The sequence below is a fragment of the Rhinatrema bivittatum genome, chromosome 6 (assembly GCF_901001135.1).
Source record: "Rhinatrema bivittatum chromosome 6, aRhiBiv1.1, whole genome shotgun sequence".
Classification (NCBI taxonomy): domain Eukaryota; kingdom Metazoa; phylum Chordata; class Amphibia; order Gymnophiona; family Rhinatrematidae; genus Rhinatrema; species Rhinatrema bivittatum.
Window position 1 is genome coordinate 154,464,682 of NC_042620.1, and position 72,089 is coordinate 154,536,770.

Sequence of the window (72,089 nt, forward strand, 5' to 3'; positions counted from 1 at the left end):
TGTCTGGCTAGACTCTGCCTCCTCTTCACTCTCCTCCAAAACTACAGTGCCAGAAACAGGTGCTGGCGATTGCAAAGTTTCATGGTCTGATTTCTTTTTTTTTGCCATGGAACTGCCATCCCCTACAAAGACGTTTGATTGCGACAGTTGCCTTTTTACCTGTACTGGTGGTGTTGCGCTGGTGTCTTTTGCGGTGCCTCCGCTGCCATTCCCACTAAGTCGCTTGCATCTCCCTTTCCCTAACATTATGGATTTAATGTCAATGAGTACTAGTGGTAACACTGCCCACTGTCCCACAATAATAATGTTCGGTCAGTTAAAAATAACTAAATTAACAGACCCACTCAAGAAGAATGCTCAGTCTGTTTAAAATAAACAAAATGAACGGACCAAGTCAAGGAGAATGCGGTTAAGTCTGTTTAAAAATAGCAGATTGAACAGACTCGCTGAAGGCCAATCTTCACTCTGTGTATGCCCACTGCCTGCCTGGCAATGCACGGAATGTGTCTGTCTGTGTGTGTGCAGTGAGTGCACAGAGAACAAGCTTCCTTTTCAGTAGATATGAGGCAGGGTACTCCCAGCCCTGGAACTGCTGCCCAGCCAGCACTGAACCACTCAAGGAGAATGCTTTTAAGTCTGTTTAAAAATAGCAAATGTAACAGACTCGCTGAAGGGCAATGTTCACTCTGTTTACAATGCCCACTGCCTCACTGTCTGCCTGGCAATGCACGGAATGTGTCTGTCTGTGTGTGTGTGTGCAGTGAGTGCACAGAGAACAAGCTTCCTTTTCAGTAGATATGAGGCAGGGTACTCCCAGCCCTGGAACTGCTGCCCCACCCAGCACTGAACCACTCAAGGACAATGCGGTTAAGTCTGTTTAAAATAGCAAATGTAACAGACTCGCTGAAGGGCAATGTTCACTCTGTTTACAATGCCCACTGCCTCACTGTCTGCCTGGCATTGCACGGAATGTGTCTGTCTGTGTGTGTGTGTGCAGTGAGTGCACAGAGAACAAGCTTCCTTTTCAGTAGATATGAGGCAGGGTACTCCCAGCCCTGGAACTGCTGCCCACCCAGCACTGAACCACTCAAGGACAATGCGGTTAAGTCTGTTTAAAAATAGCAAATGTAACAGACTCGCTGAAGGGCAATGTTCACTCTGTTTACAATGCCCACTGCCTCACTGCCTGCCTGGCAATGCACGGAATGTGTCTGTCTGTGTGCACTGCAGTGCACATAGAACTAAAGTATATATGAGGCAGGGTATTCCCAGCCCTGGAACTGCTGCCCAGTGCCCACCCAGCACTGAACCACTCAAGGACAATGCGGTTAAGTCTGTTTAAAAATAGCAAATGTAACAGACTCGCTGAAGGGCAATGTTCACTCTGTTTACAATGCCCACTGCCTCACTGTCTGCCTGGCAATGCACGGAATGTGTCTGTCTGTGTGCACTGCAGTGCACATAGAACTAAAGTAGATATGAGGCAGAGTACTCCCAGCCCTGGAACTGCTGCCCAGCCAGCACTGAACCACTCAAGGAGAATGCTTTTAAGTCTGTTTAAAAATAGCAGATTGAACAGACTCGCTGAAGGCCAATCTTCACTCTGTTTACAATGCCCACTGCCTCACTGCCTGCCTGGCAATGCACGGAATGTGTCTGTCTGTGTGTGTGCAGTGAGTGCACAGAGAACAAGCTTCCTTTTCAGTAGATATGAGGCAGGGTACTCCCAGCCCTGGAACTGCTGCCCACCCAGCACTGAACCACTCAAGGACAATGCGGTTAAGTCTGTTTAAAAATAACAAATTGAACAGACTCGCTTAAGGCCAATCTTCACTCTGTTTACAATGCCCACTGCCTCACTGCCTGCCTGGCAATGCACGGAATGTGTCTGTCTGTGTGCACTGCAGTGCACATAGAACTAAAGTATATATGAGGCAGGGTATTCCCAGCCCTGGAACTGCTGCCCAGTGCCCACCCAGCACTGAACCACTCAAGGACAATGCGGTTAAGTCTGTTTAAAAATAGCAAATGTAACAGACTCGCTGAAGGGCAATGTTCACTCTGTTTACAATGCCCACTGCCTCACTGTCTGCCTGGCAATGCACGGAATGTGTCTGTCTGTGTGTGTGCAGTGAGTGCACAGAGAACAAGCTTCCTTTTCAGTAGATATGAGGCAGGGTACTCCCAGCCCTGGAACTGCTGCCCACCCAGCACTGAACCACTCAAGGACAATGCGGTTAAGTCTGTTTAAAATAACAAATTGAACAGACTCACTTAAGGCCAATCTTCACTCTGTTTACAATGCCCACTGCCTCACTGCCTGCCTGGCAATGCACGGAATGTGTCTGTCTGTGTGCACTGCAGTGCACATAGAACTAAAGTATATATGAGGCAGGGTATTCCCAGCCCTGGAACTGCTGCCCAGTGCCCACCCAGCACTGAACCACTCAAGGACAATGCGGTTAAGTCTGTTTAAAAATAGCAAATGTAACAGACTCGCTGAAGGGCAATGTTCACTCTGTTTACAATGCCCACTGCCTCACTGTCTGCCTGGCAATGCACGGAATGTGTCTGTCTGTGTGCACTGCAGTGCACATAGAACTAAAGTAGATATGAGGCACAGTACTCCCAGCCCTGGAACTGCTGCCCAGCCAGCACTGAACCACTCAAGGAGAATGCTTTTAAGTCTGTTTAAAATAGCAGATTGAACAGACTCGCTGAAGGCCAATCTTCACTCTGTTTACAATGCCCACTGCCTCACTGCCTGCCTGGCAATGCACGGAATGTGTCTGTCTGTGTGTGTGCAGTGAGTGCACAGAGAACAAGCTTCCTTTTCAGTAGATATGAGGCAGGGTACTCCCAGCCCTGGAACTGCTGCCCACCCAGCACTGAACCACTCAAGGAGAATGCTTTTAAGTCTGTTTAAAAATAGCAGATTGAACAGACTCGCTGAAGGCCAATCTTCACTCTGTTTACAATGCCCACTGCCTCACTGCCTGCCTGGCAATGCACGGAATGTGTCTGTCTGTGTGTGTGCAGTGAGTGCACAGAGAACAAGCTTCCTTTTCAGTAGATATGAGGCAGGGTACTCCCAGCCCTGGAACTGCTGCCCACCCAGCACTGAACCACTCAAGGACAATGCGGTTAAGTCTGTTTAAAAATAACAAATTGAACAGACTCGCTTAAGGCCAATCTTCACTCTGTTTATGCCCACTGCCTGCCTGGCAATGCACGGAATGTGTCTGTCTGTGTGTGTGTGTGCAGTGAGTGCACAGAGAACAAGCTTCCTTTTCAGTAGATATGAGGCAGGGTACTCCCAGCCCTGGAACTGCTGCCCACCCAGCACTGAACCACTCAAGGAGAATGCTTTTAAGTCTGTTTAAAAATAGCAGATTGAACAGACTCGCTGAAGGCCAATCTTCACTCTGTTTACAATGCCCACTGCCTCACTGCCTGCCTGGCAATGCACGGAATGTGTCTGTCTGTGTGTGTGCAGTGAGTGCACAGAGAACAAGCTTCCTTTTCAGTAGATATGAGGCAGGGTACTCCCAGCCCTGGAACTGCTGCCCACCCAGCACTGAACCACTCAAGGAGAATGCTTTTAAGTCTGTTTAAAAATAGCAGATTGAACAGACTCGCTGAAGGCCAATCTTCACTCTGTTTACAATGCCCACTGCCTCACTGCCTGCCTGGCAATGCACGGAATGTGTCTGTCTGTGTGTGAGCAGTGAGTGCACAGAGAACAAGCTTCCTTTTCAGTAGATATGAGGCAGGGTACTCCCAGCCCTGGAACTGCTGCCCACCCAGCACTGAACCACTCAAGGACAATGCGGTTAAGTCTGTTTAAAAATAGCAAATGTAACAGACTCGCTGAAGGGCAATGTTCACTCTGTTTACACTGCCCACTGCCTCACTGCCTGCCTGGCAATGCACGGAATGTGTCTGTCTGTGTGCACTGCAGTGCACATAGAACTAAAGTATATATGAGGCAGGGTATTCCCAGCCCTGGAACTGCTGCCCAGTGCCCACCCAGCACTGAACCACTCAAGGACAATGCGGTTAAGTCTGTTTAAAAATAGCAAATGTAACAGACTCGCTGAAGGGCAATGTTCACTCTGTTTACAATGCCCACTGCCTCACTGTCTGCCTGGCAATGCACGGAATGTGTCTGTCTGTGTGCACTGCAGTGCACATAGAACTAAAGTATATATGAGGCAGGGTACTCCCAGCCCTGGAACTGCTGCCCAGTGTCCACCCAGCACTGAACCACTCAAGGAGAATGCTTTTAAGTCTGTTTAAAAATAGCAAATGTAACAGACTCGCTGAAGGGCAATGTTCACTCTGTTTACAATGCCCACTGCCTCACTGTCTGCCTGGCAATGCACAGAATGTGTCTGTCTGTGTGCACTGCAGTGCACATAGAACTAAAGTATATATGAGGCAGGGTATTCCCAGCCTTGGAACTGCTGCCCAGTGCCCACCCAGCACTGAACCACTCAAGGAGAATGCTTTTAAGTCTGTGTAAAAATAGCAAATGTAACAGACTCGCTGAAGGGCAATGTTCACTCTGTTTACAATGCCCACTGCCTCACTGTCTGCCTGGCAATGCACGGAATGTGTCTGTCTGTGTGCACTGCAGTGCACATAGAACTAAAGTAGATATGAGGCAGAGTACTCCCAGCCCTGGAACTGCTGCCCAGCCAGCACTGAACCACTCAAGGAGAATGCTTTTAAGTCTGTTTAAAAATAGCAAATATGAGGCAGAGTACTGCCAGCCCTGCCTGGCACTGCCCAGGTTAAAATGTACAGACTCACTCAATAAGAATGTTCTTTTATTTTTTTCCCTAACAAAGAATCTGTTCTGTGTTGTCTATCAAATCTGGTTCTGTTCTGTGTTGTCTATCAAATCGGGTTCTGCTATCTTCTCTGCCTCAGCCTGCCTAAGCCCACCCTGCACGATCCCGATCCCACCTCCCCACTGAATCGCTGACAATGTCCGTCAGTCCTCGTGCTGCTGCTGCTTTATAGTGCTGCTGGCTCGTCAGGAAATCCTCAGAGAAGCACGGAATGACAGCGCGATTCGCTGCATTCAGTGCTTCTCTGAAAAGGTGAACGCAGATTCGCTGCGTTCCGGTATCCATGCCGACCTGTCCCACCCTTTCCTGTGAGTCACTGAGACTCACAGGACAGGGTCAGACAGGTTGGCATGGTTACCGCAGGGGCGCCGCCATTTTCAGGTAATCCGGGGCTCCGAGCTCGAGTCGCAGGTAATGGCGGCGAGAAAGCGCGCGCATGGCGATTCGCCGTATCCGACATATCTATGTTCATTTATGTCGGAAATCTGCTCGTATACGCCCCATCTTTTTTTTAAGTAAAAAAAAAAATTGAGTTGCGTTTTCCATATGCGGTCAATCCGAATGCACATCCCTAGTAAATATTCAAAGGCTTTGTCCAGCTAACTTTTGGTGTTAAATGAATAAAATTAATCCAGAAAAAAATAGGGCCGCACTGGACAAATTCCAGGGACAGGGCTAAATTGCAGCCAGTGAGCACAGATATTGAGCTCTACTGAGTTAAAATTACTAGGGATGTGCAGCAGGGACGGATTCGTCCCATTCGGTATTTGTATTCGTCGGGACCCAAATCCATTGCATCCGTTCTCTGGGGACCCCGATACATTCATTAGTTACATATGTTTTCATTTCCAAAAAAACCCCATCCCAAGCCTTTAAATTTAATTAACTACAACCCCCCACCCTCCTGACTCACCAAGACTTGCCAAAAGTCCCTGGTGGTCCAGCGGGGGTCCCAGAGCGATCTCCTGCACTCGGGCTGTCGGCTGCCAGTATTCAAAATGGCGCCGATAGCCTTTGCCCTTACAATATCACAGGGTCTACCGGTGCCATTGGTCGGCCCCTGTCACATGGTAGGAGCAATGGTCGGCCGGCGCCATCTTGTGCTCCTACCATGTGGCAGGGGAGATCTGGAGTCCCCCCCAAGACTTGCCAAAAGTCCCTAGTGTTTCCAGCGGGGGTCCTGGAGTGATCTCCTGCACTCGGGCCGTCGGCTGCCAGTATTCAAAATGGCACCAATAGCCTTTGTCCTTACTATATCACAGGGGCTACTGGTGCCATTGGTCGGCCCCTGTCACATGGTAGGAGCACAAGATGGCCATCCATAGCTCCTAACATGTGACAGGGGCCAACTAATGGCACCGGTAGCCCCTGTGACATAGTAAGGGCAAAGGCTATCAGCGCCACTTTGAATACTGGCAGCTGACAGCCTGAGTGCAGGAGATCTCTCCAGGACCCCGCTGGACCACCAGGGACTTTTGGCAAGTCTTGGGGGTGTCAGGAGGGTGGGGGGTTATTCATTAGTGATACGTTGTATTTGTGGGGGTTCGCCATATGTTTCATGACCCACACGAATACAACGAATATGGAATATATGTTGCGGATTGCCAATACGTTGCAAACGAATGCACACCTCTAAAAATTACACGCATAAGTCTGGCCATAAAAATACCTGAGTAACATTATGCATGTAACTTTATCTGAGTATGTTCAACAGCAGACGTATCCAGGTATGTCTTGCTGAACAGTGGATAAAGTTACAAACAAAACTTTTCCCAGATAACTTACCCACTCACCAGCTTTCTGTTTATTGACCTCTTAGAATTCTTTTGGCCTCATTTGGAAAAAATACCCTTCATTTTTGTCTGGGTGGTTTTAGCTACATCTACGAAAGCTCTTCTTTCCAAGTAAAAGAAAAAAACCTTATGATTCTTCCGGAAAAAGAATTTCAAATTTCAGTCCAGAACAGGGTCGAAAACAAACAAAAAATCCCCAATTAACATATCAGGAGACACCTGAATATCCTTAGGTATTTCTAAAAAGCAGTCAGCTCCAGCCTATCAAATAATTGTTGTGAAATCCCTTCTTAGGCTTGTTCCAATCCTTTCTTCTTAACTGTTGGGAGACTCTCTGCCTTAAGTTTTAGTACTTCTAAGAAATATTTTAAGCATATCCAGGGGTAGAATAGTTTCACTCTTCGAAAGTTAGTGAAGCACAAATTCCTGTTCTCATAATATTCTCAATACTTTCCAGTTTATTATTAAGAAATATATTATATTAACCCAAAGGCCTTGGGTGCCCCATATTTCCGCCGCTGTATCTTCTGTCTTGGTGTACAGTTCAGAATCTCAGTTACCTGGATAGTCACTTTCTCAATGTAAAATTAATGTTAAACAGACCTACAAGATGAAACAGGCAGTTTGAGAGAAATGCTGAATTTTCTCTCACAAATACTCAGAACCAACTTTGCTTTAATCACTCTCATCATTTCCTTGTCACAAGTCACTAAAAAAGAAGACAATTTACGTAAGGTATTTATTAGGGTAAATACTGATTTACCTTGATACAAGGGATGTCTAATAATTGCCCACTCTTTAAAAGAATGCATGTAATTCTACAACACACACACATTTAGCCACATTAGGGATAGGATTTCCCTGGTCATGTTTAGATAAGGAGAGGAAAATAATACACGATACATAGATTTCATTTTAAAATCTATGCACATTACCTTCCATGCAGAGAAATATCTGCAGGCAAAGCAGGTGCAAATATCTAAAGATAATTTGTTCCTATGGTGACTTTTAAAGTGAAAGTGTACTCTCATTTTGAAAACTGATGCAAATACCCTGGATAAAGAAAAGTAGATGCAGACTTTGCAGCAATGCAGGGAGTTTGATAATTGCCCCCAAAAGTGAGGAATTCACAGTTTCATAGAAATCTCACAGGAGTTGCCGGGAATACACTATGGCCTCTGGCCCACTTGAGACCAACATCTAATTTCACATAGGCCACCTGAGCTGCAATCAGTAAAACAACATTTTTTTAGCTGTAGCTCACCAACCAAATTCTCTGTTGTTGGCAATACCTAACAGAGTCAGAAAATATATAATGAAGAATAAAAGAGTTTACTTATACAAGCAGGAAAAGATAGATATTAACAATTGCAATTTCTCTCCAAAATCAAAAGTTCAGTTCTCTCCTCTGAAGTCATACATATAATGACGTAACAAAGACTATGGGCTATATGTAATAAAGGGCTATTCTCATTTTGAGTTTGTGGGATACATAATTAATATATCTGACTAAACCAGTTTGATTAGCCAATTCTGTCTTTTCTGTCATGTAAAGGATACTCATACGTCTAGCAATGTTGGAATCCAGCCAACTGTGAACTGATTAGGGAAGTGTATTTGTTTGAAACAAATAAGTAAAATGCAACAAATGAAACCATTTTTGTTTCATTTGCGGACCCCCGAAGCAAAATGTATGGTGCCCAAAAATTTAAATGAAGTTTATCTTATTTATTTATATTTCTTAGGCAAGTCCATGGCCCTTTCAAAACTTCTATACTGAGAAAACTACAGGGACTAACTAGTAACTATGGCAATCAACCCTTGCCTGTGTGACATAGCAGCCGGGCTAGCAGCCGGGAATAAACAGAACGGAGGACTAATCAAAGTGACACATTTTTTAACTAGCCTATAGCTGCCATCTGGATTAAGTAACACTGACAACCTCCCACTGAAAGATCCGAGCAGGTGCACAGAAATTATATTTGCTCTCTTGGAATTTGCAGGGCAAGGTTGTGCATTTAGAAGCTTTCTTAAAATGAAAGAAAAGCTTTTAAAAAGAAGGCATTAGCATTTGCAAAGGGCTTTTTCTGATCTTCACTGTTGCAGTCACAGTTCTCTCACTTGCCTTAACAGAGAGATAGAAGTACTGCTTCACTGGGGCAGGGTATGACTGGAAATTGAAGCCGTACCAGTGAAGGCAGTTTTTTTTATGTCTCTCTGTCTGTCTGATGCAGCACATTGCACCACACTCAGATCTATAAACAGACTGAAGAGAAGCACAACCTTGCCAGCCTTTTTCTAACAGTTTTTTTTTGTCTATGCAAAAGGAGTCATTCAGTACTGTACATATATACAGAGGCAGATTTTAAAACCTATGCACACGGCCTACATTTGTGCGTACTACCCGGCGCGCAAAAATGTACGTCCGATTTTATAACATGCACGCACAGCCGCGCGCATGTTATAAAATCCGGGGTCGGCGCATGCAAGGGGGTGCACACTAGTGCCCCTTGCACGCGCCGAGCCCTAGGGGAGCCCAGATGGCTTTCCCCGTTCCCTCCGAAGCCGCTCTTGCTGCCACTCAGTTCCTTGGAGGGAACTTTCCTTCGGCCCTCCCCCACCTTCCCCTCCCTTCCCCTATCTAACCTGCCCCCCAGCCCTACCTAAATCCCCCCCTACCTTTATTTTGTAAGTTACGCCTGCCTCTGGCAGGCGTAACTTGTGTGCACTGGCTGGCTGCCAGCGCACGATCCCCCGGCACAGCAGCAAATGGCTGCTGTGCCAGAGGCCTCGTTCCCACCCCCACCGATGCCCTGCCTCTGTCCCATCCCTTTCACAAAGCCCCGGGACATACGCATGTCCCGGGGTTTTGCGCACGTCGCCGGGCCTATACAAAATAGGCTCGGTGTGCGTAGGAGGATTTACGCGCGTAACCCTTTTAAAATCCGCCCCACACTGTATATATGTATGTGTGTGTTTTGTGTGTGTTTGTATGTGAGAGACAGACACTTTTATACACAATGTGAGGGATTGCTTTAGAAAGACAGAAATGTGATGCTAGCCAGCTGCTTAGTCTGCTTGACTAGATGGCTCTGCATTTGCTAAGCATTAAAATGACCTCAATCTATGAACTTGATTGAGTGTGACAAACACATTCATTCAGTACTAGAGTGGTACTGGGAGTGCTGGTATAGTATCAATAAAGTATATTGTGATACCAAAACACTCAGTAGCCACTTCAAATTCCATTATGCCACTGTGAGGAAAGGGTAGAGGAGGGAATATAAGGGACAGAGGATTGGGTGTTGCTGCAGGGCCAGTCCAGCCAGTCAGAAAAAAAACAGTACTAGTAGCAGTGAGAAAAAAGGAATACCTACCTTTAAATTTCAAAAAGACTTTTTTAGCTGCAGAGAATCAGGATTGGAAGCTGGTTCAAGCCATAAGAAAATGAAATTAGGAGAGGATGTGCACCACTGCCTATTCCTCTTGTTCTTGTTTTGGAGCAGGGACAAGAGGCAGGATAGCAAAGCCTGGGCATGGATAGGGGCACAGGAATGCAATAACCGAAACCAGCAGCATGCTCCTTGATTACTGCCATCCATGGCCCTGATACCGCACATTTGGGGGCCTTCCTGCCACTCTGCCTTGTTGCCCTTAATGCTATACTTTAGGGGTCTTTCTACCATGCTGCCTTGCTGCCATGCCCATGTAGCTACATTTGGTGGTCTTGCTGCCACTCAGTCTAGCAGCCTTCCATGCCGCCTGAAGCTTCATTTTGTGGGTCCTGCTGCCACTCTGCCTTGTTGTAATACCTTGAGAGTCTTGCTGCCATACTCCCGGTGCACTACCTTGGGGGCCATGCTGCCACTCTGTAGTGCTACCATAGCCCAGCCTTTAAACCTTGCCACTATAGGTGGCAGCTTTGTATCTCTCATGCTGCTTTTTCCCTCTATCAGTGCCTGTGTTTTTGTTGGGTTTTTTTAGCCACTTTCATGTTCATGCCACACTTGGTGCCACTTTGTCTCTCACGCACTGTCCTTGTGGATTCATGCCGCTGTTATTAGGGCTCTCTTTTGAAGCCTTGTGGTATTCTTTTTACTTTTCCTGCTGCTTTGCTTCTCTCACTATGCCATAGAGAACTCATGTCACTCCTATTACCCTTTTGCCCATTTCCAGTGCCTTAGGCTATTCATGCCACTTTTGGTGCCACTTTGCAACTGTCTTGGTGCCTTGGAGTTCTTTACCTCCTTCTGATTTTGTCTACCCACAAGTTTCATTACTATTTATTAGGAAACCCTAATTTTGAAGCTCAAAATAGACTGCATTGCTGTCTCCATTTACTTTAATGAGAAACATCAAAAAACTAATGGAACGAATAAACAAAAAATGTTTTCATTTTTTTTTAACAAACCTAACAAGTGGTGGTTTCTTATGAAACAAATAACCAAACTGAAACAAACATGTTGCCTCTGCAAATCCCCAGAACTGATACTCAGAAAACATAATAGGGACAGGTTTTATTTGCCACACAGAATTTTTGTGGTAGTGAAAATGAGAAACTTTATTCTATAATAATGAACATGTGCCTACTATACTTGCACATGAAAAAAAAATACCCATTTGGACTGATAATTGCTCTAAAGAAGTGAACATTTCTAGTTGTCACAATTTTTAAATTCTGTTTTATCTTATACAAATAAATAGTTGTCAGATATAAGCTTATTATTCAGAGTCAAAAGAAAGCTTACCAGACTTGCAAAGGATAATATCCACTGTCCTCTAAATAGTTAAGGGAGACAGTGTCGAAATAAGATAATACTGGCAATAATTAGATTCTAACATAAGAGACAGCAGACCAATGCACAAAACAGAGCTTCCAAAATCAGTTGCAGGATCTTTAAAAGTCAAAGGAATCAATTAAGATAAATGTGTGGTTAGTGAACTTAATCAGGTGTACAATATATCTTTGCAAATAAAATATTATTATTTAAAATCTTGAAAAGGAAAAAAAAAACAGAAAATGCATGCCACTCAAGAACATTATAAATATCTATAAATCTACTAGAATTGCCTTGGAACAGAAATATTAAGCATTTGTTATAGCAAAAAATGGTAAAAGCCCTTCAGAACATCTGGCCAATCACATTAACTCTCAATCAATGTCATTCTACAAAAGTATCACCCCTTTGTATGATAGCAACCTGCACTGGTGCAAGAATAAGAAAATTATTACTTACCTGCTAATTTTCGTTCCTGTAGTACCATGGATCAGTCCAGACAGTGGGTTATGTCCCCAATCCAGCAGATGGAGTCAGCACAAGCTTTGAGGGGGCGTATCCATATATACTACTACTCCCTCTGCTGGAGTTCAGTATCGAGTATATCAAAGCCAGAGTAGAAACCCCCGAAGGATCAAGTTTGTGGAAACAGATAATGAAAACAATTGTAACCGCAACAAGTAACTGCAAACATCCTACCAACTTGTAGGGAGCTGTGAAAAACAGCGAAAAGAAACGACTGTGAAGACACAGAACACTGCGAGCAAGAAGTAGCGCAGAGCTGAGCAGGATCAAGAACCCAAACGCGGTGGGCGTCTGGACTGATCCATGGTACTACAGGAACGAAAATTAGCAGGTAAGTAATAATTTTCTTTTCCCTGTACGTACCTGGATCAGTCCAGACAGTGGGATGTACCCAAGCTTCCCTAAATCGGGTGGGGTCCTGCGAGGCCTGCTTGGAGAACCTGCTCGCCAAAGTGTCCAGAGACCGAAGAGGCGAGGTGCAGACGATAGTGCCTCGAGAACGTGTGTAACGATTTCCAGGTGGCTGCCCTACAAATTTCCTGCGAGGATACCGAGCGAACCTCCGCCCAGGAAGCCGCCTGAGAACGTGTAGAATGCGCTACGATTCCGGGTGGGGGAGTCCGCCCCGCCCCAATGTAGGAAGCAGCAATGCCGGCCTTCAGCCATCTGGCAATGGTAGTCTTCGAGGCCTGAGACCCCTTCTTAGGGCCAGCCCAGAGTACGAAGAGATGGTCAGAGGTCAGGAACTCATTTGTAGCCTCCAGATAGAGGCGCAGAGTGCGCTTGACATTCAAGAGACAGAGAGACTTCGGCTCTGAGGAAGAGAAGGACGGCAACTCCACCGTCTGGTTCACATGGAATGCAGAAACCACCTTCGGAAGGAAGGAGGGAACGGTGCGAAGCGAAACCCCAGAGTCGGAGAAACGGAGATAGGGCTCTCTACACGACAGAGCCTGCAGCTCCGAGATGCGTCGAGCGGAACAGATGGCCACAAGAAATACAGTCTTGAGAGTGAGATCCTTTATCGTTGCGCTGCGCAGCGGCTCGAACGGTGGTCCTGACAGAGAGCGAAGCACAAGGTTAAGACTCCAGGAGGGACAAGGGTCCCGTAACGGAGGACGCATATGCTTGACACCCTTGAGAAAATGAGCAATGTCAGGATACTGTAGATGAGAGCCCCCATCGCTCAACAGCGAACCAAGGGCGGCCACCTGAACCCTTAGTGAATTATAGGCGAGCCCTTTTTCCACCCCCGCCTGTAGAAACTGAAGGATCTGAGGTACAGAAGCCTTAGCGGGTCTTGTGGCCTGGCTGGTACACCACAGCTCGAACACCTTCCAGACTCGAACATAGGCCGCCGACGTCGATGTCTTTTGTGCCCGCAATAGCGTGGATACTACCACCTCCGGGTAGCCCCGACGCCGGAGGCGGCGCCTCTCAAAAGCCAGGCCGCAAGACAGAAGAGTTCTGCCTGCTCGAAAAATACCAGGCCCTGATGTAGGAGCTGGGGGAGGTGCCCCAGCCTGATTGGCCTGTCGATCACCAGCTGTAGCAGGTCCGCAAACCAGGGTCGCCTGGGCCATTCTGGGGCGACGAAAACCACGGTCCCCTGATGGCTTTCTATTCTGCGGAGCATCCTGCCCACCAGGGGCCATGGTGGAAAAGCGTTAGAGCAGAAGATGTGGCGGCCACGGGAGGACCAGGGCATCCACTCCCTCCTCGCCGCGCTCTCTCCGGCGACTGAAGAAGCGTGGAGCCTTGGCGTTGAGAGCGGACGCCATCAGATCCAAGTGGGGAGCCCCCCACCGATGGACGAGAAGTTGCATCGCTTTGTCGGAGAGAGACCACTCTCCGGGGTCCAGCAGTTGACGACTGAGGAAGTCCGCCTGGACGTTGTCCACACCAGCGATGTGCGAGGCCGCTAGCCGGACGAGATGACGCTCCGCCCATTGCATCAGCAGTGCCGCCTCGAGCGCGACCTGCGGGCTGCGTGTGCCTCCTTGTCGGTTGATGTAGGCCACGGTGGTAGCGTTGTCCGATAGGATTCTGACTTCCCGGTTCCGAAGAAGTGGGAGGAAATGTCGCAGAGCTAGCCGGACCGCTCTGGTTTCCAGACGGTTGATTGACCACTTCGCCTCCACCGTGGACCACGTCCCCTGCGTGGCGCTTCGATCGCAGACTGCACTCCAGCCTGCTAGACTGGCATCGGTGGTCACCACCACCCAATTTGGCAGATCGAGGGACACGCCACGGGCCAGGTTCGGCGGATCCAACCACCAGCCCAGACTGTCCCTGGCATTCTGCGGGAGCGGGAGAATCATCTGGTAGTCCTGCGATATTGGTTTCCAATGGGAGAGGAGCGCCCACTGTAAGGTCCTGAGGTGCGCGAAAGCCCAAGGTACAAGGTCGATGGTGGACCCCATCACTCCCAGGAGTTGCAGGTAGTCCCAGGAGGTGGGCTCTGGTAACGCAGAGAACCGTCATGTGTGATCCCGCAAGGATTGAGCTTTGTCCTGGCGCAGAAAAACTTTGCCCAGTAGGGTGTCGAAGGTCACCCCCAAAAAAAACCCAAGCGCTGCGAGGGCATGAGGGAGCTCTTGGAGAAGTTCACTACCCATCCCAGGGAATGTAGAAACCGTACTACTCAAGTCACCGCTGAGCGTCCATGATCGAATGACTTCGCCCGGAGGAGCCAATCGTCCAGATAAGGATGAACCAGGATGCCCTCCTTCCGGAGAGCTGCCGCCACGACTACCATGATCTTGGTGAAGGTGCGCGGCACCGGCGCCAATCCGAACGGGAGAGCCGTGAACTAAAAATGCTGGTCCAGAATTTTGAAACGAAGGAAACGGTGGTGGTCCGGGCGAATGGGAATGTGCAGGTAGGCCTCCGTTAAGTCCAGGGAGGCGAGGAACTCCCCCCGATGCACCGCTGCAATCACTGACCGGAGCGTTTCCATGCGGAACCGAACGACTCGAAGGGATTTGTTGACTTCCTTGAGGTCTAGGATAGGCCGGAAGGAACCGTCCTTCTTTGGTACGACGAAATAGATGGAATAGTGGCCCGTCCTCTCTTGAGGTCTGAGCCACAGGGGGAAAAGATGAACCTTCCCTGCGGGGGGCGGACAAATTCCAATGCGTAGCTGTGTTTTACGGTATCCAGGACCCACTGGTCCGAGGTGATCCGTGCCCACTCCGCGTAGAAATACGTTAGTCTGCCCCCAATCCTGGGGACAGGGGAGTGGGCGAGATTGGCATCATTGTGAAGACTTGGTATAGGGGTTCCCGGTTCCGGAAGTAGTGCGTGCGGGCCGATGCCCGCGAAAGGAGCGCGACCAGGGCTGAGACCTGGGGGCGGATGACCGGGAGCCCGCCTGTCTGTATCCCCTGTAGCGCCGTTGCGCTCTGGCTCTGGTCCGAGAAGAAGAAAACGCTCTGGATGGTCGAAACCTATCCTCCGGCAGCCGATGAACAGCGTTCTCCCCCAGGGACTTGATGATCTGGTCCAAATCCTCCCCGAAGAGGAACTTGCCCCTGAAGGGAAGAGAGCCCAGACTCGACTTAGAGGACGTATCAGCCGCCCAATTGCGTAGCCACAGTAGTCGTCGTGCTGCCACTACCGAAACCATGGATCTTGCGAGGACCCGAAAAAGGTCGTACGAGGCGTCCGCCCCATACGCCACTGCGGCTTCTAGCCGATCTGCCTGGGCAGCCTCATCGGATGGCAGGTTCTGAGACGTGAGGAGTTGTTGCACCCAAAGGAGACTAGCCCGCTGGGCAAGCGAACTGCACATCACCGCCCGCATACCCAGAGCGGAGACCTCGAAAACCCGCTTAAGGAAAACTTCCAACTTACGATCCTGTGTGTCCTGCAACGCCGCACCTCCCGTCACTGGGATAGTCGTCCTCTTCATGACCGCCGACACTGCGGAGTCCACCTTTGGGACCTTGATGAGGTCCAGAAAATCTTCGGGGAGTGGGTACAGCTTTTCCATAGCCTGGCTGCTCTTCAGGGAGGCCTCCGGGGTGTCCCATTCCCTGGTGAGAAGTTGTAAAAACGAGTCATGAATGGGAAAAGCCCGAGCCCTCGGCCGGAGTGCCGCCAGGACAGGATCTCCCTTCCTTGAAGAAGTGACGACAGCGGGAGCTACTGGGGCAGGCGGGTCCAAATCTAATTCTTGGATGATCTGCGGGATGAGGTCGTCCAGCTCTTCCCTCTGGAAGAGGCGTAGGGTACGCGGATCATCCCCCTCCTGCGTGCCGTCCCCTTGTCCCCCGTCCGGGAGGTCAAGTCCATGTCCTGCTGGGTCTGGCACCGCCCCCACTGCCGCGGGCGTGGATCGGACCCGGGTAGGAAGGCGGGAGGCCCCCACTCCCGGAGGGTCGGGGGGGGGCCGGCGTCGAGGGCGACATCCGAGGGATCTTAGGAGGGGGGGGTCCCACAGGTGCTTCCAGCCCCTGCAGATAAACGGTATGCATGAGCAGGATAAAATCCGGAGAGAACCCCGGCCTGCTCGGGTGCGCTTCGGGGGCGGCATGGTTCCTGCTCCCTGGCCCTGGGTGCTTGGTTCCTGCTCCAAAATCGGGGGAACACCCCCGCTGGTAGAGTCCTCCAGGGATCCGTTCTCCCTCGTGGCCTCCAGGGATCCGTGGCCTGCGCCTCAGGGCGCTCAGAATGTAAAATGGCCGCCGTTCCTGCCAAAAATGGCGGAGTGGCCGGCCCGCGCCGCCCGGGCAAAAAAGAGAAATCAGTCAGGGACTGTGAGGTACCTTCCCCCCCGGGAAGGCATCGTGCACAGATGTCCTCCCGGGAAATCCGGGACCCCGGGTCTCCGCAGGCCGCACAGCGGGACGGCCGCGGCATCGGGATCGCTGTAGGAGAAAAGAAAAAGCCACGGGGGGGCCACGCGCACAAAAGCGCCGCTGCGGGGGGGCCCGGTCGGCCCGCACTGCCCGCTGTCCGAAAATAGAGGAGGGTGCTGCAGGGGGGCCTTCCCGGCCACACGACCCGCCCCAGACATCTTTCCCTAAATGGCTCAGCAGCCCATGAGGAGCTGTAAAATGGCCGCGGGTGAGGGAGTAAAGAGCGAAGAGGCCAGCTCCACCGGCTTTCGCGGGCACCGGGGGCAGATCTGTGAAGGAAAAAACTACAAAGGAAAAACAAACTTACCCCTGGCTGCAACGAGAAATAAACAGGAAGGCCGCAGAGAAGAGACAAGGAAGATAAGCCACTCCCCAGAAGTTGAAAGAACTCTGCCTTTTTTTTTTTTTTTTTTTCTTAAACTTAATACAAACTTGATACAAACTTGATCCACAGAAAAAGACAACAACAAGCCATAATCAAGCAAGAAAGTGAAGAAAAAGGAAAAGGAGGGGAAGCCTGATTCCCCTACTCGCATCTGCTGGAGTCAGAAGATACTGAACTCCAGCAGAGGGAGTAGTAGTATATATGGATACGCCCCCTCAAAGCTTGTGCTGACTCCATCTGCTGGATTGGGGACATAACCCACTGTCTGGACTGATCCAGGTACGTACAGGGAACATGACAATTAGCACTTTGAATGACACTAGTCAAAATTCCAGTCATATAAAATTTGCACAATTTTCAAAATGATTTACTTGTGCAAAACTCATTTTACCATACAAATCCACTACCTGAAAACTACCCTTGCTCAATGAACCCAAAGTCTGCATATTGTGGAACAAGTGGCAGATTCTAGCCTTCCCAGAAGTAGTTTAGGTCAGGGAGGGAAAAAGACATGCATAGATGGCATTTTGCAATATATGCACATACTTGTTAACCAAAATACCTGTAGAAAAAGCAGGTTGGGATGTGCATTCATTTGAAACAAATGGGTAAAATGCAACAAATGAGACAATTTTGTTTCATTCTTGCATCCCTTAAATATAAATCAAAATGTGTTTTTTATTCCTTTATATTTCTGATTCAAATCTATAACACACTGAAAAGCTTTAGGGAATAATTGGTTACTATAGCATCCAACTATTGCTGAGCCAAAGTGGGAGAAGTAGAAAATTAGAAAGGATGGAAAACAAATCAAAGTTAAGCATTTTTTAAAACTAGCCTATAGTTGCCATCTGGATCAAGTGATGCAAATACCCTCCCACAGAAAGATCTGAGCATGTGCAAAGAAACTCCCTTTTCTCTTTTGGCTTTTGCAGAGAAAGCTTGTATTTTCAGAAGTCATCAGAGTGAAATAAAAGGTTTAAAAAATAATAAAGAATAACTTTGGCATTAAAAAGGGGCTTTTTCAGATTTTTACTGTTGCAGTTACAGTGTTCTCACTAACTGTGACAGAGACAGAGTCAAAGGCCTGTAAACCACTCCAGTAAAAATGAATGTACCATCATCTTTTTTTTAGGACAGCTCATAATGCTTTTTCTCTGCACCATCTTCCATGCAGTTCAGTTGCTTGGATATTTTTTTGACATAAAGAGCTACTCCTCCTCCTTTTCTGTCCTCTCTGTCCTTCCTTAACATTTATAGCCCAGTATAGCCATACCCCAATCATGAGAATCTGTGAATCTTGTCTCCGTAACAACAATGTCCAAGTCTGCCTACACCATTAGGACTTGCAGGCATGGATTTTATTGCCCAGACTATTTATTTTATTTGTTTATTTATTTGAGATTTTTATATACCATCATTCAACGTGAGAATCACTAGATCACAACAGTGATTAAGGTTAGATGTAAGAACAAAGGAAGAGTTAAAAGGAAGGCATATAAAGAAGATATTAAATGAGCAAATCTTAGAATTAAGGATTAACTTTTAGTTACAGTTAGAGAGAAGACATTGTTGAAAAGCCAAGATTTCAGGTCTTGTTTAAATTTCTTGGTGTCCGAAGTTATTCAGAGGTTTTCTGATAAGGAGTTCCAGAGCATAGGGCATGCTAATGATATAGCGCTCTCTCTTGTTTGTTTTAGGTGGTAGTTTTTTTATAGTTGGGATTTCAAGTAAACCTTTGTCATGAGATCTAAGAGAATGTGTAGGAATATGTGGATTACATTTTATTCCAAGCAAATTATTGTTAGGATTCAAGTTATGGTGAATTATTGTTTGAACTTTGTAGATAATTCTAGATTGAACAGGGAGCCAGTGTAGAGCAATCAGAGTCAGAGTAATGTGATCAAATTTTATTTTACCGGTCAGGAGTATGGCCTCTGCATTTTGAAGAAGTTGGAGAGGTTTAAGGTGACTGGTTGGAAGTCCTAAAAATAGCTTTTGTGCTCATAGCTTTCCAGCTTTTGTCGTTCAGGTTACTGGTTGTTATCCCCTACACCCATTTCCTTTATATTTGTATTTATATTTGGGGGCTGACATTCCACCCTTGTCATCTAGTTTAAATGTCTTATGGCATAGGATTTGAATTTATCTCTTAGGATCCTTTTCCCTGCGACAGACAGATGTAGGCCATCTTTGACATATAGCCTTTGACTGTTCCATAAATGGACCCAGCCTCCAATATATCCAAAACTTTGTTTATTACACCAAATTTTGAGCCATGCATTGAAGTTATCTATGTGGATTAGCCTCTCTTTCCCCTTAGTCTTCGCCATGTGTCTAATCTGCTTCACCAGAAACTGGAAAACTCTCTGTACCATGTGGATGCTGTTTTTAGCAAGGTCATGTTGCGACCCCGGGTCGGCACTCACCTGCGATGCGGCCCCGATCCGTCCCCGCCTCGCTTGGCCCTGCACGGGCCTCAGACGCCGCGCTCCTGCTCCGGAGGAGCAGTCGGCGTCCTTCCGTGGCTGGCCCCGCCCCCTTAGACGTGCGCGCATGCGCGCGCGTCTGAGCCCTGCATTTAAAGGGGCCAGCGCGGGAAAGACCTGAGCCACCTCCGATGACGTCAGACACTGCAGGGCTACTTAAGCCCTGCAGTTACTACCCTGCTTTGCCTTGCAACGAGGTTCTACAGGGGCTCCCTGTCTTCTAAGTTGCTGCGTTCCGCTGATCCCTCTCCTGCTGACCCGGCTGTTTCCTGACCCCTTGGCTCCGACCCGGACTGGTTCCTGACTACGCTTACTCCTGCTCCTCTGGCCTTGGCTTCCACTTCTGACCCTTTGGCTCCGACTCGGACTAGTTCCTGACTACGCTTCCGCCTGCTCCTCCGGCTTTGGCTTCCGCTTCTGACCCTTGGCTCCGACCCGGCTTGAATCCTGACCTCGCTTCCGTCCGTCCCTTCGGCTTGACTCCTGGACCCCGTCTCGGACCCTTCAGTGTTCCTCAGCTCTTCTCTCCACGGGCCCGAAGATTCTCCTAAGTCCCAGCGGCTGGGCCTCTACGGGCTCCTCCTGGGGGGGCTCCGGCTTCCAGGGCGAATCTCCAAAAGTCCCAGCGGCCGGACTCCTACGAGCTCCTCTCGGGCGGTACCGGTCTCCAGGGTGAAGGTCTTCAAATCCTGGGTTGAACATCTTCCATTCTCCGCTCCACCGCCGAGCCCTTGGTCGCATAGGGCTCCACCTTGGTCCACTGCCTGAGCCTACTTCCAGGCCGTTCGACCGCCTCCCGCTCAGGACGTCTGCTGTGTTCCTTCACAGCGTACCATCTTTCGTCCTGACCGGTCCAAGGGTCCACGAAGTTAACAGATTGCAAGGCCATGGACCCGGCGGACCTCGCAGGCCTGAAGGCCATCCCGGGCATTGCTCAGAAACTACAGCAGCAACAGAGCTGTCTCGACACTCTGATGTCGACGGTTCAATGGTTAGCGGACCGAGTCGAGGGAACCTCCGCCGCTAGCTCTACGGGTCTACCTCCCGGACCAATTCCGGACCCGCCATCCCAGTCCAGATGCCTGCTCCGTCCCGATATTCGGGGGACGCAAAATCTTGTCGGGGTTTCCTCAACCAGTGTTACATCCGGTTCAACCTGCTGCCTGCACAATTTCCTACCGACCACGTGAAAACAAGCTACATCATTTCCCTCCTGGATGGGAGGCCTCTGGCTTGGGCTTCGTCCCTCTGGGAGCATCAGGATCCCCGTTTAAACAACCTGGTCCAGTTCGTCAAGTCCTTCCGAAGGATCTTTGACGAATCGTCCCGTGCTTCCACGGCCGCCTCGGAACTACTCCAACTACGTCAAGGGAACCGTCCCCTGGAGGAGTATGCCATGGAGTTCCAGACTCTTGCTACAGAATTAGGCTGGGGAGCCGACAGTTTGCATGGCATTTTCTTGGAGGGGCTCTCCCCACGACTCCAGGACGAATTGGCAGGACGGGATCTCCCGGACGATCTCCATGAGCTGATTGAACTAGCAGGCCGAGTAGACCGACGGATTCAGCGAAGCTTCCGGGAGCGAAAGACCGCTCAAGGGCAGTCCACCCATAGGTCCACGCCTCCTCGTGGCCGGCCGTCTCAGCCCGCTCCGACTACTACCACTCAAGGTGAAGAACCCATGCAGTTGGGCCGGGGTCCCCTCTCTTCGGAGGAACGGAAGCGGCGTCGCTCCCAGGGCTTGTGCCTCTATTGTGGTGGGAAGGGGCACTTCCTGGCTCGCTGTACCGAGCGCCCGGGAAATGCCCGAACCTAGAGTGTAGTGGGGAGTTGACTCTAGGCAATACCACCTCCAACTCCCCATGTACTATTTCAGTACGCCTGTGCCTCCCGGAGGGGGCCTTCGACGCCTTAGCCTTGCTCGACTCCGGGGCCGGGGGAAATTTTATTCTCCGAGACCTTGTACAGCAACTTCAGCAGGAGACCCAGACCCAGGAGCCACCCGTATGGATATCTTCCATCCAGGGGACGCCCCTTCCCGGATCTATCTCTACTCAGACTCGTTCTCTCAAGCTTCAGGTCGGGGCCCTTCATACCGAGCAAATTTCCTTTCTCATCCTGGAAAGGTCCATTCACCCTGTTATTTTAGGGTTACCGTGGCTAAGAAAACATTCTCCGGTGATAGACTGGAACTCGCTCCACATGCTTTCGTCGATGTCTCTCTGCCTGCTTACGACCCACGCTTGCGCTTCTAACGGCGCCCCTAGCCATACCCCCGCAGTACCACGCCTTCCGGGACGTCTTCTCCAAGGAGAAGGCCGAGTTGCTCCCCGAGCATCGGCCCTTCGATTGCGCAATTAACCTGTTGCCGGGTACCACACCACCTCGCGGACGAGTGTACCCGTTGTCCCTGCCCGAGACCCAGGCCATGTCCGCATACATCAAGGATAATCTGGAGCGGGGCTTCATCAGACCCTCGAATTCCCCGGCTGGGGCCGGATTTTTCTTCATGGGGAAGAAGGATGGGTCTCTTCGGCCCTGTATCGACTACCGGGGCTTGAACCGCATTACTCGGCGCGATCGCTACCCCTTGCCCTTGATTCCCAAACTCCTGGATCGCCTTCAAGGGGCCAGAATATTTACCAAACTGGACCTCAGGGGGGCCTATAACCTCGTAAGGATCCTCCCGGGGGATGAGTGGAAGACCGCCTTCAACACCAGGGACGGCCATTACGAGTACCTCGTCATGCCCTTTGGACTCTGTAATGCCCCCGCTGTGTTCCAGAATCTCATGAATGAGGTACTTCGTGACATGCTACATACCTCTGTTATAGTGTATCTCGACAATGTACTAATATACTCCCGGGATCTTGAGTCACACCGTCAACACGTCTGCCGAGTACTTCAGAAACTAAGGGATAATCGGCTTTACGCCAAATTAGAGAAGTGCCAATTTGAGCAGCAGTCATTACCCTTTTTGGGGTACATCGTTTTGTCCACAGGCTTCCATATGGATCCCGACAAGGTTGCTGCCATTAAGAACTGGCCGCAACCATTGGGAGTTAAAGCGCTCCAGCGTTTCCTGGGTTTCGCCAACTTCTATCGACAATTCATTCCACACTACTCCAGTCTGGTTGCTCCTCTGACGGCCCTTACCCGAAAGGGCGCCGATGCCAAGAAATGGCCACACACAGCTGTACAAGCCTTCCAGGTCCTCAAGGAGGCCTTTCTACAAGACACCTGCCTCCGCCATCCTGACCCACAGGGCCAATTCATCGTGGAGGTCGACGCTTCCGACGTGGCCGTAGGGGCTGTGCTAGCCCAACTTTCCAAGAATGGCAAATCCTGGCCCTGCTCGTATTTTTCTCGAAAATTCTCTCCTGCCGAAAAGAATTACGGTATCGGGGACAAAGAATTACTCGCCATTAAACTGGCCTTCGAAGAATGGTGCCAATGGCTCGAGGGAGCACAGCATCCTATAATAGTCTACACAGATCACAAGAATCTGGAGTAACTATGTCGGGCCCAGCGGCTTAATCCCCGGCAGGCGCGATGGTCACTCTTCTTCAGCCGGTACAATTTCTCCCTCCACTACAGACCAGCAGCGAAAAATGTTAGGGCAGACGCCCTCTCCCGCACGACAGAGACTGACTACTCCAGCAAGCCTCCCCGGTACATCCTGGACCCAGCTAAGGTGCTGGTTGCTGCTGCGGAAGTGGCTCCCGCGGGGAGGACGGTGGTTCCTGCTCGCTCTCGGAGGAAGGTATTAGCCTGGGCCCACGATTCGCTGACGGCCGGCCATCCGGGGGTGGCCCGGACTCTCCAGCTCCTGACAGAGTTCTACTGGTGGCCCCGGGTCAGGGAAGATGTCCGCCTTTATGTTCAGTTGTGTCCTATGTGCGCCCAACAGAAGCCCCTAGCAGGTCACCCCTGGGGGCTCCTTCAACCGCTTCCAATCACCACGGAGCCCTGGACCCACGTTTCTACGGATTTTGTGGTAGAGTTACCCCCCTCGGTGGGGAAAACCGTGATCTGGGTCACGATTTACCGATTCTCGAAGATGGCACACTTCGTGCCTCTCGCGAAACTACCTACGGCCCCTGAAATAGCCGAGCTTTTTACCCAGCATATCTTTCGGCTACATGGGTTACCCTCACACATTACGTCTGACCGAGGTCCCCAATTTACGGCGAAGTACTGGAGGGCTCTCTGTAGGAAATTTGGAGTACAGCTGGATCTAACCACAGCTTTTCACCCCCAGAGCAATGGCCAGGTCGAACGTACCAACCGCATGCTGAAGGCCTATCTTCGAGCCTTCGTTGGAGACCTGCAAGACAATTGGGTCGCCGTCCTACCCTTGGCAGAGTTTTCATACAACCGCCACAGGCACTCCGCCACCTTACAGTCCCCATTCCAAATAGTCTATGGAAAGGTTCCCAAACCTCCCCTGCCGTTACCTTTGGCAGTAGGGATGTGAATCGTGTCCTCGATCGTCTTAATGATCGATTTCGGCTGGGAGGGGGAGGGAATCGTATTGTTGCCGTTTGGGGGGGTAAAATATCGTGAAAAATCGTTAAAAATCGTTAAAAATTGAAAAATCGAAAAATCGAAAAACCGGCACATTAAAACCCCCTAAAACCCACCCCCGACCCTTTAAATTAAATCCCCCACCAAATAACTTAAATAACCTGCGGGTCCAGCGGCAGTCCGGAACGGCAGCGGTCCGGAACGGGCTCCTGCTCTGAATCTTGTCGTCTTCAGCCGGCGCCATTTTCCAAAATGGCGCCGAAAAATGGCGGCGGCCATAGACGAAAAAGATTGGACGGCAGGAGGTCCTTCCGGACCCCCGCTGGACTTTTGGCAAGTCTCGTGGGGGTCAGGAGGCCCCCCACAAGCTGGCCAAAAGTTCCTGGAGGTCCAGCGGGGGTCAGGGAGCGATTTCCCGCCGCGAATCGTTTTCGTACGGAAAATGGCGCCGGCAGGAGATCGACTGCAGGAGGTCGTTCAGCGAGGCGCCGGAACCCTCGCTGAACGACCTCCTGCAGTCGATCTCCTGCCGGCGCCATTTTCCGTACGAAAACGATTCGTGGCGGGAAATCGCTCCCTGACCCCCGCTGGACCTCCAGGAACTTTTGGCCAGCTTGTGGGGGGCCTCCTGACCCCCACGAGACTTGCCAAAAGTCCAGCGGGGGTCCGGAAGGACCTCCTGCCGTCCAATCTTTTTCGTCTATGGCCGCCGCCATTTTCGGCGCCATTTTGGAAAATGGCGCCGGCTGAAGACGACAAGATTCAGAGCAGGAGCCCGTTCCGGACCACTGCCGTTCCGGACCGCCGCTGGACCCGCAGGTTATTTAAGTTATTTGGGGGGGGGTTCGGGAGGGTGGGGGATTTAATTTAAAGGGTCGGGGGTGGGTTTTAGGGGGTTTTAGTGTGCCGGCTCACGATTCTTACGATTTATAACGATAAATCGTTAGAATCTGTATTGTATTGTGTTCCATAACGGTTTAAGACGATATTAAAATTATCGGACGATAATTTTAATCGTCCTAAAACGATTCACATCCCTATTTGGCAGTATCATCTACGGCAGCACAACTAACGGCTAGACAGCTCTACCGCCTCTGGCGGTCCACTCAAGAGAAGCTTCGCCGGACCTCAGCTCGCTTTAAAGAATACGCCGATAGGTCCCGGCGACCTGCTCCAGTTTTTCTGCCCGGGACTAAGGTCTGGTTGAGTACCAAGCATATTCAGCTACGCACTCCCTCCATGAGACTAGCACCTCGCTACATTGGTCCCTTCCTCGTAGCCGAACGCATAGGGGCGGTGTCCTACAGGTTACGCCTGCCCTCTACCCTCAAGATTCATGATGTCTTCCATGTCTCCCTACTCAAGCCGGTGGTTCTCTCCCGATTCCGAACTCTGCCTCCGGAGCCCACCGTCACCTCCACCGACCAAGGGGACACGTACACAGTGAAGGAGGTGTTGGATGTTCGCTGTCGCCGCCATCGGTGGGAATACCTACTCTCCTGGGAGGGATACGGCCAAGAAGAGAACTCTTGGGAACCCTCCTTGCATATCCTGGATAAGGATCTCCTCCTCCAATTTCATTTGGCTTACCCGGACAAACCGCGACCCCCAGGGAGGGGGCGTAGGAGGAGGGGTACTGATGCAACCCCGGGTCGGCCCCGGGGTCGGCACTCACCTGAGACGCAGCCCCGATCCGTCCCCGCCTCGCTCAGCCCTGCACGGGCCTCGGACGCCGCGCTCCTGCTCCGGAGGAGCAGTCAGCGTCCTTCCGCGGCTGGCCCCGCCCCCTTAGACGCGCGCGCGTCTGAGCCCTGCATTTAAAGGGGCCAGCGCGGGAAAGACCTGAGCCGCCTCCGATGACGTCAGACACTGCAGGGCTACTTAAGCCCTGCAGTTACTACCCTGCTTTGCCTTGCAACGAGGTTCTACAGGGGCTCCCTGTCTTCTAAGTTGCTGCGTTCCGCTGATCCCTCTCCTGCTGACCCGGCTGTTTCCTGACCCCTTGGCTCCGACCCGGACTGGTTCCTGACTACGCTTACGCCTGCTCCTCCGGCCTTGGCTTTCACTTCTGACCCTTTGGGTCCGACTCGGACTGGTTCCTGACTACGCTTCCGCCTGCTCCTCCGGCTTTGGCTTCCGCTTCCGACCCTTGGCTTCGACCCGGCTTGAATCCTGACCTCGCTTCTGTCCGCCCCTTTGGCTTGAATCCTGGACCCCGTCTCGGACCCTTCAGTGTTCCTCAGCTCTTCTTTCCACGGGCCCGAAGATTCTCCTAAGTCCCAGCGGCCGGGCCTCTACGGGCTCCTCCTGGGGGGGCTCCGGCTTCCAGGGCGAATCTCCAAAAGTCCCAGCAGCCAGACTCCTACGAGATCCTCTCGGGGGGGGGGGGGGGGGTACCGGTCTCCAGGGTGAAGGTCTTCAAATCCTGGGTCCAACATCTTCCATTCTCCGCTCCACCGCCGAGCCCTTGGTCGCATAGGGCTCCACCTTGGTCCACTGCCCGAGCCTACTTCCAGGCCGTTTGACCGCCTCCCACTCAGGACGTCTGCTGTGTTCCTTCACAGCGTACCATCTTTCGTCCTGACCGGCCCAAGGGTCCACGAAGTTAACAGGTCATTGGTTCCCAGATTGATAAAATCAACTTTAGAGTCTTTGCTCTCTTCTTTGATTGCATTGCCTATTTGCATAGTATTTCTTCTGGCAGATGATTCCAGAAAGCTTTTAATTATAGTGTTTCAATCAAATAGAGTTCCCATGTTAGTGCCTCTGATGATTGATTCACCCAGCACAATGAAATTTTTCTTATGGTTATTGATTTTATTGATTTTATTATGGAATTTCTGTGGGCATTGGGTTTCCTCTTTGTTTTCACATACCACTTCAGTCTCCATTGCTAGAGCTTCTTCATCATTTAATACAGAGAAAGTATTTCATGATTTTGTCACTTGAGGGAGGGTGTGTCTCTGCATCATAGGTCTTACTCTACCAGATCCCACTATAATCCATTTGTTCTTGGGTTTCTGTGTGTTCTGTGTAGGTGTGTATGTGTGTGTGTGTGTGTGTGTGTGTGGATGTGGATGGAGGGGTATGGGCTGTATACTTGTGAAGAATGAGTGTTTATGGGTTACATGTCTTATCCTACCTGAGCCCACCTTATACACTTTTTTCTGGGTTTTTGAGTTTTCAGTGGTAATGGGAAAATGATTCCCAAGGGCTGTAAAGTGGGTGAGTATATCTTGGTGGTTGCTGATACTTTCTTTATTGTAGCTAATTCAGCTTTTTGGTGAGCTAACCCTTTTTTTCAAGGATGAGAGTTCTGAACAAATGGGGCAAACCCTAAGTTTCCAGATGATTTGCCTTGAGATAATAGCTCCTCAGACAGAAAGCTATGCATACATGTTTGCCACTGTCTGTGACTTATAGGTGATAGGAGTCTTCCCCGTGTCTCACTTACATGAAGAAGACACTTCAGCTAGGGTGCACAAACAGCAGTGCAAGAAGCAGAGGCACAGTGAAATTGTAGCACAGGAAAGAGTTGCCACCCAGAGAGCAATGTAAGTATGAGCAGCCCCCTGTTAGCTACCATATCCTCCTCATCTCAATATGCTACACCCTCATTGTACCACAGAAGTGTCTCTCTTCACACAGGCCATAGTTGAAGCAGAGACTCTTCCTCTACTCCAACAAAGGGGACAACAGCAGAAATTATTGTGACATACTATCTCCTAGAGCAATAAGGTCATGACCTCAGATCCACTAGTATATTGGGCACAAAGTCCCTGATCTTGTCAGACCTGGCCAAGGTGACTCAGTATTATCTTTCCACCAACCAGTGTGCTCAGTGAAAGTATCTTCTCAATGTCAAGCAGGCATCATGAGCCCTTCTATTTCAAGGCTGGCACAGATTTGAAGGAAACAATTGTTCTTAAAAATCAATCTGCCTTTTCTGGGTTTTCCAGAATTTTCATGTGACTGGCAGGATGACTGAAAATACTATGAACATAAGAACATGCCATACTGGGTCAGACCAAGGGTCCATCAAGCCTAGCATCCTTTTTCCAACAGTGGCCAATCCTGGCCATAAGAACCTGGCAAGTACCCAAAAACTAAGTCTATTCCATGGTACTGTTGCTAACAATAGCAGTGGTGTGGGAAATATGCGCTTGCCAGCAAGCCATTTCATCAGGGTTAAACACTAACTTCCCTTCTCCCTGACACTTGCCTGAATAAAAGCATCACTTGTGCTTAAGTCTCTGCCTAGGAAAGGATACCTGACTTCATGTATTTCTCTGGCTTATAATTAATCCTGTTAGCCTGAAAGTAGGGCTGGGTGTTCCCTAGTCAGAGGCAGGACAAAGTCAGGAAGTATAGAATTCAGCAGCCAATGATATGATCCGTGCACACCCCCTGAGCCAAAACCAATAGTGTAGGGACTCGTCTGTTGCTATGGGAAAGTAGCCAATCATGTAATGATACATCATCTGCCTTTGTATGAATGTACAATAAAAGGAAGAGCCTCGTGAGGGCTCAGCCTTTCCCTTCTCTTCCTGCCTGCGATGAAAGCTGTCTCAAGTGTGTTCCTTGCCTCCATACTCTACATCTGGTGAGCCTGACCGTGATGATAAACTCCATGCTCATTTCAGCTGGTCATAGCCAAGGTACGTACCGTTCAACAGATTTGCAATCGTAATATTAAAAAAAAAAAAAAAAAGTACTTCTTAGTAATTTTTAAAGTATTTCTCAGCAAGTTTGTTCCCCACACTCGTGAGCATGGGCAATGATTTGACTGTACAGCAGAGGCTACATGCCAGGGAGCTGCAGCAAATCATCAATAATCATTATTTCATCACCAGAAGAAAAATAGTGCAAGTCAGCCTGGGGGACTTAGAAAAATTAATAAGTGAAATAGCTTGCCGTTGCCCTTGGTATTCTGGAACTCTAAATACTCTAAATACCCAGGAATGGATTTAAATCGGCAATTGTCTTCATATGGCTCCCAGAGCTCCCATAAAGCAAAGATTAATCTGGCAAAAATGTACAGAGGCCATCGAACACATAGAAAAAAAAGTTTAAAGACAGCAGTTTCAAACCATGTGCTTTTAGAAGCAGGCAGACTCAATCAGAATACCCTTCCCCCATCTTATGCTCAGTCTCCCTCAGAGACAGCAAATTCTTTGTATCAGCTCTCCATACCCACACCCAAGCCCATTCACACCTTCCCCATTTCTTTAGAAAAGCAACCCTTGAGAACAATAGAGCCACAACCTGGCCTGGGTGGGTCGATTAGCATTGAATTTCAGCAGAAAGAAAACCTTACAGAAAAAGAATTGTTGGAAGGACTTCAAGCCTTCCCCATCACAGAAAAGAACCATGAACAAAGGGGGACAGAAAATGAAATAGAACATCTGGGGACACACACTCACATGGCTCCTATGGCTTCCTCTGCGTCCACCTCAGAGAAAAGGCCCCAGGAAACTGAAAACACTGAGGTCAGAAAAACTAGCCTTCCTCCATCTTGCCTGCAACCCCCTTCCCCCACCAACCACTCCCTGTACCCCCATTTACCATTGCCTGAGACAGTCATTAATTCTGCATCACCAATTTGTCCAGGTAAATTACCATCTCAAACCACTGCTCCCGGTAATAATTTATGTGCCGCGGTCAGCATGGGATTTCATCTAGAACATGGAAATCTCACAAGAGAGGAATTATTGAAAGGGATTCAAGCCTCTCCTATTACAAAAGGGATTAAAGAGCTGGGTGTGGCAGCAAATGCCATGAGCAGTGGCTATGCCCCCAGGTCTTCAAAGAAATCAGCGTATAAGACCTTGGGCCAGGCAGCTGCACTCCTGCGTTACAAGCAAAGAAAATATCAATATGAAAAAAAGGATTTAATTAGACTCCTGCGTTACAAGCAAAGAAAATATCACTATGAAAAAAAAATGGTTTCTCTTTACAAACAGTAGAGATTTGGAAAAAAAAAAAGGTTTCTCTTAACAAACAGTACTGATTTGGAAAAAAATGGTTTCTATTAGTCTTTGAATTCAGTTACAAAAAATCTGCATACTTTGAGAGTATTTTCCCCCACAAAGTGTATGCATAGCCTTATGTTAAAACTGTACTTAAATTTGAATAATATTCTGTGTAAATTACATGTTAAAGTTTCCCTCTTGCAAAATTAATTTGGCTCACATTTAAAATGACTCCATTTCTCTGAGATTTAAGTTTAAAGCAATTGCTTGAATTGCCAGCGCACAGATTCTTATTGCAATTTTCCCTATAGGAGAAAAATAGTATCTGTCTGCAAGGAATCAGCAAGTCCTTGCCAAGCCATTGTCTGTGGTCGATGTTATCAATTGTTAAACAATGCTATCTTTAAGTTCCTATTGACTGAAGGATTAACTCCTTGGGTGCAGTTCTTTTCTTTTGAGAAACACTGCTCCTCCCCCCCTTTACTGTAACTCTTGCTTGCCACTCATGGGGGACGGAGGGAGAACTTTTGAAAAGAAAAAAAAAACTGGACTTAGTCCTGCAGTTTCTCTCTCTAGCTTCTATATGTTATAACTCAGCATTCCTGTACTAGCCCTTCCTCTCAATCTGTCTTTAATCTTTTAATACTTTCAAACTTTAGCGTGCAGCAGACAGAGCAGAGCGAACAGCGTGTTTAATTTCCTATTCTAATAATTATAAGAAGAAATTCTATTCTGATATTCCACATTGAAAGTAAGCTCAGAGTATTATTGATTTCAACCTGGAACAATAGTTGCAATCTATAAAGTAATGATGGGGTCTCCACTAGGAGGCGCTATGTTATTCTACAGGTTATATTATATTATTGTTTTAATAATTCTGTTGTATAATAGTTTTTATTTTTCAGATCTGCGGTCCTCATGTCTTAAGGACACTTCAGTTTTATTTTCTTTTTCACAAAATTTATACAGAATTCTGAACCTTAAAATTTTTACTGATAGAGGTTGCTACATCTAAAGCAATCCCTCCCAAACCTTTTCTTGCAAATCCAAATTGATTTTATTAAATTGAATAATAGAATTGATTTCTTCAAGGTTAAAAAAGTAAGAATTTTACTTTAATCCTTACCTTAGTAATTTTTTGCTGTATGCCAGTTTTTAATATTTTCCAGATTTACAGCCTTCCTGCCATGAGGAGATGTGAAGGTGAACACTTTGCAGTTTATTTTAACATTTTTCTAACACCTTTTGACTTTTGATCCTTGATCTAATTTTGTTTTTGATAACTTTTTGATAAGATTTTTAGCTTAAATTATGTGTTATTTGTTGTCTGTCTTGATGCCAAGAAGACTATGAATGAATATTTGCAGGATGGATGAATATGTGTCAGTTTTGTGTAACATATGTTTAATATAATGTCTGATATACTAGTCATTTGTGCTTCAGCCTACTACAATTGACTTTTCCTTTAAACGATTAATTTACATTTATGCTATTTTACTGAATGAAAATTGATCACTGCATAAAAACTTTCTTGATAATGGGGCTACCCTCTGTCCTGAAAACTGATAATGGCTCTATTTACTGCAGCCATTCCTTTACATGAATTTTGTCAATAATTGAACATTAAATATGTATTTGGCATCCCCTACAACACCACAGGGCAAGCCATTGTGGAGAGAGCCAATCATACCCTTAAGAGCTCTTGAAAACAAAAACAAAAAGGAGGGATAATTGCCCCTGGATTTCCCCCTAAGAAGGACTGGCTGAACAAGAACAAAGTATTGTTTTAAATCACTTTAAATCATCCAAACATTTCAAATTTAAGACCACAGCCATGAGTAATCATTATGGGACTAGGGTTAGTCACCCACAGCCATCAGTTTTGTATAGAATATTTAATGTCTGGTACGGTTCCGTTCCCTTAAAATGGGGAACGAGGATATGTTTCTCTGCTTGCTTCCACAGGTATCAAGCCGTGGAGAGATGGAAAGGTGTCCAGGTCTACAGGACCTGATCCTCAACTTCTCCCTGAGCCTCCACAGCCCTCAGAAGGACAGAGACCGGACTCCTTGCAAAAAGCAGCACCACATGACCTGGGGACAGATCAAGGCGCTATCCAACCAATCTGCACAACTCTTAGAACAGCAAGGCCTTGAGAAAACTCCAGAGAACTTATTAGCCGCTTTTCCTTGCCTGAATGCCAACTCATTAACAATTGTGTTCTGTACCCTCATCCTTTGCCTTATTTCTCCAGCTATGGCGATTTCAGAACAAGGACTCTGACAGGACAACATGTACATCCTCGAATCAGAACTTTTCACACCTGTTGAATCGAATAGACTGTTGGATCTGCGCACACATGCCAACCCAAGCCCGCGGAGAATGACTGATGCATGCTGTACCATTTAACCTTACAGTATGGACTAATTATCCTTTACAGAGAGGTGTTTTCATTAACTCTCCAGTTAATAATACCATACTACACATCGGCAGCCGTATTCAAGAGACTGCCGCTCTTTGTTGGGACTATTGATACAGGGGATGGGAAGGGAATTCAGGTGGGAAATATCCATATTGTAACCGAACCTTTGTATTAATCACTGAACACTTACATAATTATACCACATATATGTATGCAATTGGCAGATTTCAGGATGTGCAGTGGGAGACCCAAGCAGGTACAGAAAGTATAGAGGGGATGAAGGATTTACCCTTTGTAGTTATATAGCCCAAATGATAACCAATGACATGTCCACTAATCTGTTAGGAAACATATGGATGTTATGTGGGCGTAGAGCATATATGTACATTTCCCCAAGATGGAAAGACAGATGCACTTTAGGCTACATCCTCCCCTCATACTATGCAGCCAAAAATTTACCCAAAGCAAGGCTCTGTAACAAAAGGGAGGCGATAAATAATCCCATAGAAAAGTATACAGAAACTCAGATAGCTAGAAGCCTGTTTCCCCCAATGGGGACAGATATGAATTACAGAGACTTACACATCCTAGCTAACTGGACGACTGCCATATTTAATCAGACAGTCCATGCATTAAAACTACTCACAACAGAAGTCTCTCAGATTAGAGAAGTAGCAATCAGAACAGCTATACCTTAGAAACCATTTTAGCCTTAAAGGGTGGTGTTTGTGCATTAATTGGATCTCATTGCTGTGTGTACATATCAGACTATAAAGCAAACCTCACACATACCATAGAGCAGATAGAAACCATGGTTGCTGATGCACCATTTTCAGGCAGAATACCTACTTCTCCATGGGATTGGCTATGGTCCTGGCTCCCTGATATTTCTGGTCTCAAAAGGGTGATTTCTATTATAATTACTGTAATTGTCTTAATTATCTGCCTGTGATGCTGTATTCAGTGCATACCCAAACCTCATATTCATACTGAAACCTTGCTCTCAGCCCGAATACAAAGATGTCTTGTAAGATGCCTAATAGGGAATCATGAGCCCTGCAGCGTTGGCACACCACCTGCACCAGCTCTGGGTGATATGGAGATTCAGGAGCTCATCGGCAGCTGGCACACCACGTCGAATTAGCTTTCTTCTCTCCATAATCCCCCTTCCCCTATTTCCAGCCCATACCAAGACATAACAGATTTCAGTAAGGGTCTAAAGCTTTACTGAGCTGCTTAAACAAAAACAGAAAGGGTGAGATGTGGGAAATATGCGCTTGCCAGCAAGCCATTTCATCAGGGTTAAACACTAACTTCCCTTCTCCCTGACACTTGCCTGAATAAAAGCATCACTTGTGCTTAAGTCTCTGCCTAGGAAAGGATACCTGACTTCATGTATTTCTCTGGCTTATAATTAATCCTGTTAGCCTGAAAGTAGGGCTGGGTGTTTCCTAGTCAGAGGCAGGACAAAGTCAGGAGGTATAGAATTCAGCAGCCAATGATATGATCCGTGCACACCCCCTGAGCCAAAACCAATAGTGTAGGGACTTGTCTGTTGCTATGGGAAAGTAGCCAATCATGTAATGATACATCATCTGCCTTTGTATGAATGTACAATAAAAGGAAGAGCCTCGTGAGGGCTCAGCCTTTCCCTTCTCTTCCTGCCTGCGATGAAAACTGCCTCAAGTGTGTTCCTTGCCTCCATACTCTACACAGTGGCTATTTTCTAAGTCAACTTAATTAATAACAGGTAATGGACTTCTCCTCCAAGAGTGTTTTCACCAGAAGGTGTCCTCAAGAATACAGATCATCAACAATACAAAAGGTAAAGTTTACACTAGGAGTAAAGGATAAAGAAACCTATTGTCCCTTCTGCTATTGCCCTCTACACTCTAATCCCAAGGACTTCTTCGATATTCTGTGATTAGCTAGATCAAAGAACCTGTGACTGAAAAGAATTGATAGTTAATAAGAGAAGAGAAAATATCAAAAGGAAAGGTCACAGTATTGTGTGCCTGGGACCATGAGGCATTGCTAGTTTCTACAGAATGAAGTGAAGTTTATCACTTGCATGTGGAAAGAGACACAACATACAGAAACATAAAATACAAATATGCAGGGAGAAAAAGGCTGTGCAGCCTATTTAGTCTGCCCATCCACACCAGCCTTATAATCCCTACCAGAGATATCTTGTGCTTATTCTATGCTTTCTTGAGTTCAGATACTGTTCTATTTTCCATCACCTTCACTGGGAGGTGTTCATTGGGAGGTATTCTATTTTCCATCACCTTCACCACCCTTTCTGTACTGAAATATTTCTTTAGATTGTTTTCAGATCCTCTAGTATCACAAAATATAAGGGTTACCTATAAGCATCTATGAAAAACCATGAGGTCAATATTACAAAGCCAATTAGATGGATAACTGAACAGTTATCTATCTAAATGGCTAACCAGTGATATTGAAAGGCATATGCAGCTAAATTCTAGCTATGTGGCTAGAATTTAGCTGAATAAGTTGAGGACATTCTGGGGGTGGGTGGGAGTTTTTTTCAGGAGGAACAGAATTAGTCACATAAGTTATGCTGCTAACTCTGATATTTTGAGTTAGCTGCTTAACTTGTACATCAGACTCTGGTTGTGCAATTGACCTGTCCTAAAGTTAATCACATAAACATATGCAACTAGGGAAGTCACGTGATGTGGTGATCTCAGCTAGCAGCACGTAGACCAAGCTCCAGCTGTCTCCCACTTTTTTACAACTTGGCAAGTCTTTCTAAGTTCACTCTCGAATCTTTTATCGGCCACAACCTTGACTAAAATTAGAGGGGAGTCGTGATATTAAAAAAAGTGTGACATGGCGACTGAACTGTAGAGAAAAGAAAAGGAAAAACCAAAACCATCTGAGCCTAAGATGGCGCCCGTGTCTCCCGATATGTTTGACCAAACAGGGAAAGATTCATTAGAGGAGAAGATATCTCAAGCAGTAATCATAACTCTAGATGCACGGCTACATCAGATTTTGGAACAAATAGCCAAAGTCCGAACATCTTTAATAGAAATTGATAATAGGGTGGAATGCATGGAAGAACGCATCATTCTAGCAGAAGAAGATGTCAGAGCTTTGGAACATCGGGTAATCGAGTTGGAAAAAGCAGCAAAAATACACAAGGACAAAATCGATGAGCTTGAAAATCGATCTAGGAGGAATAATTTAAGATTTGTTGGCTTTACCAAATCTATTGCAGACACAGACCTCCCGCAAGTACTGGAAAATTGGATAGTGTCAAGGGTCCTGGATTTACAGGCCTTGGTGAAGGGCCTTGTGGAGCATGCGCATAGAATGGGCCCAAAAACTATTACAGGAGAATCACCGAGACAACGCGTTGTTATTGCCTGGCTCTTGAATTACACTCATAAGGTGATTATCCTACAATATTATTGGAGGGTGAGAGACTTACAATACGACAACAGGAAAATATTGATCTTCCAGGATTTCTCAGCTCGTGTCTCTGGCCTACACAAATAATTCAACCCTATATGTTTGGATCTGGTCACGAAAAAATTACGATTTTCCTTGTTATACCCAGCAAAATTAAAAATCTGGTACCAAGGCTCGATAAGAATTTTTGATTCTGTTCCGCCGGCAAAATAATTTTTGCAAACAATTCCTTAGAGGGCCCCAGAACAACTGAGAGCACTATTGGAGTATACATAACCTTCAGAGCTCTTTCCTAACTAACTTTTCCTCCTTAGCAGATATTTTTATTCTTTGTAGTACTGGACATATTCAGGTGCACGTGCTAAGTGCTGCATCAAAATACTAAGTTAAAGAGAAGCACCAAGGAGCCGATAGAAACACAGGATTTGTGTGAACTTTTATTTTTTATTCCATGTAATTTTCAAATGTTGGTGGAATGTGGATAGGTAAGTGAGCAGCAGAATTTCACAGTTGGGAGATGGCTGAACACATCAATATTAGATGACTCCCAGTCCCACAGGAGGGACACATGGTTTGCATTTATGCAAAGTTGGGGGGGGGATATAGGTTCTTAGTTCAATGTTTGATTTTTAGTAGTGTGTATGGGGTGGGGGGGTGGGAGGGTTGGTGGGAGGGTAAGTGGGTTACACGATGCTGTACAAGGTCCTGCTATACGCAGGACAATAAGACAATCTTATTGCGTGTTACTTCCTATGTATATGCTACAAGTTGTGAGGGAGAGGTTTTATTACTTAGAGATCTGGATGGATATCAGTAAAGGGTGAGATTGCATACTGCTCTACAGCAACTCAGGTATCTGATACAATAACAATGGCATGGAACATTTCTGGCCTTGGGACACCAATAAAGAGGGAAAAAATACTATCCAGATTGAATAAGCATGCATGCTAAATTAATATTTCTCCAAGAAACCCATCTTTCTCAGATGGAAGCAGCTAAACTCAGAAAAAAGGGGATAGGACAGGTTTTTTCTGCAGCAGGGTCAAGCTGCGAGGTGGCCATACTCATCCACCAGTCATTAGATTTTCAAATTTATAAAATGATTGCAGACCCCCAGAGGAAGGTTTTTAATCCTTGTGGGTAAGTTAATGGGCATAGTTTTGACATTAATTGTTATGTAAGTGGCAGCCTTGAGAGGCCTTTGAAAACTTTTACAGAAGGGGGGCCTTAAGAGGCCTTCGCCTTCTGTTATATGCACACAGGGTTTGGCTAGATGGAGCATGAGCAGCTGCTGCATGAGAATAGGAAATGTGTGCCCTTGGACCTCAGTGAATCCAGAGAGGAGCTCCGAAGTTGGTGAGACAAATCCGTGTCTGGGTCGAGACCAAGCCCAGGCCCCTGCCGACCTACATACCTCAGTGATACCAACCACCCTTGGTAGGTCTCTTAGTGGTCCTCTGACTACACCAAGTCCTTTCGGACCGCTGCAGGGAATGGCAATGGCAGTAGGCCGGACAAGAGACGAAGGCAGACGAAGGCTCTGGAACATGAAGACTGAGACAGGAGACTTGGGACGTGAAGACTCAGACGAGAAGCTTGGGATATGAAGACAGACGAGAAGCTTGAGCACGAAGACTCAGGATCACAGTTTTAGGAACAAGTACTGGTTTGAGGCTACAATGCAGCGTGATCTACACAGCCCACAGTCCATGGACTGGTCGCAGACCACGCTTGAGTGTGAAGCAGACTCTAGATGAATACGTGATAGTTGAAGCCGGAACATGGCGAAGATTCAGTAGAAGCCTATACCAAGGCATGCACTACACAGCCACCTGTGGCTGGTCGCGGACCACGCTGGAATGGCACAGGTTCAGTCAGAGTCTTAGGCATGGATGGTGCAGCCACCATAACATCCGAGGGCCGAGACAAATTCCAGGGTAAGGGACCAAGGTGAGACTTGGCTTCAAGCAAAGGGAAGGGGGCCAAGGCGAGACTTGGCTTAAGGCATGAAACATGGGAGCAAGCTGAGTCATGGCTTCAAGTGAAGATGACCCTCCAGAGACTAGTGCTGCGAGATAAGGAGGCAGGCCCATGCCACGAGGTGATGAGACATGGCGTGACACGCCAGAGAAGATAGCGATGAGGAACCAAGGGTCCAGGAAGCAGAAGCAGAGACGAGGCATCAGGAAGGAATATCAGGAAGACCACGAGACATCAGGAAGACAAGGGATAATCCAGAAGAGACCACGAACATGAAGAATAATGAAGGATCCCACGAAGAACAAGAAATGCCAGCTGGAGCGAAGACAAGAAGTCTTTGAGATGAATTAACTCCTTGCGAAGGCAACTAAGGACTGGAAGCTGAGCCCTTATATAGGGCTGAAGATCAGGAAATACCCTGGGAGGAGTCCAGGTGGAGCCAGGAGGCTGGCCCTTTAAATCAGTGAAGGAGGCGCGGCCCGCGCCCTAGGAGACAGGAAGCAGAAAGTATCTAGAACCATGGCCAGCTGCCATGCTACAGGAGCAGTGCAGGGAAAAGCCGGGCCTCTGCACAGGCCCCGATGTCAGCAGCAGCAGGAGGCACCAAGGACAGCTCCAGCCACCAGGAAAGCCCGGGGACTGCGGCCTCCAGGCCGCGAGGCTGAAGAGGGCATCGACGGCACTCCCTGCCACAAGAAGGGCCCGATAGGCGCAACTCCATGTCGCGCTGAAAATTATCCATGGCTCCTGCTGTGAAGGTCGGCGGTTCCTGCACTGCGGAGGTAAATGCAGAATCATAACATTAATCTCAGTGTATGCACCAAATAAGTACAAACATTCTTTCTTTGTGGAAATGGTGTCACAAGTATCACAATTAGAAGACCACCCAATTATTTTAGGAGGGGAACTAAATTGCATCGTAGACCCTGCACTGGACAGGAAACCATGTAAGGGAGGGCACCGCATGAGTGACAACAAGGGCCCACCATTTTCATGCAAACAATTGAAACTGTTAGATCTGCGGAGGACATTTCTACCAGGGGTACAGGAATATTCCCATATAGCCTGTTCCCACTCCTCATGGTCTAGGATTGACTACCTATTGATCTCTGAACTTTTGCTTCCCAGGTTCTTGAACATTTCTATAGAAGACTTAATAATTTCTGATCATTGCCCCATACTTGCACATATGGAAATAGTGGAACCTGCCGGAGGTATCCAGTGGCGGTTGCCATTAAGTCTTAATTCAGATCCTGACTTTCCGGCCTTTTTATAGAAGAAATGGGAAGCATATGTAGAATTTAATGGTCAACATGGTCCTCAACCTATTTAGTTCTGGGAAGCCGCAATAGTGGTGCTGCGGGGAAACATTATTAGTTATGTCAGACATAAATGGAAAAAAATGAATCATGAAATCATACTCCTTGAAAAACTATTAAGGGAATTGAAGAGTAAATTATCTGGAGCCCCTTCTGACCTACATTTAGAATATTACAAGGCAATATGCTATATGACAGGACAGTGCATTCTTTATAGCAGTACAAATATCACATGTTTTACCAGGCAAATAAATCAGGCCATATGTTAGCATGCATCCTCAAAAGTCAGGAACCTCATAAATTCATATCAGCAATAAAAAATCAAAAGGGGGAATTGAAGACAGCCTCTGCGGACATAGCGCAAATATTTTCCCAGTACTATAGAGAGCTTTACTCCTCTGAGGAGGCATATCCTACATAGCAAAATTTCTAGATCAGATTACATGCCCCTCCATAACTGAAGAAATGAGGATGAAATTGAATCAAGATATAAAACTGGAGGAGGTGGTAGAGGCCATCAGATCACCACCTGTGCTAAAGGCACCGGGACCTGATGGATTAGACTTCCTTTTTTACAAAGTGTTAAATCAAGATGTCCCGGTAGCCTTGAGAGGGGTTTATGAGGCAATGTATGAAGAGAGGCATATGCTGGATTCTACAAAATATGCGACGATCATGGTTCTATCAAAACCTGGGAGAGATACATTCTCACCTCGTCTTTCAGACCCATATACCTACTGAACTTAGATATTAAAATGTATTCCAAGATTATAGCCAATCGACTGAAGGGCGTTGTGCCTCACATAATAGTTGGGGATCAGGTGGGGTTTGTGCAAGGTAGACAATATACTGTAAATATTCACAAGCTAACCAATTTGGCAGTGCAATAATAATGGGAGATTTCAATTACCGCAAATGAACACGTTGTACAAAAGTCTTGAACTTTCAGTGTGTTTAAATTTTTATATAAGTATATTTGGGACCATCATAACATCCGCAGTCTACAAGCATTTTATGCCTGTGTTTTCAGCCGCTACGGGTCATTTTTAATCATCGTGTTCTGGACCGGAGCGGCCTCAGAGGGAACTTTCTTTCCACCCCCCTCCCACACCTTTCCCTCCCTTCCCCTACCTAAGCCACCCCGCCCGGCCCTATCTAACCCCCCCTACCGTTGTCGGCAGAGTTACGCCTGCCTGAAGCAGGCGTAACTCTGCGCGCACCAGCGGGCTGCTGGCGCGCCATCACCCGACCCGGGGGCTGGTCCGGAGGCCTCGACCACACCCCCGGGCCGGCGTCACGCCCTGACACACCTCCCACCCCACCCCGAAATTCACGCAGCCCACCCGACACGCCCCCTTTGCGCGTGCCGCCAAGCCAATGCAAAATAAGCTTGGCATGCACAAGGGGCTTTTTTTTAGGGTTACGCACATAATTTATGCGCGTAACCTTTTTAAAATCCGGCCCAAATTTCCTGAATGTAATCAATGACTGCTTCATGCAGCAATTGGTTCAGAAACCAACAAGAGAGGGAGCTATTTTAGATTTAATTCTTAGTGGAATGCAGGGTTTGGTGAGAGAGGTAACGGTGGTGGGGCCACTTGGCAACAGTGATCATAACATGATCAAATTTAAACTATAATTGGAAGAGGGACAATAAGTAAATCTGCAGCTCTAACACTAAACTTTCAAAAGGGAAACTTTGATAAAATGAGGAAAATAGAAAAAAAATGAAAGGTGCAGCTGCAAAGATTAAAAGTGTTCAACCGGCATGGACATTGTTTAAAAATACAATCCTAGAGGCACAGTCCATATGTATTCCACACATTAAGAAAGGTGGAAGGAAGGCAAAATGATTACCGTCATGGTTAAAAGGTGAGGTGAAAGAGGCTATATTAGCCAAGAAAGCATCCTTCAAAAATTGGAAGAAGGATCTATCTGTAGAAAATAGGATAAAACATAAGCATTGTCAAGTTAAGTGTAAAACATTGATAAGACAGGCGAAGAAAGAATTTGAAATGAAGTTGGCCATAGAGGCAAAAACTCATAATAAAAACTTTTTAAATATATCTGAAGCAAGAAACCTGTGAAGGAGTCATTTAGACCATTAAATGACCAAGGGGTTAAAGGAGCTCTTAGGGAAGATAAGGTCATTGCCAAAAGACTAAATTAATTCTTTGCTTCCATGTTTACTAATGAGAACGTTGGGGAGATACCAGTTCCGGAGATGGTTTTCAGGAGTGATGAGTCAGATGAACTGAATGAAATCACTGTGAATCTGGAAGATGTAGTAGGCCAGATTGACAAACTAAAGAGTAACAAATCACCTGGACTGGAACCTGGGGTTCTGAAAGAACTCAAGAATGAAATTTCTGATCTATTAGTTAAAATGTGTAACCTATCATTAAAATCATCCATTGTACCTGAAGACTGGAGGGTGGCCAATGTAACCCCAATATTTAAAAAAGGCTCCAGGGGTGATCCAGGTAACTATAGTTAAGTGAGCCTTACTTCAGTGCCGGGAAAAATAGTGGAAACTATTCTCAAGATCAAAATCGTAGAGCATATAGAAAGACATGGTTTAATGGAACACAGTCAACATGGATTTACCCAAAGGAATTCTTGCCTAACAAATCTGCTTCATTTTTTGAAGGCGTTAATAAACATGTGGATAAGGGTGAACCGGTAGATGTAGTGTATTTGGATTTTCAGAAGGCGCTTGACAAAGTCCCTCATGAGAGGCTTCTAAGAAAACTAAAAAGTCATGGGATAGGAGGCGATGTCCTTGCGTGGATTACAAACTGGTTAAAAGATAGGAAACAGAGAGTAGGATTAAATGGTCAATTTTCTCAGTAGAAAAGGATAAATAGTGAAGTGCCTCAGGGATCTGTACTTGGAATGGTGCTTTTCAATATATATATATAAATGATCTGGGAAGGAATACGACTAGTGAGGTTATCAAATTTGCGGATGATACAAAATTATTCAGAGTAGTTAAATCACAAGCGGATTTAACAAGGAGGACCTTGCAAGACTGGAAGATAGGGCATACAAATGGCAGATTAAATTTAATGTGGACAAGTGCAAGGTGATGATTGTAGGGAAAATAACCCATGCTATAGTTACACAATGTTAGGTTCCATATTAGGACCTACCACCCAAGAAAGAGATCTAGTCGTCATAGTGGATAAAGACTGAAATCATCAGATCAGTGTGCTGCAGCAGTAACGCTCCTCCTGGGGTCCTCTGATGGCAGGGAGCAGTCCTTGCCGCTGCCGGGGTCTTCAACCGGCAGGGAGACTGTCCCCACAGGCGCCTGCAGCCAGCCTGTCTTCCCTGCGTCGGTGTCAGGGTGCAGGGGATGCTGCTGACCATGGTCCTGCTTCTCTGCTTCTGTCTTTCCTTAGGCACCGGCTGTGCCGCTTCACTCCATTTAAAGGGCCAGCCACAGGAAGTGCTGCTGGCTCCTTTGGATGATGACTTCCTGCTTCAGCCCTATAAAAGGGATTCCTCTTCAGTTTCTCATTGCCTTCGGATTGAGTCTCACAGTTGTCTGTGCTCCTTCATTGGTCCAGGTCCTCCGTGCTATTTTAGCCAAAAGATCTTCATTCAAAAACTGGAAGAAGGATCCAACAGAAGAAAATAGGATAATGCATAAACGTTGGCAAGTTAAATGTAAGACATTGATAAGACAGGCTAAGAGAGAATTTGAAAAGAAGTTGGCCGTAGAGGCAAAAACTCACAGTAAAACCTTTTTTAAATATATCCAAAGCAGAAAGCCTTTGAGGGAGTCAGTTGGACTGTTAGATGATCAAGGGGTTAAGGGGGCACTTAGAGAAGATAAGGCCATCGCGGAAAGATTAAATGATTTATTTGCTTCGGTGTTTACTGAAGAGGATGTTGAGGAGGTACCCGTACTGGAGAAGGTTTTCATGGGTAATGATTCAGATGGACTGAATCAAATCACAGTGAACCTAGAAGATGTGGTAGACCTGATTGACAAACTGAAGAGTAGTAAATCACATGGACCAGATGGTAGACATCCCAGAATTCTGAAGGAACTAAAAAACAAAATTTCAGACCTATTAGTATAAATTTGTAACCTATCATTAAAATCATCCATTGTACCTGAAGACTGGAGGATAGCAAATGTAACCCCAATATTTAAAAAGGGCTCCAGGGGTGATCTGGGAAACTACAGACCGGTTAGCCTGATTTCAGTGCCAGGAAAAATAGTGGAAAGTGTTCTAAACATCGAAATCTCAGAACATGGTTTAATGGAAAAAAGTCAGCATGGCTTTACCCAAGGCAAGTCTTGCCCAACAAATCTGCTTCACTTTTTTGAAGGAGTTAATAAACATGTGGATAAAGGTGAACTGGTAGATGTAGTATACTTGGATTTTCAGAAGGTGTTTGACAAAGTTCCTCATGAGAGGCTTCTAGGAAAAGTAAAAAGTAATGGGATAGGTGGCAATGTCCTTTCATGGATTGCAAACTGTCTAAAAGACAGGAAACAGAGAGTAGGATTAAATGGACAATTTTCCCAGTGGAAGTGGGCAGTGGAGTGCCTCAGGGATCTGGATTGGGATCCTTACTTTTCAATATATTTATAAATGATCTAGAAAGAAATACGAAGAATGAGATAATCAAATTTGCAGATGATACAAAATTGTTCAGAGTAGTTAAATCACAAGCAGATTGTGATAAATTGCAGGAAGACCTTGTGAGACTGGAAAATTGGGCATCAAAATGGCAGATGAAATTTAATGTGGATAAGTGCAAGGTGATGCATATAGGGAAAAATAAGCCATGCTATAGTTACACAATGTTAGGTTCCATATTAGGTGCTACAACCCAAGAAAGAGATCTAGTCGTCATAGTGGATAACACATTGAAATCGTCGGTTAAGTGTGCTGCGGCAGTCAAAAAAGTAAACAGAATGTTGGGAATTATTAGAAAGGGAAAAGTGAATATAACGGAAAATGTCATAATGCTTCTGTATCGCTCCATGGTGAGACCGCACCTTGAATACTGTGTACCATTCTGGTTGCCACATCTCAAAAAAGATATAGCTGCGATGGAGAAGGTACAGAGAAGAGCAACCAAAATGATAAAGGGGATGGAACAGCTCCTCTATCAGGAAAGGCTGAAGAGGTTAGGGCTGTTCAACTTGGAGAAGAGACGGCTGAGGGGGGATATGATAGAGGGTTTTAAGATCATGAGAGGTCTTGAATGAGTAGATGTGAATTGGTTATTTACAGTTTTGAATAATAGAAGGACTAGGGGGCATTCCATGAAGTTAGCAAGTAGCACATTTAAGACTAATCGTATAAATTATTTTTCACTCAACGCACAATAAAGTGTTATGAGCGTGATCCGAAGGCTTGGAGGCCTTCGGATTCTGTTACGGGCACGACCCGAAGGCTTGGAGGCCTTCAGATTCTGTTACGAGCGTGACCTCCGGCAGCTGTAGGGACCGAGGGTTTGGGGTCTTCGGATCCCGTTATGACCCACTGGCATGGTGGCCTATGGGTCCTGTTAGGAGTATGACCACCGGCAGTTGTTACACTTTGAGGCACGGAGGCGCAGTCATCTCTAAAGCTGGAGATGTGAGCCCTTGGGCCACCACGTGACCCAGGGAGGAGCCCCAAGCCACACTGCGGGAGATGAGCTGGTGCGAGCATGGGTAATGAAAGCAGGACAAGGCTGAAGCAAGGACTATGGTATAAGGTCTGACCCTCAATCGGACCTGCACGCCCCAGGATACCCAACAACGTAATGTTGATTGATGAACAGTCCTCCGACCATTCCAAGCCCTTTTGGATCTGCCGCTGGGTACGGCAAGGGCGGCAGGCCGGACAGAGGACGAGGCCTGACGGATTCCTTGGAATACAGAGGACATTGGACTAGGGCTGAGGTGAAGACACTGTAGACGAAGGCTGGAGGAAAGACATCATAGACGAAGACTGAAGCAAGACATCGTAGATGAGGGCTGAAGTGAGACATCATGGATGAGAGCTGAAGCAGGATCAAGAGCTGGGGCGAGTCTGTGATGCAGTGCACCCTACACAGTCCACCCGCGGGACTGGTCGCGGACCACGCTGGGCTCAAGGCAGAACTCCAGGAGGAATAGTGGAAGCTGATACCAGAATATGACAAAGCAACTGCAGAGACCTGAACTGGGGCGTGCCCTACATAGCCCCCCGTGGGACTGGTCGTGGACCATGCCAGACTCAGGGCAAGTTCAAACAGAGGGTCGACATGGACATAACGCAGGTTGCTATAGGCTCTGAAGACCGGGACAACTCTGAAGCAGGATTCGATTCTCAAGGATTAATACAATGGACTGAAGCAGGAGGTCTTCCAGAGGGTTGCACTGTGGAGATGAGGATGGCCTTGTACCGTGAGGTGCTCTACACAGTCCACCCATGGGACTGGTCACGGACCACAACAGTGGTACACCAGGAAAGTGGAAATCGAGGAACCAAGGCATGGAGGCGGAGACAAAGGCAAAGACATCAGGAACATCAGACAACAGAAGAGCAGGATGTCAGGCACCGGGGACATGAAGACATCTGGACAACAGGAACAGAGGACGTCAGGAACCTGAAGACATCTGGCAATGGTCATCTGGAACATGGAGACGACTAAAGACCTGGATGACGGACATCTGGAACAAGAAGACAAGTGAAGACCTGGATGGAAGACATCAGAGACATGAAGACAAAGCCGACAAAGCAAAAGGAGACCACGGAGGACCTGGACCAATGAAGGAGCACAGACAACTGTGAGACTCAATCCGAAGGCAATGAGAAACTGAAGAGGAATCCCTTTTATAGGGCTGAAGCAGGAAGTCATCATCCAAAGGAGCCAGCAGCACTTCCTGTGGCTGGCCCTTTAAATGGAGTGAAGAGGCACAGCCGGTGCCTAAGGAAAGACAGAAGCAGAGAAGCAGGACCATGGTCAGCAGCATCCCCTGCACCCTGACACCGACGCAGGGAAGACAGGCTGGCTGCAGGCGCCTGTGGGGACAGTCTCCCTGCCGGTTGAAGACCACGGCAGCGGCAAGGACTGCTCCCTGCCATCAGAGGACCCCAGGAGGAGCGTTGGGGAACCAGAGCGGCATCGGCCACGAGAGAAGGCCCCCGGCAGTTCAGCCCTGCCATGCAGGGCGAAAGATGGGTGTGGCCCCGGCCACGGTTGCCAGGTTCTTGTGGCCTGGTTTGGCCTCTGTTGGAATCAGGATGCAGGGCTTGATGGACCCTTGGTCTGACCCAGCATGGCAATTTTTTATGTTCTTATGTTCTTTGTGCTTTAGAACAATGTAGACTCAAAAAAGTTCAAGATCCTCTTTTAGTTGCATATGATGCAGAAAAGGGATTTGACAGGGTAGCATGGCCTTTTTTGTGGCAGACCTTGCTCAAATTTGGGTTCCAAGGGAACATTTTTTGATTATATTACTTACTTTATTATACACCAATCCCAAAGCCAGAATTTTGGTGAATGGTACTCTTTCTACAGAATTCCCTCTGTGTTGAGGGATGAGACAAGGCTGCCCTCTGTCTCCTCTCCTTTTCATACTGTCAGTAGAACCTTTAGCTATTGCACTTCGGTCTAACCCCATGATAGAGGACATCCCTGTGGGGGCACATCAATACAAAACCCTGCTATTTGCGGACAATTTACTGTTACTCCTGTCCAAAGCCAGATCATTGCTTCCAGTAGCACTACATATATTTACAGAATATCAAGAAGCGTCTGGCTTTAAACTAAATCTGGATAAGACTGAAGCTCTGGACATTGCTGGACATTTGGAAACCAAGTGGTCCTCCTTCCCAGTTAAATGGGCAGGAGTTAAGATAAAATATTTGGGAGTTTAAATTCATAAAGACCCAAAAAAAATGGTACCGCATAAATGTTTCCCACCTAATTGACAAGATCAAATCCAAGTTGGAAGCGTGGGAGCAATTTCCTTTATCTTTACAGGTTGAGTAGCAGTTATAAAAATGATTATTGCTCCAAAAATACTATACCTTCTCATTATGCTCCCCATAATCCTATCAAGCAAGGATTTGAAAATTATACAACAAAGTATCACTACTTTTCTATGGAAAGGGAAAAGAGTTGGATGGCATATGCCACCTTGCTTGTTCCAAAGGCAAAAGGAAGCTAGAATCTACCAGATTTTAAAATGTTCTCTTCAATGACAATCTATTCTTAGGAGATTGGTTGAATGGAACATCTGAAAACACTGAGTATGAATTGATCTCTGATTTCTGTACTCCTGTAGATCCCAAATTAGCACTACATTTGTCTAATTGGGAACTCCATCACTTTGGTACTGATTGGTTATAATAATGAGACATTCTTGGGTGGAAATTTGTAAACTCTTACAACTGTCCACTCAAGTGTCCCTACAATATCCTATCAGAAGAAATCCAAGAGTAACGTTTCTTGAGACACTATCCCGAGGGATTTCACTTGCCCCAGATCAGTGGGTGTTAAAGGTTTTCTAGACCCCCGAGATAGGAAGGCTCCACTCTCTTGCGTGGATGCAGGGGCACTTTTTGCTGTTGTATAGACATATGATTGTAGAGATATGCATTATGGGGTAGATTTTAAAACTTGCTCGAGCGCGTCCATGTGCATGTGTTACCAGGCGCGTGCACATGGACACGCAATTTTATAACATGCGAGCACAGGTGCAATCATGATAAAAAATCGGGGGGTAGGCATTCACAAGGGGGTGCACAGTTGTGCACCTTGTGCGTGCGGAGCCTGCACCGTGCCACGCGGCCTTTCTTCGTTCCCTCCCAGGTCGCTCCAAATTTGGAGCGACCTTGGAGGGAACTTCCCTACCCCCCCATCCCACCTTTCCTTTCCTTCCCTTCCCCTACCCCTCTCACCCTTTCCCCCTACCTTTTTGCCAAATTTTCTTTTATTTCAAAATTTATTTCAGCCATGGGGCTGAAGTAAGTTGCACGCGCCAGCTGACTACCGGTGCGTGATCCCCAGCACAGCGGCAAATGGCCACTGTGCTGGAAGCCTCTGGTCCTGTCCTGCCCCGCCCCCTGGACCACCCCTTTTTGTAAGCCCCGGGACTTACACGTGTCCAGGGGCATTATGTTTGTCGGTAGGCCTTTTGAAAATAGACCCGGCGTGCATAACCTTTTGAAAATCTGCCCTAATAGTTTTGTTGCCACGAAATATCGGGAATGTACTTTTGGATACATTTGTAATTTGTTACTATTTTTTCAGCTGCTGAATAAAAAGTATTTTGAAGAAAAAAAACCAACTAAAACCATTTCTTCTTGAACATCAAGATTTTTAATCAGTCTTATAGACCTTAATATTAAACCAACTGGATTATTACAATTCTTTATACTTTGGACTTCCAGAAAGTACTTTATGTTCTTTGCAGATGATCCAGAATGTTGCTGCAAAAATCTTAACTGGAACCCAACTTAAGGATCATATCACTCCTACTTTAATCAATCTTCATTGGTTACCGATTTCACACAGAATACAGTAGAAAGTCCTGATCATATTTCATAATTTAATTAAGATTCCTTAATATGGCTTAAAGCTGCTCTTCATTATAATAAACCTGCCAGAAAGTTACAATACTTCACCAAAAATCATTTAAAAGTTCCAGGCTAGGCATTACTTGAAAGAGAACATTCTTGACTGCAGGACCATTTTTATGAAACTCCATCCCTTATGCTTTTCAAATTTCCTGTATTAAAATGTTTAAAAAGGCTGTTAAAGAATTTTTATTCACTAAAGCATATAATTAATTTACCCAACTAATTTGTTTCCATCACACCAGGCACTGACTATCATGGTGTAATCCTGCACCTGTCTTTGTTTGTTTTACTGTGTTCAATTTTTATTATGTACGGGGCCGATGCAATAAAGGCTCTCTTAACGTGCGCAAGGTGCCCCAAAGGGGGGGGAGGGGCACAATGCAATTTTTAAATTAGGGGGTCGCAAACTCAGAAGGTTTTCATGATTGCCGTACGCCGGTCACGAAAACCGACGCTGATAAATCTGGCATTGGTTTTTGACTAAAAACGTCATTTCTTCGTTTCTTCAGTCCACATGGAGGCCACATTGTATTCCCTGCTAATCGCTGACCTATGATAAAGAACGTGGCAAAAAACATGCTGGAGTAGCCCGTATGCCCGCGGTAACAGCTGAGGTACCGGAGGGGGCAGTGGTAAATTCATGTAAGGAATCATGTCAGATACGTGATGGCAGGTGAAGGTGTATATGCCTAATGAAGACTGGAAATGGGATGATAGGGGCCCAGCATTATTTTTCATGACTAGTTCGCTGAAAACCAACGCCAAGTTTATCAGCGTCGGTTTTCGTGGCTGTCCGCCGCTAAGGAAAACCGACACCGATAAACTCGGCATTTGTTTTTAGAGGTCACGAAATCCAAAGCCGGGTTTATCAGCATCAGTTTTCCTTTGCGGCGGACAGTCACAAAAACCGAAGCTGTTAAACTCGGTGTTGATTTTCAGCGACCTAGTCACGAAAACCAATGCTGGGTTTATCAGCGTCGGTTTTCGTGGCTGTCCACCGGTAACGAAAACCAACGCCATTAAACTCGGCGTCGGTTTTTGAGATGGGCTCGATCATCAAATTTGTTTTTTCTTTTATTTCTTTTCTTTTTCTTCTTTTTTCGATGCGCACATCTATTAATGCCTGCTCCTGGCAGGCATTAAAAGATAACAGATAAATGTGCGTCTCCAACGCACATTTTTCTTTTTCCATCAGGAGTAAATGCCTAATAGCCTCATTCACATGCATTTGCATGTGAAGAGCGATATTACATTCATTCCACGTTAGACGCGCGTTGAATAGGCGCTAATCCTCTTATTGCATTAGGGGATTGATTAGCTCCTATTCTACGCACATCCGACTGCACGTTAAGAGTGCGCTCGGCTCAGCGCACCATATTGCATCGGCCCATATGTTTGTAACATTGTAAGCTGTTGCGAGCGTGGAGCCTTGGCCTGAGATGGTGTTGGCGTTACCTGTGAGAGAGACTCCCGCAGGTCCCCACCATCGGGAGGCAAGTCCATACGGGAAGGAAAGGCCAGCAGGAGCTTCACCACTACCAGCCCTCGTTCCCCGCAGGTTGAGCCCTTGTGTACTGGGGCCAGCTGTTCTTAGGTGGATCTCGGTGTGGATGATCCTGTAAGGCATAGCCAGGTGAGGCAGGCAGCTACTAGGGACTAATGGTTTGAGGCAGGCAGTAGAAGTCATGGTCATATCCGCTCCAGAGGTCAGTGGCAGGCGGCAGAAGATGTGGTCAGGTCCACTTCAGAGGTCAGTAGCAGGCAGCAGAAGATGTGGTCAGGTGCAGTCCAGGGGTCAGAGGCAGGTGGCAGAAGACATGGTCAAGAAGCAAGCTGGGTCAAGAGCCAAGGTCCATCTGAGGGGAGAGGAACAGGAACTGGAAAGCAGGAACGGGAGCTGGGATGCAGGAACAGGAACTGGAATGCAGGAATAGCAATTTGAGTATGCTGGAAGAAGACAGCGAGGAGACCTGTTGCCAAGCTGCCTGATGGGAGCCCGATGCAGCCTTAAATAGGTAGAGTTGATGACATCATCCATGGGGACTGGCAGCAATATCCCGCCACGGGCCTTTTAAGGCCTGGGAAGAGACGTGCACAGGTGTAGGAGGGGCCCATGGCGGAGTGGCGGTTGGCGGCATCCCGGCGGGCCAGGAAGGGATGGCTTGCATCAGCAGTGGCTCCCCAACACTGCCAAAGAGTTGGGGCCTGCTGCTGTCACTGCAGGGTGGCGGGAGGTGAGTGGGGCCCGCCATGGAGCCCTGCTGTGGGCGAACGTAACAAAGCCGCCTCATGCAAAAAATGTAGAGTGCAGGTTAGAAATATTTTAAAATAAATAAATAAACTTGCACAACTAATCACAATCTATTTATACTGCTGAAACATTTAAAGGAACCACCCTATTTTTCAAAATCATTAACAATCATACATTCCACACAAATCTTACAAAAACACTCCCCATTCAATCTTATTATTCAAACCATTTAGGCTTAAGGAATCAAGATAAAACCATCTAACTTGGTTCTTCATATAAAAGTATATGATTTGCATCACCACCTCATACACACAATACTTGCTGTAAAACCAAAAATTGTAGTGCTTCAATATGGATCAAATATGAGTCAAAGGGGACTCAATGATTGGTGATTCTGGTATATGGTAGGAAGGCAGAGTGATAGTAAAACCCTGCAATATGTACGTAAGAACATATGAACATAAGACCATGCCATACTGGGTCAAACCAAGGGTCCATCAAGCCCAGCATCCTGTTTCCAACAGTGGCCAATCCAGGCCATAAGAACCTGGCAAGTACCCAAAAACTAAGTCTATTCCATGTTACAGTTCCTAGTAATAGCAGTGGTTATTTTCTAAGTCAACTTAATTAATAGCAGGTAATGGACTTCTCCTCCAAGAACATATCCACTCCTTTTTTAAACACAGCTATACTAACTGCACTAACCACATCCTCTGGCAACAAATTCCAGAGTTTAATTGTGCGTTGAGTAAAAAAGAACTTTCTCCGATTAGTTTTAAATGTGCCACATGCTAACTTCATGGAGTGCTCCCTAGTCTTTCTATTATCCGAAAGAGTAAATAATTGATTCACATTTACCCGTTCTAGACCTCTCATGATTTTAAACACCTCTATCATATCCCCCCTCAGCTATCTCTTCTCCAAGCTGAAATGTCCTAACCTCATAGGGTAGCTGTTCCATTCCTCTTATCATTTTGGGAGCCCTTCTCTGTACCTTCTCCATTGCAATTATATCTTTTTTGAGATGCGGCGACAAGAATTGTACACAGTATTCAAGGTGCGGTCTCACCATGGAGCGATACAGAGACATTATGACATTTTCCATTTTATTCATCATTCCCTTTCTAATAATTCCCAACATTCTGTTTACTTTTTTGACTGCCGCAGCACACTTAACCGACGATTTCAATGTGTTATCCACTATGACGCCTAGATCTCTTTCTTGGGTTGTAGCACCTAATATGGAACCTAACATTGTGTAACTATAGCATGGCTTATTTTTCCCTATATGCATCACCTTGCACTTATCCACATTAAATTTCATCTGCCATTTTGATGCCCAATTTTCCAGTCTCACAAGGTCTTCCTGCAATTTATCACAATCTGCTTGTGATTTAACTACTCTGAACAATTTTGTATCATCTGCAAATTTGATTATCTCATTCTTCATATTTCTTTCTAGATCATTTATAAATATATTGAAAAGTAAGGATCCCAATCCAGATCCCTGAGGCACTCCACTGCCCACTTCCACTGGGAAAATTGTCCATTTAATCCTACTCTCTGTTTCCTGTCTTTTAGACAGTTTGCAATCCATGAAAGGACATTGCCACCTATCCCATTACTTTTTACTTTTCCTAGAAGCCTCTCATGACGAACTTTGTCAAACACCTTCTGAAAATCCAAGTATACTACATCTACCAGTTCACCTTTATCCACATGTTTATTAACTCCTTCAAAAAAGTGAAGCAGATTTGTTGGGCAAGACTTGCCTTGGGTAAAGCCATGCTGACTTTTTTCCATTAAACCATGTTCTGAGATTTCGATGTTTAGAACACTTTCCACTATTTTTCCTGGCACTGAAATCAGGCTAACCGGTCTGTAGTTTCCCAGATCACCCCTGGAGCCCTTTTTAAATATTGGGGTTACATTTGCTATCCTCCAGTCTTCAGGTACAATGGATGATTTTAATGATAGGTTACAAATTTATACTAATAGGTCTGAAATTTTGTTTTTTAGTTCCTTCAGAATTCTGGAATGTCTACCATCTGGTCCATGTGATTTACTACTCTTCAGTTTGTCAATCAGGTCTACCACATCTTCTAGGTTCACTGTGATTTGATTCAGTCTATCTGAATCATTACCCATGAAAACCTTCTCCAGTACGGGTACCTCCTCAACATCCTCTTCAGTAAACACCGAAGCAAATAAATCATTTAATCTTTCCGCGATGGCCTTATCTTCTCTAAGTGCCCCCTTAACCCCTTGATCATCTAACAGTCCAACTGACTCCCTCAAAGGCTTTCTGCTTTGGATATATTTAAAAAAGGTTTTACTGTGAGTTTTTGCCTCTACGGCCAACTTCTTTTCAAATTCTCTCTTAGCCTGTCTTATCAATGTCTTACATTTAACTTGCCAACGTTTATGCATTATCCTATTTTCTTCTGTTGGATCCTTCTTCCAGTTTTTGAATGAAGATCTTTTGGCTAAAATAGCTTCTTTCATCTCACCTTTTAACCATGCCAGTAATCGTTTTGCCTTCTTTCCACCTTTCTTAATGTGTGGAATACATCTGGACTGTGCTTCTTGAATGGTATTTTTTAACAATGACCATGCTTCTTGCACACTTTTTACATTTGTAGCTGCTCCTTTCAGCTTTTTTCTAACAATTTTTCTCATTTTCTCAAAGTTTCCCTTCTGAAAGTTTAGCACGAGAGCCGTGGATTTGCATACTGTTCCTCTTCCAGTCATTAATTCAAATTTGATCATATTATGATCACTATTGCCAAGCGGCCCCACCACCATTACCTCTCTCACCAAATCCTGTGCTCCACTGAGAATTAGATCTAAAATTGTTCCCTCTCTCGGTTCCTGAACCAATTGCTCCATAAAGCATCATTTATTCCATCCAGGAACATTATCTCTCTAACATGTCCCGATGATACATTTACCCAGTCAATATTGGGGTAATTGAAGTCTAAATGAAGAAGGAGCGAACCCTTGCACATAAGCAAGTATCACGCAACAACACTGGTGCAAGATCAAAATTTAATCACCACAATTTCTATGGTGGTTATTAACAATTCCAATAATGAGAAGACTCAATATTTATAGTGGCAACTCCATGCGTTCAACAAAACAGAATTCGAACAGGGTTCCGGCGCCTCGCTGAACGACCTCCTGCAGTCGATCTCCTGCCGGCGCCATTTTCCGTACGGAAAACGATTTGCGGCGGGAAATCGCTCCCTGACCCCCGCTGGACCTTCAGGAACTTTTGGCCAGCTTGGGGGGGGCCTCCTGACCCCCACAAGACTTGCCAAAAGTCCAGCGGGGGTCCAGAAGGACCTCCTGCCGTGGAATCGTGTTGGTCTATGGCCGCCGCCATTTTTCGGCGCCATTTTGGAAAATGGTGCCAGCTGAAGACAACAAGATTCAATAGCAGGAGCCCGTTCCGGACCGCTGCCGTTCCGGACCGCCGCTGGACACCCAGGTTATTTAAGTCATTTGGGGGGGTTCGGGAGGGTGGGAGATTTAATTTAAAGGGTCGGGGGTGGGTTTTTAGGGGGTTTTAATGTGCCGGCTCACGATTTTACGATTTTTTCACGATATTTTACCCCCCCAAACGGCAACAATACGATTCCCTCCCCCTCCCAGCCGAAATTGATCGTTAAGACGATCGAGGACACGATTCACATCTCTAATAACCACCATAGAAATTGTGGTGATTAAATTTTGATCTTGCACCAGTGTTGTTGCGTGGTAATTGAAGTCTCCCATTATTGCTGCACTAACAATTTGGTTAGCTTCCCTAATTTCTCTTAGCATTTCACTGTCCGTCTCACCATCTTGACCAGGTAGACGGTAGTATACTCCTATCACTTTATTCTTCCCCAACACACAAGGAATTTCTACCCATAAAGATTCAATTTTGCATTTAGTCTCATGCAGGATGTTTATCCTGTTGGACTCTATGCCATCCCGGACATAAAGCGCCACAGTGCCTCCCGGGTGCTCCACTCTGTCATTGTGATATAATTTGTACCCTGGTATAGCACTGTCCCATTGGTTGTCCTCCTTCCACCATGTCTCTGAAATGCCAATTAAGTCTGCAAAGCTTAGAGTCTGGTTTACTGCATCAAGGCAGTGTGGCAGCAAGAACCCCCAAGTTGTAGAGTCTTGTGTATAGTAAAAGACAGATTAGCAGGATAGTAGATAGACCCCCTCAAGGTGAAGTATCAGGGGCATGGCAGCAAGTGAAAGTGGCAGCAAGATCCCTATGATGAAGCATTAAAACTATGGCAACAAGGCAGAATGATAGTAAGATATCATTCACATAGAAATTCCTGGAATCACAGCAAGGGCAGATTGATTTTCAAAAAAGATCACCTATTCCAATAACTCTGCCAGCTGTGAGTGATGAAAGCTCACTGTGTCTCCTGCCACTGAGCAGGCATATTTGTTGGGCACTCTAGCTGGTGGTCAGGAAAGATAATGCTGGACCACCCTAGGCAGGTCTGGACAAATCACAAACTGGTGTGCCTAATATGCCAATGTATCTGATGTATCTTGATGGGCTTTATTACAGATAGAGTATCAATGAAATTTTTGCTGAGGTCTTCTTTGCTAGGGAGGGGTGAGGATCTCTGCTGCCAGCAGCTTTAACTATGACCTGCATCAGGAGAGATGATTATGTGGGAGCAAAGTGGCTGTGCCTTATTGAGGTGGTAGATGAGGTGGTAGCTGACAAGGTACTGATAGTTCTCAAACTCCTCTCTGGGGTGGTTACTTTTGCCTGCACTGCTATAGTGAGATTTCCTTTTCCATTAATCTTTCAGAAGAACAGCTATCACTTCAGTCTCTGTATTTGTTGATCAATATTCTACTCTTTCATACATGGAGACTTTTAACCTGGAAGTCCCACCTCCAATCTTCATGCCTTCTCTAGATGCTATAATTTTTCTTCCCTAAAACTCAGCAGATTTAGCTGGACAAAACACTGCTGTCTATTATCTCTTTATAATTTGATATGAGCCTGAAGCACATGTAGAGTCCAACAAACACAGCTCAACAAAACATCACAACTTGCAATTTCCTTATAGCTCAAACAGGATCTGAAATATGTGCAGCATTTAATATTATCAATTCAACAAAACATTGCTATTTGTAATCATCTTGTAGTCCAGGCAAGCTCTGAAACAGTATTTAGTATTCTCAGTCTAACAACACTGCTGCTTGCAATTCTCTTAGAGTCTAGGCAATTTCTGAAACACATGCAGCATTAAGTTTTCTCAGATCAACAAAACACAGCTGTTTTAGTCATTTTGTAGTTCAGGCAAGCTCTGAAACACTTGCAGTATTTATTTTTTCCAGTCTAATAAAAGACTACTGCTTGCAGTTCTCTTACAGTCTAGGCAAGTTTTGGGACAAATGCAACATATAATGCCCACAGTTATCACAGTTCCAACAATCGCACAGTTCCATTTGTAATGCTCTCCCTTATCTGAGTCAGCATACTTGAAATCACTTTTCCTATTATGCTGACTCACAGAAGCACACTAGATAAAGTGTGCTTTACCTAGTGTTTTACTATTTACCCTTCACTTGAGACTCTACCTTCATACCTCTATTCCCTTTGAGGCAGATTTTAAAAGCCCTCTGCGCGTAAATCCAGCTGGATTTACGAGCGCAGGGGATTACGCATGCTGAGCCTACTTTGCATAGTCCCAGCGACGCGCGCAAGCCCCTGGATGCACGTATGTCCCAGGGCTTGAAAAAAGGGGCGGGGTGTGAGCGGTCTGGGATGGGAGTATGGCCAGAGGCCATCGTAGGGCCACTATGCCGGGGGATCGCACGCCGGCACTTGGCCGGCGCACACAACCTACACCTGCCCAGAGGCAGACAGTACTTCTAAAGTAAAGGTTGGGGGGGGGTGGGTGTTTAGGTAGGGCTGGGGGAGGTTTAGGTAGGGGAAGGGAGGGGCAGGTGGGGGGTGGAAGGAAACTTCCCTCCGAGGCCGCTCCGATTTAGTACCTACCACACGTAGGTACTAAAATCTGGCCCATTCTTTGTTAGTCACTTCAACTCATATGTCCTCACTGTGGTATGCTGGGAGTTGTAGTTCTTGTGAGCCACTACTACTAGGAACATACAATCACAACTGCATCCCATTTAGTCCTCTATCTTTGGCATGCCTATTCATATATCCTAACCATCGGTATCTCATTCATATAAGTGAAACAGGGGGACTTGAGGGAGAGACAGCCTTTCATCCATGGGTCACAAACCATGGCAAACATGTAAGTATTGCTTTTGTCTAAGCTTTCAGTTTCTCTTCTGTCTACTGCTACAAGTAATCCACAGACTGCAACATCTTTGCTTTCAGTTGTTCTTGCTGATGGAAACCCTATAACTTAACCTCCAAAATATTTACTATGGGGATGAACCCACCCAGGGTGGTCATTCTGGAATTCCTATCCTCTTTGGCATCCTTGAAAGCAAGATTTGTATCAGCTGCCGCATCACTACCCAATCATAATGCCCCAGGGGGCAATCCACACCTATCTATGTTCCCAGAAACAAGTCAACAAGCGTGTCTGCTCTCCACTAGCCTTTGTGAATCAGATAAGTGGAATTCCAATGAGTGCCATCATCTTGAATTTTGGGAGTCAGAAGAGTCCCCTGATGCAGGCAGCAGGAGAGCCGCTGAAACGCCATGTCATCGAGCAATTTGTAATGAAAGTTTAACCACATGAGCTACATTGAGATGCAAAGTATCATGCAGCATTTTTGGAAGTTTGGAAGTTTATAATGAGAATTTAACCTTATGAAGTATTGTGTGGTGTTCCTGGAAGTTGAGCATATTACAATGACACTACTTTATGAACTGCTTTAAGGAGTAGATTTATAGTGTAGCTTTTCTTGAGGTTGCAAGACGTTTTGGACTTGGTACCTGAGAACAATAAAAGTTGAGTATATATGTTATTTACCAAGGAACAGACATCATCAAAATTGGATTAGAATGATAATGACATCCCACTAAGAATAGGTGATAATGTTTGGTTAACTGCTGATAAGAGAATACTTACAATTGAAGGATGTTTAATAATATGTAATTTGATATTTTGTAGGGATGTGAATCGGGTGATCGATCGTCTTAACGATCGATTTTGGCTGGGGGGGGAGGGAAATCTGATAGTCATGGTTTTTGTTTTTTTTAAATCATAAAAAATCGTAAATCGGGGGAGGGCGGGAAAACCGGCACCCTAAAACCCACCCTGACCCTTTAAAATAAATCCCCCACCCTCCCGAAGCCCCCCAAAATGTTTTAAATTACCTGGGGTCCAGTGGGGGGGTCCCGGCGCGATCTCCCGCTCTCGGGCCACGGCTGCGTTAAAAGAAATGGCGCCGGTGGCCCTTTGCCCTTACCATATGACAGGGCAAAGGTAGCACCGGCGCCATTTTGGTTCCTGTCACCCGACGTCACGAGTGCAGGAGATCGCTCCCGGACCCCCGCTGGACCCCCAGGGACTTTTGGCCAGCTTGGGGGGGCCTCCTGACCCCCACAAGACTTGCCAAAAGTCCAGCAGGGGTCCAGGAGCGACCTCCTGCATGCGGGCCGTATTGCCAATATTCAAAATGGCGCCGGCGCTACTTTTGCCCTCATAGCGTCAACGATTTTTTGACGATAAAGCAGGGGAATTGTTATTGTATCGCGGCTCTAACGATTTTTGACGATTTAAAATATATCTGACGATTGTTTTAAATCGTCAAAAAACGATTCACATCCCTAATATTTTGTACAAGTTTTACATTTTAATATGCAGTATTGGTGGGGAATGTGGTGTGAATGAAATAGAGGTATGGATGTGGTGAGTGAGGGATAATTGATGATTAATTAAATATTTCTGATTTGTATTTAAAAAGTATTTAAGATGACATTTATAATAAACGACAGGAAATGATTTTGAATAAACAAATGATAAAGATTTTTTCTTGTATGCAGTAATTTGAATATATTGTTATTGGGTGAGTATTATTCAGTAACCTGCTGTTGCTTTATGATTAGTTTGTATTGACATTAAACAGGTATCATTGTGGTATCATTTAAAATTGATGTAGTAGTAGCCAAGCCAGAGAATTCATAAACAGATCAAAGTCCTGGATTTCAAAACTAAGGAATTTGGTAAAATGGCTGTATATCTTGAGGAAGAGCTAGAAGACTAGATGAAATGGGTGAAGTGGAACCTCAGCGGGCCAAATTAAAAGGTGCTATGATAAAAGCAACACATCTTTATGCAATAAAAGAAGGAAAGGAAACCAATATGTTTCTACAAAGATGTGGTTGAAAAAATAAAAGCAAAATGATAACCATTCAAAAAGTAATAGGTGGGCCCGATGCCACATGGCCGGAGCCCAACCTTAACGGCGGCGCGGACGATAACAGAGGACGTCAGGGGGGAGGAGGGGTGAAGAGCAGAATTAGACGAGGGTGGCCGGAAACCCCCTCCCCCCCTTTTTTGCCCTAACTTACCCACTTTGTGGGACAGGAAAGGGCCGTGGAAGATGCCGCATCATGGCTCCGCCCAGGGTCATGACATCAAAGGGGGTGCCGGTGGCGCCCCCATGATGATGCTCACGGCCCCTTAAAGGGCCGCGGCATGCCTTGAGCGATACTTTTCGGATCGCACCGGCCAGACGAGGAAGAAAGGATCACCAAGGAGAGAATGCGAAGTGAAAAATAATTTTTTAGATATATCAGAGAAAGGAGGAAGGCCAGAGATGGCATTATGAGATAGAAAGGAGATAGAGATGATTGTATGGAGAAATATGAGTAAAAAGAAGACATATTAAACAAATGCTTCACTTGATACAGGCATAATTATAATGACAGCCATCTGGTGCCATTTTGGATTGATGAAACAATCAGCCCAGAACCTAAGGAGTGTTCTTGTTCCCAACAGGTATGCCCATAGGGTGGTCTGTGGTGTGTCAGAGGTTCAGCAGAGGAAGGTGGCAGGCTGCTATTGTGGAAGGAGGGTGTATTTGGATTGCAGTTTGCCTTTTTTGGAAAGGAGGATTTTGGTAGGCAGCGGGGCATCATCATGCAATTTTAAGTTCACTTGTCTCAACTTTTTTCACTTGTGGGCCCCTCCGGAAGCAGTAAAAGTGTAGATGGGAGTCTATCAAGACCTTTTGGAAAGCTTTTATATGTTGAAAAGATCTTTAGGAATGTTGTGGCCCTTTAAAAAGATATCAGCCCTGGGCAAAGGGGGACAACTTTGCACAAGTTTTGAATATGTTTCCTGTAATATTTTTTCTTGCAGAATTTTTCTGCAGGGGAAAATATTGCATGGTTTCCAAAGTTGTAATACTATCTACTACAGCTTTGGAAGTTCCCCTTAGTATTTTTCCCTTCCCGTGGGTTAGTAGATGACCCCTTTAGATTGTAAGCTTATTGGGGCAGAGAAATACCTACTATACTTGAATGTTACTTGTCTTGAGCTTGGCTTTGTAAAGGCAAGAATTTAAATCTAAAATCCAAATATACACCTGTGTTTGCTGCTTGTCATTCATATGCAATGGAGACATTTCCATAGAAAGCATCTGCTCTGCCATTATGTCTAGCAAACTTTCTACACAGCTAATCCTCTACTCTCAATAGAGCTAACAGCTCAGTTGCAGCCTGCGTTACTAAGGCCATTTTTCTGTTATCAAATTAGTCCCTAATCAGGCCTTATAGGGTAGGCCTGACACATCTAGCCAGTCAGATTTTCAGGACATCTACAATGAATATGTATGACACAAATTTGCATGTTCTGCCTCCATTGTAAGAAAATCTTTCTCACGCATATTCATTGTGGATATCTTGAAAACCTGACTGGCTAGATGTGTTGCAAGGACTATGCTCATATATCTTGCTCTAAGGAAACATAAAAAGGTGATGGAAGAAAAAAAACATAGGGGTAGATTTTAAAAGGGTTACGCGCATAAGGTACGCCCTTAACCCTTTTAAAACGCCCCTGTACGCGCCGAGCCTATTTTGCATAGGCTTGGAGGCGTGTTCAAGCCCCGGGACACACATAAGTCCCAGGGCTTCGCTACGGGGGCGTGTTGGGTGGGTGGCGCGATGTTTGGGCATGTCGGGGGCATAGTGCCGGCCCGGGAGCGTTCTGGGGGCGCGGCTGAGGCCTTCAGAACAGCTCCCGGGTTGGGACATGGCGCGCCAGCACCCTGCTGGCAGGCGTAACTTTTACAACAACAGTAAGGGAAGGTTTAGATAGGGCCAGGGTGGTGGGTTAGGTAGGGGAAGGGAGGGGAAGGTGCGGGGGGGGGGGGGGGGTGGTGGAAGGAAAGTTCTCTCTGAAGCCGCTCCATTTTCGGAGTGGCCTCGGAGGGAACGGGCAGCGCGCGCAGGTCTCGGTGAGCGCTAGTTGCACAAATGTGCACCCCCTTGTGCACGCCGACCTGCACTAGGCACAAACAAAAGTACGCGCGCGCGCTGTTTTTTAAAATGTACCCCATAATGCTTATCTAGTCTGCCTATCCATACCAACTACTATTATTTAAGAATCCCTACCACTCCCTAAAAGATCCTCTTTGTTTATCCCATGCATTCTTGGATTCAGAACTGTCTTTGTCTCCATGTTTTCACCAATTTGATTTTCTATGCTATTGATAGGGTGCTGAGGTTTGTATGGGGTGTTGATTGTGAATGATTGTTAATGCAATGGGAACAATGCTGGATTTATGAGCTTGATACCATTGTTCCTTTTGGTTTAAATTATGGATTTCCATATTTTTTATATTGTTCCTGCTTTGTTTAATGTTTTTGTGGTGAGCAAATTAATGGAATCGCTGCTAACACAGAGGATAGTGCAATTTTTTAATCCAATGTATTGCAAGATAAAAGGAAGCATGGTCTTACCAGAGGGAAATCTTGTCAGATGAATATGATCAATTTATTTGATTGGATGACCTGAGAGTAGGATCAAGGGAAAACCCTAGCATCATGTACTTAAGAACATAAGAACATGCCATAATGAGTCAGACCAAGGGTCCATCAAGCCCAGCATCCTGTTTCCAACAGTGGCCAATCCAGGCCATAAGAATCTGGCAAGTACCCAAAAACTAAGTCTATTCCATGTTACCGTTGCTAGTAATAGCAGTGGCTATTTTCTAAGTCAACTTAATTAATAGCAGGTAATGACTTCTCCTCCAAGAACTTATCCAATCCTTTTTTAAACACAGCTATACTAACTGCACTAACCACATCCTCTGGCAACAAATTCCAGAGTTTAATTGTGCATTGAGTAAAAAAGAACTTTCTATGATTAGTTTTAAATGTGCCACATGCTAACTTCATGGAATGCCCCCTAGTCTTTCTATTATCCGAAAGAGTAAATAACCGATTCACATTTACCCATTCTAGACCTCTCATGATTTTAAACACCTCTATCATATCCCCCCTCAGCCGTCTCTTTTCCAAGCTGAAAATTCCTAACCTCTTTAGTCTTTCCTCATAGGGGAGCTGTTCCATTCCCCTTATCAGGAGCCCCCCCCCAAGCTGGCCAAAAGTTCCTTTTGGGTCCAACGAGGGTCCCGGAGCGAACCCGCGGGGAATCACGTGACGCTGCGTCACTCCGACGTGACGCCGACGTCACGTGCTCCTCGCAAAGAAGTTCAGAAATGGCGTCCTGACTCCCCGCTAGACCACCAGGGAGTTTTGGTAAGTCTTGGGGGGGGATTAAGGAGGGTGAGGGGTTTAAATTTTTATTTCGGGAATCGGTGCACGTATGGACTTAGACTCAACTTATGGAATTCTCCATATGTCCATATTGACCGAAATTGACCCCCCCCCCCCCCTTTCAACTTATGGACTTATGAACATAAACTTTTGGTCTGACATCCCTAGTAGTGGTAAATTGAGTTATCTCTGAGGAGGGGGCAATTATTAGCAGTGTGCCTCAGCTTCTTTTCAACATTTTTATGAGCAACATAAAAGAAGGGTGTCGGGAAACGTTCATCTTTTTGCCGATGCTTCCAAAATCTGTAACAGGGTGGGCAGCCAAGAAGGAGCAGATACATAAGGAAGGATCTAGCAAAGCTCGAGGAATGGTCTAAGGTCTGGTAGATAAGATTTAATGCTAAAAAATGCAGAGTAATACTTTTAGGATGCTAAAATCCAAGAGAAAAATTCAGTATTGGAGATGAAATTCTTCTAAGCACAAAGGAAAAGCAGGATCTGGAGATAATTTATCTGATGATCTTAAAGTGGCCAAACAGGTGGATAAAATGACAGTAGATAAAATGACAGTAAAAACCAGAAACATGCATGGTTGCATGGGAAGAGAAATAACATAAAATGGGAGGTGATATTGCCCCTGTGTAGGTTCCCTGGTCAGACCTCCTCTGGAAATCTGTGTATAATTCTGGAGATTGCATCTTCAAAAAAATATAAATAAGATGTAGTCAGTCCGGAGGATGCCTACTAAAATGGTCAATGGTCTTTGTTCAAAGCATACGGGGATAGACTTAAAGATCTAAACATGTATAGGCTAGAAGAAAGTTGACATAAGGAAGATATGATAGAGACATTAAAATATTTCAAAATTTTCCATGCACAGGAGGTGAGCCTTTTTCAATAGAAAGGAGGTTCTAGAACAAGGGGGTCATGCGATGAGATTGAAAGGACTTAGACTGAGGAGTAATCTTAGGAAATATTTCTTTACAGAGAGAGTAGTGGATATGTGTAACAGCCTCCCAGTGGAAGTGATGGAGACAAAAACAGCATCTGAATTCAAGAAAGTATGGGATAAATACGGGGAATCTCTAAGGAAGTAATGAGAATTATAATGCTAAATTAATTGGATGGATGGGCAGACTGGATGAGCTATATTTTCTTTTTCTTCCATCAAGTTTCTTTGTTTCTAAATATAATACATTTCACTATTGGGTCTTTTCATCCACAAATCATAAGATAGCTTTGACATTTTCCTCCCATTAATTAAGTCCATTTTAATATGGAGTCTTTAGATGTTTTTGTTCCAAGGTTAAGATTGTTTGAGAGGCCAGTTGCCCATTTTGAAGACTGAATGCTTTGAATGTTCATGTTGTGAATCTCCTGAAGTAGGCAGTGAAGTCTTGCTGAAATGTTGACATAGTGACTTACCTACATTGTGACATCAAATGGGAACTTTGATTCACATAAGAACATAAGAAAATGCCATACTGGGTCAGACCAAGGGTCCATCAAGCCCAGCATCCTGTTTCCAACAGTGGCCAATCCAGGCTATAAGAACCTGGCAAGTACCCAAAAACTAAGTCTATTCCATGTTACCATTGCTAATGGCAGTGGCTATTCTCTAAGTGAACTTAATAGCAGGTAATGGACTGTTGTAAACTACAATTTGATTTATCATCTCCAAAGGGATTTGTTTCATTTCAGACCAAAATAAGTGCTACAGGAACTTCTATATCCTTTTATAGTTGGACATTTTAAATTGCAATGAAAAATATTATATAAAGTTTCTGATATAGGTATATAATTATACTTTAGTGCATAGAGAATGAGAGACAATCACATCAAAAAATCAGCATTATCTCTATGATGCCTGATAAAATGATATACTGTTAGAAGCATCATTTTACACCCTACTTTTTGGAATAGATATATATTTGTATAGGAGTGCAATGTACTTTTAAGGCCTTGCTTTTTCATTGTTTGGTTCTACAGGCCTGGAAAATGATCTACTGATCTGACAAACTTGGGCCTAGGGGGATTATTTTTAAAAAAGGAGATCACATTTCACTGTACCGAACTAAAGGAAAATTTCAAATGGGCTACAAATAAACATGGACCAATGAAATATTTATATTGGCAGATGGTTTCCATAGGGGGCAGAAAATAGTGTACAAGATTCAAGATTACAATGAAGAAACCATTCAAGGATCCATTTACTTGGAATGGGGAAGGTTAAAGGTAGGACAAGGGCTGGGACTAAACCTTGAAGTAAGTGCTGATTTGCTGAGTGAGGCAGAAAGTAGGCAGGGCTTAATCCAGAAATACATGCTGATAGGCTGATACAAACTGTCAAAATTAGTTTGACAAGTACCCTAAATTATATACTATTATTGCTAGTGAATACATGAATCTTGTAAAATGGAATCTTATGCCAGAAATGTGTTTAATACATTTGTACCTTGGTGCTTTCATGGCATAAAAGCAAACATAAATTGGATCTATCCATAACTCAATTTCTAACAGAATATTAGGAAGCTTTTGAAATAATTAGAATTCTGCCAGATACATTACACCGCCAGATAGGCAGATTTAGTCAGCCTATGCAACACTTCCATCCCAGGTCCAGTAGCATTGAAATAATAAATACTGAAAGCTATAAAACAAAATCATCATACACTGTAAATCCAGTAATATTGGGCTTGGAGCAGCCATTCCACAAAAAGCACACACACACACACACACACACACTCACTGCTATTAGTTCCTAAATATCTTCAACATACACTACTACAGTTACAAACCTACCAACTAGAAGCTTCCTACACAAAGGAAACAGAAATGTACATAAGAACATAAGAACTACAATTATAGACCTGACCGAGGATCCATTAAGCTAAATATCTTGTTTCCAACAGTGGCCAGTCCAGGTCACAAGCACTTGGCAGAATCCCAAATAGTAGGCAGGTTCCATACTGCTACATTTAGGGATAAGCTGTGACTTTCCCTAGACTACCTGATTAGTAACTTATCCATGTTCAAACCTTTTTTAAACCTAGCTACACTAATAGCTTTTCCAAATCTAGCAATTAATTCTAAAGCTTAATTGCACTTTGAGTAAAAAAATATTTTCTCCAATTTTGTTTAATTGTGCTACTTAGTAACTTCATGGTATGTCCCTTAGTCTTTTTTTATTTTTTTAAAGAATAAACAGCCAATTTGTATGTATCCTTTCCACTTCACTCATGATTTTATAGACCTCTGTCATATCTCCCCTCTGCCATCTCTTCTCCAAGCAGAAGATCCCTAACCTCTTTAATCTTTCTTCATAGGAGAGCTGTTCCACTCCCTTTATCAGTTTGGTTGAACTTCTCTTTACCTTCTCTAGTTCCGTCATATTTTATTTGAGATACAGCGAGACAGAATTGCATGCAGTACTCTAGGTGTGGTTGTGCCATGGAGAGATACAGAAGTATAATATTCTCTATTTTATTCTGCTAATAATTCCTAACACTGCTTTTTTGACCACTGCCACACACTGAGCTGAGAATTGCAGATTTCTTATCCAGAGCAGGACTACTACAGCAAGTTAACCAAGATGGATCAGAATATGAACTCTCACCCTACTAGATTAAAATAAAACACAAAAGACAGTGAAAATATCTATCAAGCTAATTTTGTTCCCATCTCATACCAAGTACTAAAGAGAGTCTGAGACATTTTTTAAATAGTCCCTGGGGTCATGTGACAGAAATAGAACCACTGTGATGAGCTTAGCATGCAGGATGACATCATATTCAAAAACAACTGAATCATAATACCTGAAGTCATGAGGAGATACACCTTATCATAGATTCATTGCAGCCATTCAGGGATAGTAGCTTGCATATGAAATGCAGTATGCTGTGCTGGCCAAATATTAATAATATCATCTAAGTCAGCTGTCAAAATAGCAAAACTCTCCAAAAGAAGATTGAAAAGAACAAAGAAAACATGTGGCAAGCCATCCTGGAATGGAGAACTAATCCCATTCAAGTGAAGGCATGTAATGCAGTCCAATCCAGCATCTGGTGTCCAGGCATACATGTACAAAAGTACCAATAGCTACTCAGCTGTTAAAACCAGAAGAGATGGAAAGAGTCACAGACCAGATAGACCAGAAGCAAAAGAAAACTAGCAAATACTACAACATTCAAGACATAAACTTTTTGTGAGTCCTCAAAACAGATCCAGGCCCTGGAAACAGGTATCATCCATATAGTGAATCAAAACCAGGTGATACACTGTCACAGTTGATGGACAAATGTATTACCAAAATTGTAGATTCATTACACTCTATAAATAGAGAATACTCTCCAGTGGGCAACGAAAAGATGTGTCACCACAGCATAGGCAAAGGATTGTCTGAATTGAATTCAGATGAAATGGAACCCAGGGAGCATGCAGCTCTTCCAGGGAAAGATACCAGCAAAAATGTAAACAATAATACCCAAAATACAGCAAGCACTATGTGACACAAGCAACATGCACATACAGCAATTGATGTGTTGAATCAGTAACCATCTGCCTAAAACCCAAAGAAGACATAGCAGACATAAAATCATCTCTAGAAGGTGAAGCCTGGTAGATGGGGACATCAAAGTTCACCACTATCACCACTTCAATTTGCCCATAGGAGAAAAAAATCAGTTAATTCCAGAGAATTATGCTTAGTAAAGGCTGGGAGAATAAACTAATCAAAACTTTAAACCACCCACTCACAAGATCAAAGGGCAAGCTATGGGAAGCAGCTATAGAAATAAGTGGGTAAATACTGTCCTTTAAAATGCTATAAAGCTTAGGACTTTGTATGGATTCTGCCACACAAGCCACTGTCTAGCCTGGAGATACTCCAGTCATCTCAAAGTCTGAATCACATAGGGAAGATTGCACAACTCTACAGGACTGCATGTGGTTCAAACTGTGAGACAGCTGGAGTGGCACTGAGCAGTTAGGCAGCAGTCAGAGGCTCCCATGTAGTATAGTAGTAACACTGATGATGCCAGTGGTTCTTCCTCACCAGACCTGGAGACCCTCCAGGTTTCATCTGGAGACTCAAGGATTTCAATTAAATCTTAGGGTCTCTGGAGACACCTGGGAAATCTTTAGTGCCAACATTCTACATCCCATTTGTCTGTGGGCTTCCTGGAAGGGGCAAGAAACAAGAGGGGAGGGTATGGATTAGAAGCAAATTAGCTCTTCTTTGTTCTGCCCTGTTATATCCACTCCATCCTCCTCCCCTCCTGTTCCCTCTAAAACAGAAGGGGAGGGGATGGAGTAGGAATCAGAGTGATTCTTCTATGCTCTATCTGCTCCAGCCTCAGCCTCTTTCCTTCCCTTCCTGTTCACTGCATATTGCCTCAGAGGGGAGGAGCTGAAGCAGAAATCAGAGGGCTATTTTCTATTGAGTGAGATTTCTTACAAGAGTCCTATATGCTCATGCCTAGAGAGAGGGGGAATGCTGACATAAGGGAAGAGAGGAAAGGAGTGATAAGATTGTAGAAGGAGGAGACTGCTATAGTCAGTCAGTCCTGGGGAAAGGCAAAGAGTGCTAGCATTGGGCTTAGGGATAGAAGGGAGACTACTGCTGTCACCACCAGAGGAATAAGGAAGATAGAAGGAGAAAGAAAATATGTATATGCATGTTGGAAGAGAGAGTAGAAGAGAGAAAGTTGATGTTTCCCTCCTCCCCATTCCCTATTAATCACCAAAATTCAGGGTAACCATATCTCAGGTAAGCTCCTGATATCATCTGGAAAGAGCCAGTAGTCGATTAAACATAGCGATCATCATATTCAACTCAGTAGAGAATGTGTAAAGATGACCTATAAGAGAAAGCTGAGAGATGAGAAGTCTAGTGAAACAGAATCTACTCAGGCACTCTCTCTCAGTCATCTTTTCTAAATCTGTCTTGAGACAAAATATTTTGGTATGGTAGTCTTAACATCTCCTTTGATATGAATAAATGAATGGTCTCATTTTTAGCAAGATTAAATCTACTTGATTAGATGCTTCAGGAACATGAATAAAAGCTGTGCATCTAATTGAATGAATAACTATTTAGGGGTTTCCAGATTCCAGTAATGGATAATATAGGCAGGATCCTCTACTTGCATGGTCTGAATATAATTTTTGGACTCTTCCAAATATTTTTTGAGCGTTATAAAACAGCACAAATAGTGGCCAATTATCCCCTTTAACAACTGAATATTCTGCCACTATTCACCTAATGGAAGCCGAAACCTCCAATGGTGAGTTGAGCCAATATTGTATGAAAAAGGCTAAAATATAGAAGTTATCATTGTTTTATGATTACCCTGTAGCTTCTATTAAAAATTCAATGGACCTTTTGAATTCCACCTATTTGATAGGATATAAAAACAGATAATGCTGTATGGAGTGATGCCCAAAGCCCCATAGTAATAACCCAAGAGCATTCAAATAATTGATATTAAAAGAGACATGAATTCATTTCAGGTGGTGTTTTGCAATTTTCCTGAGAAGTGCCTTGTCTTATTGGTTTCAGTCCATAGGGAATATGAGGGGAAAGCATTATTAGCTTCCAGTGCCGAAACTGGGTATGAGTGTTGAATTGTATTGAAAAGACAGAGATTCTATTGCTACAGTCTGATTATTTCAATACTCAATAGAGCTTTATCTATTGAAAGTGATGGAATTTAAGATTACTTTAAAAATAAATTTTGTCAGGGCAATCTATTACAGCATGATTCTCCCCTAAGCTGTCCTTCTTTTATCAGATGAAAAAAAATGAAAATGGGAATCCAGATATATATTAATGAGTTTCTTTTAGAACGTGCAGTATTCCTTAGCTGACCTCTACCTCTAACAACTGGTCAGGTTACATTTTGCTAACAATAATGGTTCATGAAATACTCAGTTCTATGGTAGAATGGGGTGCTTCTTTTAATATAAGTTCTGATAGGTAGGATAAGAAGATAATGTGACATCTTGAAGAAAAACAGTACATTAAAACATTGAACTATTCAGCTGCATTTAAGAATTATTTCTCTCTCCTTTTTTGCCCTTGTACAGGACATCAGCTTACTATTTATTTGCATTCCATGCTTTCAAATATTAGACTACCAGATTACTGTTATTCTAGTAATTGAGGCCAGAGGACTAGAGGTAAAGGGCTATTGCATTGCTTTTAAAATTGAGCTATGATACAAGGTAGTGCCACCCTTAAGGTGGGGGCTGTGTTATTTATCTATACAGCTGTACATGTAATATGGATAGCTATGATTTATTTGATTCAGGGGATTTGCTATCCCTGCTACCCTAGGCAGGAGAAAACATTATCCATATCTCAAAAGAGAGAGTTTTAGGGTTGAGTCTCACTGAAGTATACTAGTCTACCCTTTTCATCTCCCCTGGTAGAGATACCAGAGTTCTAGTTACAGCCAGCAAACTTTAAATATGTATGTTCAGTTTACAATATGGATAACATGATATTTACCTTAATAATTGACCTACATATTTCTATCTTGTGTTTGACTGAAATCTGCACTCAAAGGCAGACTATGTGATCTTACATCAGCTTTGTCTTCCAGGATACAGATTTTTCCAACAACTCAGAGAAAAATCACGTGTATATATACCTCCTTTAATTGTGGATACCCTCCTATATATCAGAATCTCCCCCCCCCTTTTATATAACCTCTTTCACGTTTCCCACTTAGATAATTTTACTTATATAATCTAATCTGTTATTTGTATGTTCTGAATGTTCCTTATTTAATTATGCAATAATTGTAAAGCCTGTTGCTAAGTTCTGTTCTATGTAAACCGACAAGATGTTCCCAACGTTCGTCGGTATATAAAAGTTATTAAATAAATAAATAAATAAATAAATAAAATAAATTAAAAAAAAAAGGGAGGCAGTGTTTTTCTTATTTTAAGGGAGAATATTCAGGTATCTCAGTTGTTGACAAAACTTGGAAAAAGGAGTGAGAGGCTTTTAATACAGTTTTCAACTTGGGCCATTTATTTGGTCTATCACCCACCTGATCCAGGTAAGTGCAACTTATTTGCAGTTGTCAAGTTGATTACCTCCTTCCATTTATGCTTTAAGAACCTTAAGGATATTGGGGATTTCAGTGTCCATGTAGATGATGTAGCAAATTAGGAATTTTCATGAGCAGTTGCTACTATTAAGTTGTTTCAGTTAGTGGGTGAACCCATTGGATTTGGTTTTATTTCCTGAATTTTGATGATGCAGGGGTACTATAACTAACCTTGCTGTCACTCAACAACTGTGCTTTGATCATTTTCTAATCATTTTTAAAATAGATTTGGTATTAGAGGGCAGTAATTTTAGATCTGTTAAGGGTAGTATTGCGGACGTGGACCCTTGGACCGAGGTAGAGTTGGCACAACCTGCAGGGAGGAACCCTGCAGGTCTCTATGGTTGGCAGGTGAACTTGGACATGGCAGAGGCCCAACTGGAGTTTGCCATTACTATCCCTCATTCCCCTCAGGTTGAACCTTAGGGTGCCAGGGCTGGAAGGTCTTAGGTGGGAGCCTCTGCGGACAACAGGGATTCTTCGATGTAGCCGGATTGAAGCAGATTAGGATCAGGTGTCAACACTCAGTGGCAGGCAGCATTCAAGAAGAGTCCTGAGCCAAGTAGAGGTCAATTACCACGTATCCGTCCATGGGAAAGGTGGGCCAGAGAGGCAGGGCAAGAGGACGGGGAGCAAGACAGTAGGCAAGACACACTGAAGAACTGAAGACTGACCACGTGGATAGAAGATAAAGACAGGAACTGAAACTGGAGATGAAGACAAGCTGGAACGGGAGACGAAGACAAGCAAGAACTGGAGATGAAGATGCAGGCAACTCACACCTCTAAATGTAGTAGGCTCACCTGTTGCAGAGGCACTGGAAGCATGTCAGGAGAGGCCTTTTATAGAACTCAGTGGCAAATGTCATCAGTGGGGGTCAGAGGAGATTTCACGTCATGGTCCCTTTAAATTCTGAGGAGGACCACATGCCACACAGGAAGTTGGTGTTGACATCCAGCCACATTGAGGAGTGATGGGACAGCCCAGGGCAGAGGTTGCCATCTTCCACACATTGGTATCATCCCACTGAATTGTAGAGTAGTTG